General features: G+C 34.3%; 5 protein-coding genes and 1 pseudogene across 6 annotated transcripts in view; 3 read left to right on the top strand and 3 right to left on the bottom strand.

Moving 5' to 3' along the window:
• Positions 1 to 557, bottom strand: part of LOC145810789 (uncharacterized) — a 1,071-nt gene extending 514 nt beyond the window's left edge. The window contains exon 1 of the mRNA XM_082907545.1: positions 1 to 557. This exon is cut by the window's left edge and continues 514 nt beyond it. Coding sequence (XP_082763671.1) covers positions 1 to 557 — 557 coding nt within the window.
• Positions 558 to 28,807: 28,250 nt separating this feature from the next.
• LOC114286241 (uncharacterized) lies at positions 28,808 to 30,063 on the bottom strand. Its single transcript, XM_028229362.2, has 2 exons — positions 29,400 to 30,063; positions 28,808 to 29,278 (listed from the first exon to the last, which is right to left on the bottom strand). The coding sequence occupies exons 1-2, from the start codon at positions 29,886 to 29,888 to the stop codon at positions 28,877 to 28,879; spliced, it is 891 nt and encodes a 296-aa protein (XP_028085163.2). The 5' UTR covers positions 29,889 to 30,063; the 3' UTR covers positions 28,808 to 28,876.
• Positions 30,064 to 34,147: 4,084 nt separating this feature from the next.
• Positions 34,148 to 36,428, top strand: LOC114286262 (aquaporin PIP2-7). The gene is made up of 4 exons (XM_028229390.2): positions 34,148 to 34,642; positions 34,979 to 35,274; positions 35,384 to 35,524; positions 36,029 to 36,428. The coding sequence occupies exons 1-4, from the start codon at positions 34,360 to 34,362 to the stop codon at positions 36,146 to 36,148; spliced, it is 840 nt and encodes a 279-aa protein (XP_028085191.1). The 5' UTR covers positions 34,148 to 34,359; the 3' UTR covers positions 36,149 to 36,428.
• Positions 36,429 to 40,448: 4,020 nt separating this feature from the next.
• On the bottom strand, positions 40,449 to 43,190 carry LOC114305099 (uncharacterized; annotated as a pseudogene). The gene is made up of 4 exons (XR_014349872.1): positions 42,234 to 43,190; positions 41,877 to 42,090; positions 41,102 to 41,238; positions 40,449 to 41,003 (listed from the first exon to the last, which is right to left on the bottom strand). The product of XR_014349872.1 is annotated as an uncharacterized LOC114305099 (transcript).
• Positions 43,191 to 50,531: 7,341 nt separating this feature from the next.
• LOC114286260 (uncharacterized) lies at positions 50,532 to 50,978 on the top strand. Its single transcript, XM_028229387.2, has one exon. The coding sequence runs from the start codon at positions 50,532 to 50,534 to the stop codon at positions 50,976 to 50,978; it is 447 nt and encodes a 148-aa protein (XP_028085188.2).
• A 3,994-nt stretch (positions 50,979 to 54,972) lies between these two features.
• LOC145810729 (non-specific lipid transfer protein GPI-anchored 14-like) lies at positions 54,973 to 57,815 on the top strand. The gene is made up of 2 exons (XM_082907544.1): positions 54,973 to 55,366; positions 57,730 to 57,815. Exons 1-2 carry the CDS (start codon positions 54,973 to 54,975, stop codon positions 57,813 to 57,815), a joined length of 480 nt encoding a protein of 159 aa, XP_082763670.1.
• Positions 57,816 to 72,089: the final 14,274 nt, after the last annotated feature.

Below are 72,089 nucleotides of genomic sequence, written 5' to 3'. Positions count from 1 at the left end.
TCCCCTCTAGCTAACTCATCTTCGTCTCTGACGTCGAGTCCTTCGATGATCATAGTCTCCTTCAGCTTGACCTCTTTGAATGAAACGACGTAGCATTCTCTGGCCACAGTCTGCTCCTCCCTCACGGTGCTGACTCCGAGGTCGATAGGGAATTTCATGGCCAGATGGTACGTGGAAGTGACAGCTTGAAAGGCGTTAAGGGCGGTGCGGCCAAGGATGATGTTATAAGCAGAGGGACAGTCGACGACGAGGAAAGTGAGTAACTTAGTGGTCTGCCGTGGGTATTCTCCAATGGTGATGGGAAGATCGATGGAGCCTATTGAGGTCACCCGATCTCCAGTGAAGCCGACCAGTGGGGTTTGGAGAGGGGACAAAATTTTATCTCTGACCTTGAGCTGGCGATAGGCATTTAGGAAGATGATGTCTGAAGAGTTACTGTTTTCAACAAACACCTGTCTAACTTTGTAATTGGGTAAGAGAGCTGAAATGACGGGGGTGTCGTCATCGGGGTAACAAATGCCTGTGCAATCGGCCTTCGTAAAGGTGATGGGCTCCATCCACTTCTTAGGGTGTTTGAAGAGGCGGTCCAATGTCCCGACCTCTTTATCGGCGCTCTGCCAGATTTTTCTGAGTTTTACTCGTTGGGCCGAACGGGAAGGTCCACCACATGCCAGCCCGCTGGCAATAACTCTAATCTCTCTAACCGGGGGGGCAGGGTTGCCTTGTTGTAATGACCCCGACCTCTGATTAATGTTAATTCACACTTAATTATGTCTAATGGTAATTTAGGAAGGATTTGGGATTAATTTACATGTATATTGCATTATTTTTTTGTGTTTCTATCTATTTGCGATAAAATGACCTGTTCATGTCTTTAACTTTAAACTACGAATTGAAAGCCTTATCGGCGACCGATTCAAAAATTGATTAGTGTGTTATACTAGTTAGATTTTACGTGATTTTATGGTAGGTTTAATTAAAATTCGGTTCGGAACGATTAAATTTGATTAAAATAATGCTAGATTTAACATAGATTAAGTGAATGCAAGTTAATTATATCATTGCCCTTGAGTGGGCCACTTTCTCATACATTGTTTAGAATTAGTTCATACACCATTTTCAGCCTCTTTCCTTGCCAAAACCGTGAAAGAGAGGGAGTGAGGGAGGAAATTGAATTCATCTAGAGATTAGCTTGAAGAGTTAGAGAAATTGAAGGAGGATTGCATGTTTAAGCTTCCACACTTGGAATTGAAGACCTAAAGGTAGAGAATTCATCCTTTTAATTATGAATGTGGGTTGTTCTTGCTAGGTTCATGGTGAAATTGGTATTTAAGGTCAAGAATTGGTTTAAATGTTGAATTGAGTAGTAATTCATGCATGCATGAGCACATTATTAAGTTTTGAAGATGTTTTCATGAATTCCCCACATGCATGTCCATATTTGGGTTATAGTCCATGAATTCACCATGTTTTGAGCTCAAATCTTACATTTGGTCATGTTTTAGAGCATTAGATTTCTAATGAACACTTGGATGTTAAGTTCTTGCATTATTCTTGAAGCTCCTTTGGATTTGGTGTTCAATTGTCTCACCTTTGGGCTTGATTTTACAAATGATCTTCAAAACATATTATATTGTTGGTTTTCAAGTGTTTTCTAGAAAATTGGCCCAAAAGGTTGAGTTTTGGTGTGTTGGATTCTTGGTTTGAGCTTTGAAGGCAAATCTGAAAATTCTAGATTTTGGCTTCCTCGCTCAAGCGAAGGATTCCACGCTCGAGCAACCACCTTTTGTTCGGAGCTTCGCTCGAGCAAAGGAGTGCTGGCTCGAGCGTAGATTGCAAGCTCTCAGGTTTTTGGTGCACGCAGACGTACGCTCGAGCAAAGAGACCTACGCTCGAGCAAAGAGCTATGTCTCACGCTCGAGCGAGCATCGAGTAGGGATTTTCAACAACCAGTACTTTGGTATTTTTACAGACCGCTCGAGCGACCCCTCTGTTTTAGTAAGCTCGCTCGAGCGAAGAAAGCCATGCTTGAGCGAGACCCCTGTTTTCAGCAAGTTTTGAAAAATATTTTTCAAGGCATTTTTGCATCCTCATTCCATCCTAGGCATTCCTAGGCCATGTTTAAGACTCCATAGTGAGGATTAAGGGTTAGAAACACATTAAGAGCCAACGAAGTAAATTATGTACGATTAGATTGTGTGTTTCAAGTGTGTGCCTGTTATGTGTTATGTAGGTCACGTGCCACGTACTGTTTGACTAATCTGCTCCGTCTGTCTGTCTCAAGGCCAACTGTGAGTAGGGGTGTGCGCGGTGCGGGTCGGGGCGGTTTGAGAAAAAAAATATAAATCGTATGGTGGGTGGCGGATTGATAAAAGTGTCACTAGAATTTGCCATTTTCCTTATCAAAAACCGGTGGTTCGGTTGGGAAATAATGACGGATTTGCCTTGGCAGTTCGGGCGGATTGGCAACTTATAAAAAATATAATTCAAATTACAAAACTTAAATCAAAGAGTAAAAAAAAGACGAGAGATACCGTGATGTTAAGCATCTTGCGAAGCTTTCTTCTGATGCAGCAAGTGTAGCAACATGATAATATCAACGACTATGCCATCAGTTCATTACACGCATCTGTGGAAGCTACAATGATCAAATACAATACATAAAATTAATATCATTTAGGGTTTACAATATATTGTAAATGTTTACCGTTGAAAAGTATTTAGATTGAAAAGTGAACTGATGCAAGTTTGCAACATGGCCAAAAAAAAAAAAGATTGAAAAGTGAATTGGAATCCAACTTTATTTTGGATTACTGACATCTTGAATTCCCCTTATATTTTAAGGTATAGAACAACAAGCAAACTTAAGTAAAAAAGAATTTTTAGAATCTTATAAAACATGATTTAATAGCGGTGCGGGTCGGTGCGGTTTGGAAGAAAAATAGAAACCGACAAATTGATAAAAGTGTCACTAGAATTTGCCATTTTTCTTACCAAAAACCGGCGGTTCGATTGGCAAATAATAATGAATTTGCCTTGGCGGTGCGGTTTTAGAGGTATATGCACACCCTTAACTGTGAGTAATAACTTAATAAAGTTATGTTCAACTGTATCTATTTTTTGTGTGATAAAATAAGATCTGTTTCCGAAATGATATGTTCTGTATAATGAATGATTGTTCAATTTCTGATATGTATTCGTGACATCCTTAGCATCATGTGATATCTCTTGGCTGTTACCCAAAATCGGAGGTTTCTTTATGGAACTTAACCTGTCAGCACTCTGTTACCCGTACCGGAGGCCCCGTCATGGGGGCTCAGCTTCTGTTCTGTTACCCGGATCCGGAGGTTCCTTTAAGGAACTGGTTACTTGTAACCCTCACGTGTCTGCCTCTGTTCTGTATCTGCTCTGTTATTGCTAATGGATGTATCACGTAAACTCAAGCATGACTTATTATTTCTGTATATGATCTGGACCAATTATGGATTTGATACGAAACTGAATTATGATTTCTGAATTTGTACGGACTCATTCATTGAAACCCCTTTACTCTGTTATTATTTACTGGGCTTTCGCTCATAGTTTATATTATGTATGTAGGTGAGCCGGCGTGTGACTAAGGCCAGAGTTAACGGCTTTCTGTTCTGTTTTTGTCAGCCAACCGTTATGCCTCCCGAGGAGATTCCGATCGAAGTCTAATGCCATGGCTGTTTTTGTATTCACGCTAGTCTCTGTGATTGTTTTGTAAAGTCAGGTCTTGGGATGTACACTTTTGTTAATACTTTGTAAATATTGGCGTTCTTTAACTAGCATGCTCATGTATATGTATATATAAGTTTTGAAATCTACTGTCTCATGTACATTACCACAACTCATTGGACCTTGTCTATGTTATATATTTGCTTCCGCAGCCCTTTATTATATGCTTATCTGTTCAGAGGCCTTTGGTAATCCACAAATTATTGGCCGGTTACGATGCCTAACCTACAGGGGCAGGTTTGGGTCGTGACACTTGTGCTCGGGGTTGCTGTGGGGGTCGATCATTGCGTTGGTTAGGTTGGGCGGGTCGTCGAAGAGGGGTGTGTTGGTGGTTGTTTCTGGTAGGTTCGGTCCTTGGCCGTTGGTGAGGGCGGGCCGCCATGAACCGACAGAGACGTCCCTAGCGTATCAAGCTCTTGACCTGGTCTTTAAGGTTAACACACTCCTCGGTATTGTGGTCGTGGTCCTGATGGAAACGGCAGTACTTGGATTGGTCTCGCTGGTTAGAAGGAGACCGCGATGGTTGTGGCCATTTTAGGGGATAATCTCGTTAGATCTGATTCAAGACTTGCTCCATGGGGGAATTGAGGGGAGTGTACCATTCGAACAGGCTCGGGAAGGTCGGTCAGTATACTGAGGTGTTTGCTGTGTGTATTGGGTGGTTCTGGTTTCAGAGTCCTTTGTCTTCTCTCTGGGGGTAGGGTTTTTGGTTGTGGAGTCTTGTCGGGTGGCTAGGGAATCTTCGGCGTTCATGTATTTTTGGGCTTTGGAGAGGAGGGTTGCCATGGAGGTTGGAAGGTTTTTGGAGGGGGAGAAAAGGAAATCTGATGATCGTAGACCAGCCATAAAAGTCGTGAGAATGATCTTGTCATCGTTTTCTGCCATCTACAAGGCTTCGGTGTTGAAGTAGGTGACGAAAATGCGCAGCGACTCCCCCTCCGTCTGACGGATGTTAAGGAGTTGGGTTGCCGGACGCTGCTGGCGCTGGGCACCAACGAAGTGGCTGAGGAAGGAGTCACTTAGGTGCTGAAAAGTAGAGACAAAGTCCGTGGGCAGCTGACTAAACCACAGTCGGGCCGACCCCTTAAGCGTTACGGGAAAAGCCCGACACATGATCTCATTAGGGAATGCATGGAGGATCATGAGGGTCCTGTAAGTCTCCAAGTGATCGATGGGGTCTGTTGTACGGTCGAAATAGTCGATCGAGGGCATTTTGAACTTAGAAGGTAGGGGTTTGTCCTTGATGGAGGCAACGAATGGTGAGTTGGCTGTGGTAGAAGGTTTATTTTGTATATTCTGCATGACTCCTTGAAGCTAGAGTTTCATGGCTCGGAGTTCTGCATCCCAAAGAGGAGGGTTGTTACCATCGGAATGCAATGGAGGCTGAACGCTACTGGCCTCTCCCTCGGGGGTAGGTGCTTGGACCGATGGATGTGGGGCCCGAGGTGGTGGGTTCATATCTTGGGGAGGGGGTCGCAAGCCCTCCAAGTTGGATGGGTAGGATTGTTGGATAGGATGGCTCGGGGCTCGTTCTTGGTTAGGTGGGATATCTTGAGGTGGTGGAAGAGGCATAGGAAGGTCTCTTTGAAGCAAAGCATAGATCAAGGCTTGGTTTTGTTCGGCCAAGCGGTTGATGCTGTTGGTGAGTTCTGTGAAATATGGCGGTGGGTTGTTTTGGTTAGGGGGGTCGGCTTGGGGGTGGGCACCGTCATGTTGAGAAGCCATGGATCTAGTTATGACCATCCACCTTGGTGGGTGGCAGGTAGGGATTATCGGGAATGGGTCTCCGGCGACGATGAGCACAATTGCCACACAAAGCGAAAAGAGTTCCTACAGACGGTGCCAACTGATGATCTTGGGTGCTCCAGATGGAACGGGTCTGATTGATCCACGCTTCCCAAACTGTTGCCCAAGTGTCGAGCCCGCAGAGAGACCTGCACTTCAACGGGGAACGAGGAGTCTCCCAGCAAACCCTCCGATGATCTAGTTAGAGAAGAAAGAGAGTGATGGAATATAGAGATAGGATGGTAATGAAGAACTTAACCTTTTCTTTGTCTTAGAGGCCTGCTTATATCCTTTGCTCATCATTTCCTTGTCTACTCCGAGCCGTCATGTTGGCTGAAAGTCTATGTTCTAGCTTGCCTTGTTCATGATGAGGTTGTTCTATTCCGACGTGAAGGGTTATCGTAATAAATGTTGCAAGGAAACTCATTAATGGCTGATGTGTGGTGCAATAACTCTGTAGGATCTTTGTCTGCTGATGTGGCTGGTTCTTCGCTTGCCAAGTGTTTAGATGTCATTGATGCTTGGTGTAATGTTGGATTCCAAGAATGTTAGGCTTTAGTATTTAAATCATGGATTGGGCCTTAAGTGGTGGGCCATATCCTTTATGGGCTTACCCATGTCATGTTAGAAAATTGGTTTATATAAGGCATATTTTGGGCCGACTTTGAGCCCAAAATTGAGTGGACCCCAAACGTCTTTTGGGATGGGTCCGAAGAGGTGAAGTGTTTCTTGCCGCGTGGCAAGTCACACAAGGAAGACGGAATGTCAAAACCATTTATGAGTGAATGGAAGTTGACGTCATTTTCGGGTCTAACATTAATTTTTTAGATAAAATTCATTTGAATTTTTTCAATAAAAATTATTGTAGGAATTTAATTTAATTCTAAATTCAAATTTGGGTTCTTAAGTGGTTTCCTAAAGTTTGTAACTGTGGGAATTTAATTTAATTCTAAATTCAAATTTTGAGTTCCTAAGTGGTTTCCTAAAATTTGTACATCTTTCTTTATTTATTAAACTATTCAATTTGTTTAATATATATATATATATATTCAAAATAGTTTATATAATAAAGTTCAACAGGTTATTTGTGTTCCACAAACCAACGGCTACTTTTCAAAAGTGTTTGGAAAGAATTTTGTTCCATGTGTAGCGGTCGATAAAACAGTTTGAATTCAAATTCTGAATCTGTCCATGTTTTGTACCTATTTACTTCGGAAATACACCTGTTCGGGTCAGGTTTTCTTGCCTATATATACCTGCTATTCCAGCAGTGTTTACATCCGAAAAATAGTTTGATTTTTGACCTTTTGCTATCCATTTCCTTTTAGTGCATTATTCTTCATATATAATTTTAGGAATAAATATTCAGAGAGTTAGAACACAGGTTTGGTTCGCCGAACAATTTGTTTTGGAGTACTACTACAAATTGGTTAAGATCATTGTATCTTGGGAGATAGACGCCACTCAACCGTAAGCACTGTAGCAGGGCGAATTTGTCTTAAGGACAGAGTGTCAAACACTTGACTTGGTCTTTGAATTATTAATTTGGTTCTACAAAATAAATACTGTAAGTTTTATTTTATTTTGTTTGAATTGTTTGAATTTATTTTATTTACACAGAAGATTGTTCCAACAATCTTAAGACAGAATCGAATTTATTCTGTTTATAGAATTTTTTCGTTTGTTTCCTTTTCTCTTTCTTCTTTTAAGAAAATTATTTTTTGTAAATTTACAAAATAATATTCTGGTTAGAAAAACAAATAGTGATTATATGCTATTTGACAGATAGTAGTAATATACTGTCTATTTTCTTTGACAACTAGTAGTACGATACTGGTGTCATTAACAATTCAAAATATATTTTTGTGGAATTTTTTCAAAAATTAATTTTGGATTTTAGAAATTATTTTCTGAGTTTTCATTACTTAAAATTCTGTTTTAGTTTTTTAATTATTGAAATGTTACAGAAATTAATTTTTTGTGTGGAATTAATTTGGTTGAATAAAATTTTATTTTATTTCCAAATTAATTGAAAAATAAAAGTTATATTCTTATTTTTTTTTATTTTACAGAATTTAATTTCCTGTGTGGAATTAATTTGGTTGAATAAAATTTTATTTTATTTCCAAATTAATTGAAAAATAAAAGTTATATTCTTATTTATTTTATTTTACTGAATTTAATTTCTTGTGTGGAATTAATTTGGTTGAATAAAATTTTATTTTATTTCCAAATTAATTGGAAATTAAAAGTTACATTCTTGTTTTTTTTATTTTTTACAGAATTTAATTCTGTGAATTTGGTTTAATTTTCTGTGTAGTGTAAATTCTAATTATAATTTTATTTTATAAATTAGAATTGATGGCTACTGAAACAAATGCCCAAACAAGTACTACTGTGGTGGTTGCAATTGCACTAACCCCATCTCCTGTGGTGACAGTACCAATAAATCATGGAGAGAAGCCAGAGAAGTTCTCAAGAACTGACTTTAAAAGATGGCAACAGAAAATATTGTTCTATCTTACAACTCTGAACCTGACTCGTTTCCTCCGTGAAGATGCTCCTATCCTGAAAGAGGATGAAACTGACCGGCAAGTGGTTGCTGCGGTTGATGCTTGGAAACATGCCGATTTCCTTTGTCGGAATTACATCTTGAACGGACTTGACAACACATTATACAACGTCTACAATCCAATCAAGACAGCAAAGGAACTTTGGGAATCGTTGGAGAAAAAGTACAAAACGGAAAATGCCGGCTCAAAGAAATTTGTGGTTGGCAGATTCTTGGATTTTATAATGGTTGATTCAAAAATTGTGATCAGCCAAGCTCAAGATTTCCAACTCAATCTGCATGACATTCACGCAGAAGGCATATCTCTCAGTGAATCCTTCCAAGTTGCAGCCTTAATTGAAAAATTACCAAAAGGCTGGAAAGAATTCAAGAACTACCTCAAACACAAGCGCAAAGAAATTTCTATGGACGAGTTAATTGCACGTTTAAGGATTGAGGAGGACAACCGCAATTCTGAAAAGCGGGCTGGTAAGCATCCTATGGAGTCTAAGGCAAATGTGGTGGAACATGCTTCAAAAACCAAGAAACAAAAGTCTTCTGGAGAAAGTTCATCACAAGGCTTTAAAGGGGGGGAATAAAAAGTACAAGTTTAATGGCAAATGTTACATCTGTGACAAAGAGGGATATCGGGCCAAAGATTGCCGTAGTAAAGGCAAAAGCAAAAGAAGAACAAGCAAGAAGCCTGCTTAAGCCCATATGATCGAAGTGGACAAAATTTCCAATAGTGTAGATGACATCAATCTTTCTGCTGTTGTTTTCGAGGCAAATCTTGTCGGAAATCCTAAAGAATGGTGGGTGGACACTGGTGCTACTCGTCATATTTGTGCCGACAAAAAGGTGTTCACATCTTATTCTACAATGGACAATGGTGAACAACTTTTTATGGGCAACTCCTCAACTTCCAAAGTTGAAGGACAAGAAAAGATTGTTCTCAAGATGACATCAGGAAAGGAACTCACTCTCAACAATGTGCTGCATGTACCAGACATTCGCAAGAATCTTGTTTCCAGATCTTTGTTGAGTAAGAATGGGTTTAGGCTAGTATTTGAGAGTGATAAATTTGTACTTACAAAGAATGGGATGTATGTTGGAAAAGGTTACATGTCTGATGGCCTTTTCAAATTAAATGTAATGACCATTGTACCCTCAGTTATTAATAATACTACATCTTCTTCTTACTTGCTTGAGTCTTCAAATTTATGGCATGGCAGATTAGGACATGCTAATTATGGATCTTTGCGTAGATTAATTAATATGGAATGTTTACCTAAATTTGACATTGATTCAAATCATAAATGTAAAATTTGTGTTGAGGCAAAATTATCTAAAACTTATTTTCATTCAATTGAAAGAAGTACGGAACCACTAGAATTAATTCATAGTGACATTTGTGATTTTAAATCAATTCAAACCAGAGGTGGGAAAAAATATTTTATCACTTTTATAGATGACTATACTAGATATAGTTATGTTTATTTAATTCGAACCAAGATGAAGATTTGAAAACTTTCATTGAATATAAGAATGAAGTTGAAAATCAACTTGGTTAGAAAATCAAGAAAATTAGAAGTGATAGAGGTGGTGAATATGAATCACCTTTTGATGAATTTTGTAAAGAACATAGAATAATTCATCAAACTACTGCTCCTTACTCACCTCAGCAAAATGGAATTGCTGAAAGGAAAAATAGGACTTTAAAAAAAATGATGAATGCCATGTTAATAAGTTCTGGATTATCTCAGAACATGTGGGGGGAAGCAATACTTTCTGCTAATTATATTTTAAATAAAGTAACCCGAAAGAAAATAAATCAAACACCTTATGAATTGTGGCATAAAAAAGTACCATCCTACAAATACTTAAAAGTGTGGGGGTGTTTGGCTAAAGTAGCTATCCCTAGTCCTAAAAAGACTAAGATAGGTCCTAAGACCATTGACTGCATTTTCATTGGTTATGCTAAAAGTTGTAGTGCATATCGGTTTTTGATTCATAAATCAGAACATATCGAAATGCATGTAAATACTATTATTGAGTCTCGAAATGTATCATTCTTTGAACATGTATTTCCAAATAAGACTGGACAAGAGATTAGTAACAATAAAAGACCTCATGATGCTATTACTAGTCAGGATCAAGAACAAGAGTTAGATCAAAATAAGGAAGAGGAACCTAGGCGTAGTAAACGTGCTAGAACCTTAAAATCTTTTGGTCCAGATTTCCTAACTTTTTTGTTAGAAAATGAGCTTTTAACTTTTAAAGAGGTTATGTCCAGTCCTGAAGCTCCTTTATGGAAAGAAGCTATCAATAGTGAAGTTGAATTCATCTTGCAAAATCACACTTGGAAATTAGTGGACTTGCCACCAGGTTGTAAACCTCTTGGGTACAAGTGGATTTTCAAAAGGAAAATGAGAGCGGATGGATCAATTGACAAGTACAAGGCAATACTTGTGGTCAAAGGATTTAGACAAAAAGAAGGTCTTGATTATTTTGACACATACTCACCGGTTACTAAAATAACATCCATTAGAATGCTAATTGCCATTGCATCTCTATATAATTTAGAAATTCATCAAATGGATGTTAAAACCGCTTTCTGAAATGGTGTGTTAGAGAAAGAAATTTACATGGAACAACCAGAAGGGTTTTCTGCTCCAAGGAAAGAAAAGAAAGTGTGTAAATTGGTTAAATCATTATATGGTTTAAAACAAGCGCCAAAGCAATGGCATGAGAAATTTGACAAGGCAATGATGTCAAATGGATTTAAAATTAATGAGTGTGACAAATGTGTTTATATTAAAAATACAGACAAAGGTTATATCATTGTATGTCTTTATGTAGACGATATGCTCATCATAGGTAGTAATAATGATATGATTAAAACTACCAAGAAAATGTTGAATAAACATTTTGACATGAAGGATATGGGCATTGCTGATGTAATTCTTGGTATGAAAATTACCAAAACATCAGAAGGATATGCTTTGTCACAATCTCATTATATTGAGAAAATACTTGACAAATTCAGCAAAGATGATGATCATCTTGCTAGAACTCCTGTAGATGTTAATTTGCATCTTTCTAAGAATGTACAAAAAAGTATTTCTCAATTAGAGTATGCCCAAATTATTGGAAGCTTAATGTACTTGATGAACTGCACTCGCCCAGATATAGCTTATGCAGTAAGTAAATTAAGTAGATATACGAGTAATCTAGGAGTAGAACACTGGAAAGCAATTATAAGGGTTCTAAGATATCTCCGATTTACTCGTAACATTGGGTTAAATTATACTAGATATCCAGCAATACTTGAAGGATACTGTGATGCAAATTGGATATCGGATACTAAAGACTCGAAGTCCACCAGTGGGTATGTCTTTACTCTTGGTGGGGCGGATGTATCTTGGAAATCTTCCAAACAGACTTGCATTGCTAGGTCTACTATGGAATCAGAATTCATAACTTTAGACAAAGCAGGGGAAGAGGCAGAATGGTTTCGCCACTTCCTTGAAGATATTCTGATTTGGCCAAAACCGGTGCCTGTTATATGCATACATTGTGATAGTCAATCAGCAATTGGTAGAGCATAGAGTCATATGTATAACGGTAAGTCACGACATATTCATCGTCGACATAACACCGTGCGACAACTACTCTCTGATGGAATTATTTCCATAGAATATGTTAAGTTTAAAGACAACATAGCGGATCCACTAACCAAAGGGTTAGCAAGAGAGTTAGTTGAGAATTCATCGAGGGGAATGGGACTTAAGCCTATTAAATAAGAGTTACCACAACGGCAACCCAACCTAGTTGACTGGAAATCCTAAGACCTAGGTTTAAAGGAACAACCGAGTTGTGAATGACTCAGAAGGATCATTGGGGAGTCTAACTCCTACCCATTTCTATGATAAAATAGTGATGTCTGCAGCATTTTAGGATAAGTAAAACTTTTAATGATTCTTATATCTAGGTTAACCTAGTGGAGTATAGTAGGATACTCTTCATAAGAATCACCTATGTGAGTGTGAACTGGGCCGGTTCTATGAGATTTGTGAAGGGTTACAATTCTCTAGAGCACTCATGAAAGACCAGGTTGTTCAGGGCCAAAATGAACACAATAGTGAGAACTAAACTGTGTGTGGGAATATACTGTGTGAGTTCTATTGTCTTGGTTTACACAAACGGCTAAACAGTTCAAGACATCATGATTCACTATTTAACTAGTAAATCCGATAGTGTCTCACAATGGAAGGTTTAAAGCCAAAAGCTACCTATCCTTTGCAGAATATTACCAATTTCTATACTCTCTGTATTTAGATCATGTTGTTGCATTTTCTCTCCGTCAAATTCCATTCATGTGGGGGATTGTTGGAATATTGGTTTATATAAGGCATATTTTGGGCCGACTTTGAGCTCAAAATTGAGTGGACCCCAAACGTCTTTTATGGTGGGTCCGAAGAGGTGAAGTGTTTCTTGCCGCGTGGCAAGTCACACGGGGAAGACGGAACGTCAAAACCATTTATGAGTGAATGGGAAGTTGACGTCGTTTTCGGGTCTAACATTAATTTTTTAGATAAAATTCATTTGAATTTTTTCAATAAAAATTATTGTGGGAATTTAATTTAATTCTAAATTCAAATTTTTGGTTCTTAAGTGGTTTCCTAAAGTTTGTAATTGTGGGAATTTAATTTAATTCTAAATTCAAATTTTGGGTTCCTAAGTGGTTTCCTAAAATTTGTACCTCTTTCTTCATTTATTAAACTATTCAATTTTTTTAATATATATATATATATATATTCAATATATATTCAAAATAGTTTATATAATAAAGTTCAACAGGTTATTTGTGTTCCACAAACCAACGGCTACTTTTCAAAAGTGTTTGGAAGGAATTTTGTTCCATGTGTAATGGTCAGTAAAACAGTTTGAATTCAAATTCTTAATCTATCCATGTTTTGCACCTGTTCACTTCGGAAATACACCTGTTCGGGTCAGGTTTTCTTGCCTATATATACCTGTTATTCCAGCAGTGTTTACATCCGAAAAATGGTCTGATTTTTGTCCTTTTGCTGTCCATTTCCTTTTAGTGCATTATTCTTCATATATAATTTTAGGAATAAATATTCAGAGAGTAAGAACATAGGTTTGGTTCGCCGAACAATTTATTTTGGAGTGCTACACAAATTGGTTAAGATCATTGTATCCTGGGAGATAGACGCCATTCAACCGTAAGCACCGTAGCGGGGCGAATTTGTCTTAAGGACAGAGTGTCACACACTCGACTTGGTCTTTGAATTATTAATTTGGTTCTACAAAATAAATACCGTAAGTTTTATTTTATTTTGTTTGAATTGTTTGAATTTATTTTATTTACACAGAAGATTGTTCCAACATGTCAGGAAGTGTTATATAAATTTGCGTAAGTTCTCACAAAAATACTTAAGTTTTCTCATAAAATTGTTTAATTTAAATATAAATTCATATAAGTTAATCTATAAAAATTTGAGAAATTACAATTTGATGCAAGTTCTTACAAACATACGGAAGTCATTTCATAAAATCGCGTAATTTAATACAAATTCGCATAACTCATAAAAATATGTCGTAAATTCTCAAAAAAATATATAACTTAAGTCACAAAAAAATACATAAGTGAATGACATACCATATATTTTGCACACTTAAGAATTATTCTAGATATTTCCACTATTCCTAAGAACAGCTAAATGAACTATTGAATCAATTGCCTGTTCATACTCTTTTCCATTTACACCCTAATGAAACAACCATTATCAATCTAAACTACCGCTAGACAGACTAATATATATATTTTTAATGTTACTTAATTAGCTATTTGAACTTGATAGGGTCATATATGTGAGAACCCATATTTTTACATATTAAATTATTTTAGTAATTATATTTAGTTACTTAAATTTTGTAATCAACAATCCATAATCCAATTTCAAAACAATATTTTGTTATGAAATTCTATAATTAACTTTTAATTATTTAATTAGTGCAATTTTTATCTTCATAGTATTATTATTGTTGTTGTTATCGTCATCGTCGTTGTCATCACTTTTATGACTATACAAATCTAATTCTTAATATATATTATTCTGTATAATTGTTCTGTATAAAGTTTTGCATTAATAATTTGTATATAAGAAAATTTACTCATGGAGATTAATTGGTTCAGTCTCATGTCTTTTAGTTACATAAAATAATATTATAATATTAAAGTGACTCAAAATCATATTTATATATATATATATATATATAAAAGGTTATATATATATACTAATATTGTATTCGCATCAATTTCTATTCAATTCCAAAAAAAAAAAAGAAGGTGTCAAATTGCAAGAAAAGTGGCTGACTGTCACTTCTTTTTCCATGGGATGCTATGTTGCATGCAAGGCATGCTTGGTTTCCTAATTTCACACTCAACATCCCTAGAGAAGTAAGCTTGGCATAGGATGGCAATTCCAAGCCAATAGAAATTTTCTTTGCTAAAGAAAGGAAATAATAAAATAAAACAAAAGTGGCTCCCATATTCCCTACATAAGGAACCTCACCATCAGCCATATACACACACACACGGCTGTGAGAGAAAAGAAAGAGTGGAGAGGAAAAAGAGGAGAAAAAGAGAGTAGAAAAGAGAAGAGAAAGAAAGGGAAAAAAGAAGAAGAAGAGGGTACTTGGTGAATACCAATTTCAACTTAGGCCTCGTTTGGGAACAGGCTAATTTAGTAACTTTTTGGCTATTTGGCTAAAAAGGTAGGTAAAAAAAACTTGTATGTTTGGGATGACTTTTTGGCTAATTACGAAAAGATGTGCAAAAAGTAGAGAGAAAAGAGAATCTTTGACTTTTTGGTATGGGTTGTTGGCTTTTTGGCTAATTTAGTAACTTTTTGGCTAATTGGCTAAAATAGCCTCTTGCCAAACGAGGCCTTAGTTTGAGAAGTGTTTGTAAAAACTCTTGAGGTAAGAATACATCACCTCTATCCTCCCTTAGATACCTCTAACTGAATTTATATAATTTATATATGCAAGACTAAGCATGGTTAAGTCATAAATAGCAAAATAGTACCATGCATGCTTAAAATTTTGAATAGGATGAGGGTCCCATTATGTTATAATTTCATATTCCTTCTTGCAAATATAGATATATGGCTTAGCTACTGTTTTTATGTGTTCAATATTCTCCATTGTTGAAGTAATCTTGCAAGAGAGTAAAATGAGATGAGAATGGCTTCCTTTTATCTGAAACATAGATTCTTCTTCACTGTTTCAGACTTTATCGGATGAAAAGAGGGCTCTAATAAATTGAAAATAATTGATGTTAAAAATCTGTGTATACTGGAAGTATAGATAGGTGTTATACACTATGTAAATTTTTTATAAAATCATTGGAAACCATTTTCTTACCGAAACAAATATTTTTCCTAAGCGTCGCTTATAACACAGCAGAAGTAGTGGCTTCAAATAGGTCCCATTTTCTCTACAAATAGTATTTTTCTGCACGACCACTTGAAAAAGTTATATTTTTAAGTTACCTTTCAAACGCCACTGGTTTCATAGTTTTTTATTAAGTATTGAGAGAGAAACACCAATTTTTCCAAAATGTGACAGAATCTGTCTAGTTTTCTTATAAAAATTATTTGACCATCTTTGACTGGTTTTCAATCTTCACATTCTCTGGAAATATGTTCTAAACTCAAAAATTTAGCAAACCTTTCTGACCATGCCTCTTTTTGACACCGTTTGAGGACCTTTTTTATTTTTCGAACACAGAACACCTGTGCTGACGTTTTCATGGCCTGAATATATTTTTACTTCATTGCTGTTTGGAGGCAGCAACAATGCTGACTTTACCAGGTCACCGTTTATTCCATAAAATAAATTTTCAAGTGATTCAAATCGGAAAAGTTAGATTTTTAAGTGACCTTTCAAACGCCGCTGGTTTCATAATTTTTTTATTAAGTATTGAGAGAGAAACGCCAGTTTTTCCAAAATGTGACAGAATCTGTCCAGTTTTCTTAGAAAAATTATTTGACCATCTTCCGTTGATTTTCAGTCTTCGAATCCTTTTGGAAATATGTTCTAAACTCAAGTATCTAGCAAGCTGTTCTAACAATACCTTCTTTTGACACCGTTTGAGGTCGCTTTTTATTTTTCCAACACAGATCACCTGTGCTGGAAGTACTATAACTCACTGTCCCAGAAAAACCAGTTTTCTTCCAATATTTAATTCTCCCTTTTAAAATCGTTTCTAGCTCTGGTATTCTTCTCAGAATATTTTCCTAACTCAATGAACTAGCACCAGTTAAAATATCGTAATGGTTGAACATCGTTTGGTATGGGTTTCATATATTTTTTTTTTTACGATACAGTGATGAAAGAAGTAGTGTGTAAATTCCTAAGTAATTTTGTGATAATTCCTAAGACATTCTATCATATTTATTTTGGTTGTCAGACATGATTGTGTTGTGCTATATAAACATTATGTCACTGCAGTTTTCAAACTAAAACTCGTACATGCATCAAAATGTGAATTGGACAAAGTAAAGGGACACGGAATCGAACAGATACATTAAAATTTAAAAGTGATGGGGTAAGCCCGGTTTAGAATCTTGCGCAAGTGAGTTGCGAACCCTAACATGGCACGGGAAGGTATTTCGGTTCTTATCGGTGTAGGCGATATAAGGTTGGTGGTGCGGGTGTCACAACATAGACCATTCCCTTGGGGCAGACCGTGATGTCACGACTCGGGTACATAACCCTGGTGTGTGGGTATCATTGGTAATTACAGTAAGTAACATTTGAATATTTGACCAAGGGGGAGTCAGAATTGCTCGCGGTCATTGTTTAGCAGTTGAGTGGAAATAGTGCTTCGCGAGGAGTTACTTAAACTTATCTGATGAACTAAATCTATGTGACTTTAAAAAGAAAAGTGTGCATTTTCCTTATGATGAATCACTATCTCCGTTTGCCATTTATTTATCTATTGTTATTATTTTAATTGTTGGCATTTCTATTATACTTATTAAATGCTGCTTATTATTCTGTTATTACACAATATTTATTACTTGTGAGTATGATTATCGATGTGGGTATTTTCGGGTTGTAGTATCTTATTGAGCTCGTCGCTCATTGGCATTCTTATTGCCCTGGCGTTTCATGCCAGGTATCGAAGAAACCGAAGGAAACATCGAGGTGTTGGAAGGCAACATTCAACCCTGGTTAGCTTGAAGCGTGCCAAAACTCCATAAACCATTTTTTTTTTGAATTTTCTAGTTTTTCTCCAGTTCTTTTTATATTTGTGTACTAAGACAAAGTTTTAAATTTGATTGGAGTTGTAATTTAAGAACTTTTAGTTTCCGTGTTGTAAATTAATGGATGATGGTAAATTTGGTGGCAACATTGATGAGGATTCTTAATTAAGAAAATTAATTTTAAGTTTTAAACCTTATTATAATATCCTTAAAATTTTGGGGCGTCACAATATATGTGTGAGGTCTCTATCACAATTGTATATTAAGTGAGCAAACAAAAGATAAATATACATACATACCTTTAATTAAAAGTGATTATTAACCTTTAAACGAGTGGCAAAATAAAAACTCCCTACAAAAAGAGACGTTTTAGAGAAAAAAATCATTAGCCTTCGTTTGGCATGTTAGGTTTTTTGACTTTTTAGTTATTTTAATTACAAAAAGACAAAATAAGCTTTTTAACCTAATAAGATAATATATTATATCCAAACCATAATTATTTCATTTTTTTTCTCAAAAAAGTCAAAAAGTCTATCCTAAACGAAGCTTTTTAACCCCAAGTTAAAATAACCAAAAAGTCAACCCACATCTCAAACAAACCCTTAATTGATTTTAAAATATCATGTAATAATACTCTCACTAATTATCAAATATCAATATTATATTTTGTACTTTCATCACTCAACGTCAAATCTTAATACTCTTGAGGGTGTGTTTGATTGGACGGACTGGATAAAGGGGGATTAGAATCCATCGGACTGGAGTCCTAGGACCGTGAATCCCTCGAACTATTTGGTTGAATTAGATATGTATCCTGTGTTGTTTTTTTATGTGATTAGATGTCTGGAAATGACTATTTTTAGTGAATCCAACGTTTGGTTGAACAGACTAGATAGGATAAATGAACAAAAGACTATTTTACCATTTTTCAATTATTTACTAAGTAATAGCAATATTAAACACAGTTTTAATATTTTAATTATTTTTAGTTAGATTAAATAAAAATTTATTTTATTTTATTTTTTACACAATTAAATAAATTTATTTTTTTAAATAAAATAAATACAATATCAATAAAAATATATGTTATTTTTTTAATTAAAATTTTAAATAATTTTTTTTTTCAAAATAATAATAATTAAACAATGAAATTAAATAAAACATCAATTAACATTTAAATAATGAATTAAATAAAATATAAACAAAATTTTAAAATAAAATATCAATAAAAAATTATTTTAAAAAATTAAATAAATAAAACAACAATAAAAAGTTAAATAAAATTATTTTATTTTTAAATTGAGACATTTAAATTTTATTGAATTTTACTAAATATAATACATAATTAAATAGTAGAGGGTCAAAATGGTCATTTTACCACATAATCCCAACAGTAAATTGTCCTCCCAAAACTGTCCCACACCTTCCCCCCGGGATAGTATAATCCCCCATATGGGAGATAAGGAGTCTGGCCGGATTCCATGTCCGGCGGACTAAAAAAAAAAAAAACGATGGACTACTCACTCTTTCGGATAAGCAATCCGAACAGTGAATAGTCTCCCCCCTAATCCCCACAATCAAACATTATTGAATCACACTTTTTTCATCAATTACAATACTTTAGGGTATGTTTGATTGGGGGGATAAGGGGGGGATTATTTACTGTGCGGATTGTAATCCGGAGGAAGCATTCAATCCGCCGTTTGTTTTTTTTTTTAGTCCGCCGAACATAGAGTTCGACCAGACTCCTTATCCCCATATGGGGGACTATTGTGTCCTGGGGGAGGTGTGGGACAATTTTAGGGGGACAATCCATTGTTGGGATTAAGTGGTAAAATGACCATTTTGACCCTCTACTATTTAAATATGTATTGTATTTAGTAAAATTCAATAAAACTTAAATGTCTTAATTTAAAAATAAAATAATTTTATTTAACTTTTTATTAATGTTTTATTTATTTAATTTTTTAAAATAATTTTTTATAGATATTTTGTTGATGTTTTATTTTAAAATTTTGTTTATATTTTATTTAATTTCATTATTTAAATTTTAATAGATGTTTTATTTAATTTCATTGTTTAATTATTATTATTTTTAAAAACAAATTTATTTAAAATTTTAATTAAAAAATAACATATATTTTTATTGATATTTTATTTATTTAATTTTTTAAAAATAAATTTATTTAATTGTGTAAAAAATAAAATAAAATTAATTTTCATTTAATCTAGATAAAAATAATTAAAATATTAAAGATATGTTTAATATTGCTATTATTTAATAAACTATTGAAAAAGGGTAAAATAGTGTTTTGGTCATTTATCCTATCCAATCCATCCAACCAAATGTTGGATTCATTAAAAATAATCATTTCCAGACATTTAATCCCATGAAAAAATAAACACAGGATATATATCCAATCCAACCAAATAGTCCGGGGGATTCACAGTCTCAGGACTCAAATTCGATGGATTCTAATCCCCCATTATCCAGTCCATCCAATCAAATACACCCTAGTGAATCCAACGTTTGGTTGGACGGATTGGATAGGATAAATGAACAAAGGACTATTATATCATTTTTTAATTGTTTACTAAGTAATAACAATATTAAATATATCTTTAATATTTTATTTTTTACACAATTAAATAAATTTATTTTTTAAAATAAAATAAAGAAAATATCAATAAAAATATATGTTATTTTTTTAATTTAAATTTTAAATAAATTGATTTTTAAAAATAATAATAATTAAATAATAAAATTAAATAAAAAATTTATTAAAATTTAAATTATGAAATTAAATAAATTATAAACAAAATTTTAAATAAACCATCAATAAAATATCTATAAAAAATTATTTTAAAAAATTAAATAAATAAAACATCAATAAAAAGTTAAACAAAATTATTTTATTTTTAAATTGAGACATTTAAATTTTATTGAATTTTACTAAATATAATACATAATTAAATAGTAGAGGGTCAAAATAGTCATTTCATCACCTAATCTCAACAGTGAATAGTCCTTCTCAAATTGTCCCATACCTCCCTGGGATACAATAGTCCCCCATATGGGGGATAAGGAGTCCGGCCGGACTCCATGTCCGACGGACTAAAAAAAAACAAACGCCGAATAAAAAGCCTCCTCCGGATTACTATCCTAATAGTGAATAATCTCCCCCTTTATCCCCCCAATCAAACACACCTATCTATCTATGGCGCTATTTGGGAAGGGGGTTTTTTGATTTTCTTTTTTTTTTTCCTTTCACTAGAAGACAAATTGGTTACAAAATCAAAAAAAAAAAAAAAAAACAAATTCAAACAAAATATCACATCAAACCCTATAATTATTTCAATTTTTTTTTCACAAATATCGCATTCAATCACAAAAAACCCAACTATCTTCCAAAACAGAATTTTTTTTTTTCCAATAATATCCTACAACTAAAAAAAACCCACTCCCCAAATACCCACTATGTCTCAAAAATAACTTCTCGTCATTGGGTGTCCAAATCATAAAGAGAGATTTAGTCAAAACTCATTCATAATAAAATTTTAATGTATCGAGGACAAACACAAATTTTTTTTTAAAAAAAAATGTAACAAATATCACTATTATTAAAATATTAAACTTTAAAATAATATAAATTTTGATATAAATGTCGGTTTGTAATAAAATTAATATTTTTAGAATTCTCTTATCAAGATCTATTAAATAATATTCACGTTGACTATGAAATTTTGTTTTAAAAAAAATTATTACCGTTAAGATTGATGTAAATAATAACAGTAACGTGTTATTCAATTTGATAGTAATGTGTTACTTTGATAATATTATTAAAAAAAAGATATTTTATTACATACTTACTCAATTATGTATTTTCTCCGCACAGAGTTTATGAAAAAAATAAATTGTGAAAATTTGAACAACACTTTTATAGAGAGAGAAAAAGGTCGAGAGATAGAGAGAGAATGTAACCGTTGTAGAGAGGGGGAAGAAGGCGTGGCGTGGCGTGGCCTGAGTTGGATGCCAGGCTGGCGAATGAGGCCTACATACAAACACTAGAGCAAAAGTGCACCCAAAAACACACGCACAAAGACACACATGATTATCCATCACATGGTCTCGCTGTACCTGTGGTCCCACCCTCCTTCCTCAAGCTCTCTCTCTCTTCCAAATTGAAATGTTAATCATGTACTAATACAAATGGGACCATCTCTAATCATACTTTCTTGTTTTTTTTTTTTTTTCTAAATTGTTTTGAAATTTTGGTTTTTCTATTTTTAGAGAATCATTTTTAACAACTTTCTCTAGCAAATTAGCCATTTCTATATTTTTATTTTTCTCTAATTTATTTGAATATTCTTTTATTATTCTTTTTCAATTTAATTTCGTATATCTCCAACAATATTTCCTACTTTCTAATAAATTTTAGCTAAATACTGAATTTCTTATTTAAAGGAATCATCTTTTAATAATAAGGGATGTAGAAATTAAAAAGCTTGTCAAATTTTGAATTATTTTGAGAAGCACTAAAAAAATTAATAATTTTTTCACTTATTACAAGAAGACGTCTAAAAAATTAAGAGTTGATATAATCAAATTAAACTAATAAACTGACTTTTTTTACATTTCTCTAAACAATAATGCTAAAGACTATTAATTAGTGCTACCATTAATGATGTGGCAGTGGGTCTCACTCATTGTCACAGTGTGTGTTGTGCTTTTTTTATTTTTTTTTATTTTCCACCTCACTAGTGGTGGATTTAGAACTTATTATTTAGAGTTCTAAATCATTTTTGTTTCTCCAAAAGAGACCTTTTATCAATAATAAATTTTCTATCATAACATTAGATAAACTCTTACCACTATATATAAAGTGAATTAAATTAACAGTCCTTATAGTTTGGGATTCGTGTCATTTTAATATTTGACTTTTCAATTGTGACACATTTGACCATGAATTTTGAATTTTATTTCAAATAAAAACAATTAAAGATATCATTGCTCAATTTTAAGGGCAAAATCATCAATTTGATAAAATATAAACTAATTTGACCAAAAATCAATGTCAAAAAAATATTTTTGAATTTTAAAAAATTATTTCTACTTACCAAAGATAAAATTATGTAAAATTGATAAATCTTTTACGTATTTATTTATTTTTTATGTGTTTGGATGATGATCATGTAATGGGTGGCTACTAAGCTTTTAATGTGTAATCGATATATTTTATATAAAACATTTTTAGTTTTGAAATTTTTGATTTAATGGATTGGTTTAATATTGATATCAAAGTGTCGTCATATTTAACTTTTGAAAAAATAGAAACTAATTTAATGAAAATAAAAATGGCAAATTACACAAATAGTCCCTATAGTTTGAGGCTTGTGTCACTTTGGTCCCTGACTTTTCAATTATGACACATTTGACCCTGAATTTTGAATATTGTTCCAAATAAGGACAATTAAATATATAATTAGATTTTTCAAGGGTAAAATTGTTAATTTGATAAAATAAAAACTAATTTGACAAAAATAAATGTCAAACAAATATTTTTTAATTTTCAAAAATTATTTCTACCTACTAAAAATAAAATTATGTAAAATTGATAAATCTTTTAGACATTTATTTATTTTTTTTATCAAATTAATTTTTATTATGTGTTTGGATGATGATCATGTAAAATTAATTTAAAAAAATTAATCATGTAATTTTTATTAATTTTACATAATTTTATCATTGGTGGATAAAAATAATTTTAAAAAAATTAAAAATATTTTTTTGACATTTATTTTAGTCAAATTAGTTTATATTTTATCAAATTGACAATTTTACCCTTGAAAAATCTAATAATATTTTTAATTGTCCTTATTTGGAACAAGATTCAAAATTCAAGGTCAAATGTGTCACAATTGAAAAGTCAGAGACCAAAGTGACACAAGTCCCAAACTATAGGGACTATTAGTGTAATTAACCCAAATAAAAACAACCATCCATTACATGATTATCATCCAAACACATGATAAAAATTAATTTGGTAAAATAAATAAATGTGTAAAAGATTTATCAATTTTACATTTTATCTTTGGTGGTTAGAAATAATTTTTAAAAATGTAAAAATGTTTTTTTGACATTTATTTTTGTCAAATTAATTTATATTTTATCAAATTAACGACTTTGCCCTTAAAATTGAGTAATGGTATTTTCAATTGTCCTTATTTAGAATAAAATTCAAAATTCATGGTCAAATATGTCACAATTAAAAAATCAGGGACCAAAGTGACACAAGTCCCAAACTATAAAGACCGTTAGTGTAATTTACCCTAAAAAAAATAGTTTTGACAAAATTATTATAACTTGCATCATTAGAGTTGCTTTAATCTCTTTTCATATGTACTCACATATTTTCTTATATTATATATATAAAAAAAATGGGTGAAACATCAATAAATCCTAAAATAGGATCTTTTGAACCATTTAGTCCTACAATTTATCTTATGAATTGATAAGTCCTGACCTAATGTTAATTACATTAATATCCATTGTTTCCGCACGTGCTTGACATCAAATAGGGGTATAATGGGTTTTGTACAATGTGGAAATTACAAATCTTTCCAAAAAGCGCGTAGTAGGCATTTTTGGTTTCCCTCCTATTCAATCGCAACGTTTGAGACGATAATGGAAAGATCTTTGTTGCCAATGTTAGATCATTGATATTCCATTGTTTCCGCACGTGGTTGACATCAAATAGGGGTATAATGGGTTTTTTACAATGTAGAAATTACAAATCTATCCAAAAAGCGCACAATAGGCATTTTTTGTTTCCCTCTTATTCAATCGTAACGCTTGAGACGATAATGGAAAGATCTTTGTTACCAATGTTACATCATTGATATTTGATTACTTTTGGTAAATCCTAGGCCTGTGATGTTAATTCCTAATTCCATGTTTCGTTGATTCCACGTTTGAAAGAACCCCGCCAACCCAACCACATTGAAACCCCTTTTGTTTCCAAACGTCGATTGGTAGCGAATACTGATTGATTTTGCCTTGTTATCTGACGGTGAAGATGTATTCCAGTGACTTCAGAATTCCACTTTCGTCGCCGGCGGTTTATCTGTGCGGAAAATGACAATAAGTATCTGTTGCGTCATAGTTGTTTTATGTTGTTTGATTTGGCATTATGAGTTTGTGAAGCTTTTGTGTCCGACGTTACATTTTTTAGCATGTTTGGCGGTGGTTGTTAATGTCGTAATGTTGAACCGTCATTGGCATTTTGTTATGTGATTAGGGCTTTGGGGTGTCGAACTACATTGGAGACGTGGGTGGTGTAATGTTCATCGATTATTTTGTGTGCGGTATTGGGGGTGTAATTGTCCGTGATTGTTGTTCTGCAGCGTTCAACTTAATGTTAATCACCGATGTGAGGGGAAATTGTGTTGGTGGTGTACAATGGTAACTACAAGAAATTGGGCGGTGGGGAAGGAAGAGGGGAGGGAGGGGGTTGCACTGTCAGGACCCTCTGTTCATTAGGTGTAATAGTTGCACATAAGGGGTGGGGGTGCTAGTTTGTTTGGTGGTAAACGATGTGGTGGAAATGAGTTCCCTAATATCACCATGTGAACGTGTAATGATGATGTTAGTTTGTCCAATGTTTGGTGCGGGGGTGTGCCTATGACGTTCTGATGTTAGTTGTCACATTTGTTGTTGTTTACTATGTACGTCGATGTTAGGGGATGAATGTGGATGAGGTGTGTGTTTGAGAATCATATGGTGATATTAGTTATTTATTTTATGTTAATTTTTGGGTATCACTTTGTGCAATTGTTATGGCAATACGTTTCGCTGTGTGTCGTGGGTTGGCACTGTGAGTGAGTTTGTTAGATTGTGATGTTGATAATGTCGTTAGCCACAACATTGAAATGTTAGTGTTAAGTGTGTTGTGACGGTAGTGCCCACAAAAAGCAAGCCCAGTAACATCGACATCAATATCAAAGCGGAAGGAAAGGAGGTCGTCAAGCGAGTCTAGGCCTCGGGATTTGAGAATGTGTTTGTGGTTGAACTTTGTGTTAATGGTCTCGTTTGGGAAGTGGCTATTTTTTAAGTTTTTTGGCTATTTGACTATTTTTAGTAGACTATTTTAGTTTGTGTGTTTGGGAAGATTGATGAAAATATTTTGAAATGATTGTATTGGAGAGAGTGTTTGATATGATGTTTTGTTATTAAATTACCAAACTGCCCTCAGATCACCAATGTAGCAGCCGTTGATCTCAGCTCGGCAGAAGGCTTCACGTGGACGTACGGACTGCACGTCAGTCCTTGTTTTGTCCAAGTTGAATTTTAATTGAAATTCTAACTTTAATTGAAAAAAAAAACAATATTTTTACCCATTGTTATTTAATTGAAAAAAAAAATTGTTACTTTTAATTGAAAAAAATAATAAACAGACCTGGGTAACAAAAAAATAAAAAGGATTATTATTTATTTTAATTGAATTGTAATTTTTAACATGTACAGATAACAAAAAAAATATATGTAAAACTTATACACAATTAATTACATATATGAACACACCTTCAGTCATTTATTAAACCTGACTCATTAATATAATTTATAATTCTTTTGAAATTTCTAATTTATTAATAATCATCAGTTCATAATGAATTATATTAATGTGAAAAATACATATTTTTCTCCAATTATTTACTTGTCAATTAATTTGCTTTTTCAAATAAAAATTTGAAATTTACTTTTTTTTCCAAATAAATTTTGTGTCCATTACATTTTTTTGAATTTTTTTTCCAATAATTTGTTTTCAATTTCTGTTTTGAACTATTTTTCTTTTCCAACTATTTTGTTTTCAATATTTTTTTTTTGGGAGTAAATTTTTTTCCCCAAATAAAAATATTTTTTTTCTGTAACTATTTTGTTTTCATTTTTTTTTCAAGTAATTTTGTTCCAACTATAATGTGTATGCTCTCATTATCATAAATAATAAATATTAAATTGAAATATATTTTTGGCTTGACCGCAAACTCTTTTCTTTAGTTCATGTTTACAAAAAATTGTAAACATTTTGTCAAAATCTGTTAAAAATTAAATATGAATTTTTATGTTTTTCTACAAATAAAAAAAAATTAGCTTAAAAAGTTATTGAATTTGTCAGAAATTGAATAAATTACCAATAAAAATTATGAACTACATTTCAAAAAAAGAATGCAATTCTTTGTCATGAAATTTAACTGGGAGTCAAATGTCAAAGGTATCCAATAGGTGCAAAATTAAATGAAACTAAATGACGATCTAGTTAATTAAAATTTATAAGTACATTACAAACATTGAAGCTACTGCAGTTCGAAATAGTATGCATTACAAATAGGAACAGAAGTCCAATGGCTTGCTACGTGGGTCACATTCCATAACATAAAGAAAACATCGAAAAAAGCATATTTACAATAGTCCCAAACTGCGTATGTAAAACAAATGGTTGCGTATGCGAACACGAACTCTTGCCATATTCACATCTGTATCCCCAACCATGAGCCCATCATCGAGATTTTGTCCGCCGGCGTGAACGTCGGGCACGTCATCCAGCACTGATGAAACAAAATAATGTTTGTCGTTGCCCAAGGCAGCTATCTCGTGTCTACGAATGAAATTGTGTAAGGCCATTGATGCACCGACCAATAGCACTTGCACCGTCGCGAAATCATAGTTCGGCATGTTGTGCAGGAACTTCCACCGAGATTTCCACACTCTAAAAGTCCTTTCCACTACACTCCTCAGTGACGCATGCGCTTCGTTAAACATTTCTCTCGGGTTATCGGGTTGTCCATGTTCCCGAAATTGTGCTTGATGATACCGAGACCCTTGGAATGGTGCCAGGTACCCCTTCTTGTTTGGATATCCCGCATCAACAAGGTAATATTTACCTATAGTTAAATAAAATAAAATAAAATAAACAATTATATACACGTGACATAAACCCTAACTAGTACTGAATTTGAAATATGTTACCTTCTTGTGGGTGCGGAAACGGTGCACGCTGATTTTCAATTACTTCCTTAAAGATGCGACTGTCATGCATGCTTCCATCCCAGCCGCAAGAAATAAAAATAAAGCACATGTCAAAGTCGCATACAACTAGTATATTTTGGGTTGGATAACCTTTTCGGCCATAATATGTGCCCGCATCACGGACAGGCAACACAGCTTGTACGTGAGTTCCATCCAACGCACCTATACAATTCTGCCATAATAGAACACATCACAACTATTTAATTGAACACCGCATTGTACGCAAGTGTTCTTAACGACAATTAAAATTTTCTTCACCTTGAAAGGTATGTATTTGCCTCTTGACCGCAATTTGGGATGCCTACTAGTTTGAGCTTTGGTTGGCTTGCAATGCTGTTCAGTGAACAACTTCATTGCATTCAACGCTGCATGAAAATGTCGAGAAACCGTTTCTCCCGTGTGTTGAAACCGCTCTTGAATGCTTCGGTTTTGGTAGTCGGCCAAGGTATGTATGAACATGGCAACACTTTCTTCAATGTGTAACCCATGAGGTCTTTTAGGTACCTGTAAACCAAAATCTCGTCGTAATGTATGACATAACGCGTTAAACACATACAGAGGCATATGCAAATTTTCTTCACCCCTACCCAAGTGTCCATCAAATAATTCTTGAATCCATGCACGACTGGTTAAAATTAAAGTTCGACATGGGATCTTGTCCATGTACTTTACGTAATATTTCATTGCATGTCGTGCTGCTTTAACGATTACATCATTGTGTTGGTCCTCTTGTTCTTCTGCTTGCTCGATTAAGTAATCATCATTGTTTCGATACAGATTGCTACATTCACCGTTCCACATATCAAAAGTGTTGAACCCTACAATGCACACAACACAGTATTAATTATGTTGACCATGTAGTCTTATCCTTCGTTAAACTAATGCACCAAATAAAAAAGAATGGCAACACCTATGCATACATCCACATTTTCCTACAAACCATAAAAAATAATACAGTCAATGAAATTGAACAATTCTAGATACGAATGCTGGTATAGTCAACACAAACCACGCTTCGATGAAGCAATACTGCATAAAATGTTCGACATTAGGTCCGCATCCATTCACCCAAAAACATTAATATTAACTAATAGTATTGATAATCGAAGCTACCAAAAAGCAAAAATAAAGAAACAAAACAGCACAAGTCATGTCTACAAAACACCCACAATGGTTTTCATTTTCCGCAAAAACAACAAACCACAGTTCTTACAGTCCTTTGGAGGCCTTCAATGCTGCAAGCCAACCGACCACATTACCATCATCAGGCATGCACATTAGTATCTCACAATAATCTGCATTCTCCAAAGCAATGCAAGCAAAGTTGAAAAGAGGCGTACTGAGAAAGTCGGGTATAGCCATAATCCTCTGCATGCATGCCTCAATGCCATACTTCTAAGAGGCACCAGTTCCATGCCTGATCGTAAGGTGCTTCTGTGAACGAACAGCCTCGGATAGATGGTTGAAACTGTTTGCAAGCACTGATGCGCCAGTGGACGACTTCTTAGACTTTCCACTTGAACTAGCCCCCTTTTTACGCTTTGACCCTGGCTCCGTTTCATCTACCTGGATAATGGAAGAGGGTGGTGGTGAGTCGACAACCGACTGATATGGCGCAGTAAATGGCTGCAACCCAGGTGAGTTAGCAGAATCGGATTCACCATCCGCAATGTCCACAACTTGCTCGTCGGGCGTCCAATGATGTTTCCTAGTCGCGGTTGCCCCTGTGAAAACTTCCCGCATCAAATCTTCATGTTCCAATGGCTTGGTCTTGAATTTGTACGCTAGCTTGTTTGTCTACAAATGAGAAGAATAAAAATTAGAAACCCAAATTAAAGTTGTAAAGTAACAAACAACCAAATTAATTACGAATATGAATTGAACAATACAATACAAGTATATATATTCCATTACATACCGATTTCAAATTTTCCCACCATTCGTCTGACGCGGTGAACAACCCGGTTGACCTGTCGAACCCAATCCCAGTTACACCCTTACTGGTGTCCATCAATTTATTCAAAGCCTGCCACTCATTTTTCAAAGCAAGGTACTTGTTCTTGAACTGCTTCATGTCATGACGTCTCCCTGTGCGCTGAGCAAATTGCACTGCAATTTCCTTATACCCGACAACTGTGATAGTTGTACCTAGCCTACGTCTCGCTAAAATTTGCTCCCGTACACACTCTAAGAAAATTTCGGTTGATACACTATTCCAAGTTGCTTTATGTGAAAGATCAATGTAATCAGGCAACCCTTCAGTAGGCAACTGTCCAACATCTTTATGTTTGGACGGTGTTCGAGGGGAGGAGCATGATGCCGCCATTGAACTAATTACGATACAAGATAGTGTACACATTTTACATAAATAAATTAGAAACGGAAAATAGACAAAAACTTCCCGCATCAAATATCATAAGGAAAAATAACTGTGGAATGTAGGAGAAAAGTAGAGCATAATAAGTAATAAGAAGTTGCATTTACAGTAGTCCAGTTTTGTTACTTCAGTTACTAGTTAAACAAGCATCCAACGTACATACACGATGTTGTTACAACGTTTTACATGCGCAATAATAATATGATAATCGTTATCCACAACATAGAAATAATCGTTTTCATGGCACGCAATGTATTAAAAATTTGCACGATGTCAGCCCGTAACTGCATGACTTCGGTTGGGGATGAGTCATGGTCGGGGCTCGGTCTCCCTGATTCATCACACCAACCAATCCAGTTTACACATTGCTGATGACCAACAAACATAATTGTGGTTAGCTAAGGAAGTTCAATTTTGCCAATCAATGGAGATTCAAATAACATATTTTACACAACTCACCACAGGCCGAGGACAAACATAATATGCACGACTAGGATTTTTGTGGGATCTGAAAATCTTAACAACACAATGGCCATAGCCGCAAGTACACATTCGTCATGGCCATGTTGACGTGCTAGTGGACAGAGACGAAGCCATCCGTTGTTTCTTACTAACAAATATTTAGTGAAAATAGTGATTTTTAAAATTTATCTAGTACACTTTACAGATAATACAGGTTCATCTGTAGTATAAATATAACTTTTCTGATGTGATTCTAGCCAAACAAACATGCGTCATCTAAAGTTTGGCGTAGTCCGACATTATCATTTTAACTCTTAAATGAACCACTCAAGCAATACATATCACCTATGTTGTTGCCATTTATATTGAAGAGCTATGAAATAAATTAGAGTATTTTCACAATTATTTGAATATGAAACATAAGAAACTCTTAAATGAACCACTCAACCAATACATACCAATAAATTATATGTATTTATAAATTATAAATTGTAAACTACAAATGTATTCCAAGAACATGAACTGGTACATGGAAATGGGTGCATTACCAATTTAATATTCAAGAAAATGTCAACCTACTGCTCTAGTTCCTGATTCTTTTTGGATAGTGACCCCAAATTGAATTGTCCTTTCAATCCATGCAGGAATTATATGAGTCTCACTTACCAACATCTATCTAATATTCAAGAAAATGTCAACCTACTGCTCTAGTTCCTGATTATTTTTTGTTTTGATGCAAATCCCTCCAAATAGTTGACACCAACAAACCAGTTGAAAAACTTATAAAAACCATTACCAAACAGACTAAACTGCAGAAATTTTACACTAACTAACAAATGTTAAGGTTCTAAATAAATGGAGGAGAAAAATGGTTCATCCAGTTGGTCGTAGGTGTGGCGGTTTCAACTGAATTGAGTAAAAAAGCCCAGTAGGCTTATGCATTTTGTAAGATGAACACACACACACACACACACACGCACACGCACGCACAGAACTTGGTCATGGATTTGGGTTGTCCCAGAGTAACCAAAAAATATTAAGACTCTATTTGATTGAGATATATAAAAGGGCTATACAGGTTAATCGGATTTTCTATCAGGCAAGGCCTACCACTTGATGGAGCAAATTTTGCAAAGGTGACCAAGTTCAAAGCATTGGAGAGTAGCAGTTTTGGGATTTAGACAGTCATGACGAAATAGGTAAAATAATGAACAGAAATGACGAAATGAGGAAATCAGATTAAAGTAATGAACAGAGCATTGAAGATTCCCAACATGTTATTCTACCCTTAATTCAGATTAATTCAGATTAATTGAACGGGTTGATAGAAATTTTTTTTCCTCCATCTCATAAACGCAGATTCACTATTATGAAAAATTTGCTCCATCTCATATATGATGCACAAACACGGATGGACAGAAAAAAAATGGGAAAAAACACAGTGGATTGTGAATGATAATTATGGAAATCAAGGGGGATTACATCATTCTAGTTCGAAAAACTGGGGAAAAAATGGGGAAAACTGGATTGTGAATGATAATTATGAAAAAAATCGTTTTGAAAAAAAAAAAAAACAAAAAAAACAAAATCCAAACATAAGCAACGATTACATCATTTGGATTGTGAATGGTAATTATAGAAATCACGGGGGAAAAAAATGTAGCTCAACACAATGGTATTCGGTTGTTATGATCCATTTAACTGAGGCGAGAAAAAAATAAAATAAATTTGTTGTCGGCGATTTATATTTGGAAAAAGACGGATCAACACCAGATCGGCGTAAATAGCCACCGAATACCATCACTATGGGCCAAAACAGAGGAAGATCTTGTAGATCGGAATGGAAAAAGTTTCAAACCAAGTCGACAAAGGTAAGAAACACATGTATAATCGGTTCAGGTGATCTACCTGTCGTAGTTCTTCGTCCGTCGTGTTCTGTAGAAGGCAGAGCTCCACCGGAGATAGGTCTGCTAGAGAGAGATCACTCGTGAACTGGTGTTGCTACAGTCGGTGTGAGAGACGGAACGAAAGAGATGAGAATAGGGCACTCGTGTTTCAGCTGTGTGTATAACCCATACCTTTTAAAATAGTTAAAGGGTAAAATGGTAATTCCACCTCCGTTTCTAACCTAGTTGAACAAACGCGTGCACTGTTCACGCTTTTTGGCTTATTTTTGAAAAGAGGCTATAATAGTCTGAACCTTTGTTCGCCAAACACCGCCAATGAAGATTATGTAGAAGTCTTTGCTACTGAGGAGTTTGGCTAGTTTTAACATGGGGTTGATGTGGCCTTGAGCTGGGAATGGTATACACATTGCATAAGGCTTCTCTGACATGGGTCTGGAACCCATTCTCTTTCTCACTCTCTCTATGGTGGGATTGATGCTTATGCAAAGAGAATATGAAAACCGTTTTATAGTCCAGCAAAAAGATTCAGGAGTTGTTTGGGGTGTCCTAAATAAGTACACTTTTTGACTTTTTATGAAATATGGGTTGGATATGGGTTGGGTTTGAAATAATGTGATAGAGAGGTGATGTGAGTTAAATAAGATGATGTGACTTAAATAAGATAGTGACTTTTTGACTTTTTAGATTTTTTTGAGGATGCCAAACTTAGCCTCAATATCTCTCTATAGCTAGTGTTAACCTGCTATGTTTGAAGGTGATGAAAAAAAGTCAAACATTAGTAAATCCGATGTTAACCATAAACAAATGTAACCCTACCATTGCGAAACACTCTTCCCAAATCACCTCTTAATGGAAATGTTGCATACATTACTCCTCCAAATCCCACTAGTCAAAGTAAATCCAAAAGGAATCTCATATCAAGGGCAAAATTGTAAACTTCAACATCACCAAATCAAATAAATACTCATTACTAAATTAAATAGGACTAAATGATTCATAAGAAAAAACACAGGACTAATTAGATCAACATTTCCTCTCATAGTGTCATTTTGGGAACATAGTAAAAAGTCACGTTTTTGGACAAAATGTCCAAAAATGCAAGTGCCAAAAATGCCAGAAAATTGGTTTGGCAAGTGCTAAAAACGTAGGTGTAAAATTACAAATTAGAGTCTATGAAAAGAAAATTAAAAAAAAAATTTCTTATGTTGGGTAATAATATTTTGGTGATTTTAATTTGATTTGACACCATAAATAAATATTAAACTAAAAAGTAAAAAGTTAACTTTTTACCAACTTCTCAAATCACTTTTCAAAAAGCTAAAAAGTTTGGTAAAAAATCAAAAATTAATTTTTTACCAACTTTCCAAAACACCCCATAGGATTTATTGATAAATTTTCTTTAAAAAAAATTATAGTATTTTCTTATACTCAATTATAGCATTTTCCATCAAAGTAACATAAAATGACACCAAATTTAAGGTTACGTTTGTATAGCTTTAATCATAAAAATATATATTTTTATTTTCAAAGAAAGTCCTAAAGCATCTAATCAAGATCCCTTTCTTGAATTTTTTTCCTTATATTTTTTATTTGCAGGGTCATCGGATCTATTTTTAGGTCTAATTTTAATAATTCGAACCGTTTAAATTTTAAAATTTGTTCAGTATATTATACTTGTAAAAAATTAAATTGATCGGATATCAGAAAGCATGTGTTCGGAAAACTATTTATTAAATTCTTTAAAAAAATAGTTTTTAGTTCGAATTTTTTGAACACATATTTTCTGATATTCGATCAATTTAATTTTTTACAAGTATAATATATTGAATAAATTTTAAAATATGAACAATTTAAATTATCAAAATTAAGCCTAAAAATAGACCTAACGACTCTACAAATAAGAAATGAAGTAAAAAAATGCAAGGAGGGCTCATGATTCTAAAGCATCATCCATAAGCATATTTTCCATTTTCCAACCCCATGGTCCCATTCACTCTCCACTCTTAAAAGACACTCTCCAGTCCATTCCCCCAAGCTTCAGAGACTCATCAGACAGCGAGAGAGAGAGAGAGAGAGAGAAACAGAGAAACAGAGAGTTTTTTAGAGAGAGAGAGTAGTAGAAGAAGAAGAAGATGTCGAAGGAAGTGAGCGAAGGACATGCCAACCATGGCAAAGACTACGTCGACCCACCACCAGCACCACTCATTGACATGGCGGAGCTCCAGCTCTGGTCCTTCTACAGAGCCATCATCGCCGAGTTCATCGCCACCCTCCTCTTCCTCTACATCACCATCGCCACCGTCATCGGCCACAAAAAACAAACCGGCCCCTGTGACGGCGTCGGCATCCTCGGCATCGCCTGGTCCTTCGGCGGCATGATCTTCGTCCTCGTCTACTGCACTGCCGGCATCTCCGGTAAACAACACAACAAATATCTAAAACATCATCAAATTTAGAAATGGTAAACGAACCAAACAGCTCGAGTTGGACTCGTGTTCGACGACTCGTTAAAAAGCTTGTTTGACTTCAGTTCGTTAAGTAAATAAATCTCAAGTTTGAACACGTTTTCGTTTATGAACTCCTTAAAATTTTAAAACCAAACTTAAATTTCTTCGGCTGTTTAAAACTATATAAAAAATATCAAATTATTTAAGTTCGATTTGACAAAAACCGGTTTAAGATCGACTTCTTAATCAAATCTCTTATTTCCTCACAATAATTTTCTTAACTTTGTTTTGGATTTTCTTACAGGTGGTCACATAAACCCGGCGGTGACATTTGGGTTGTTCTTGGCGAGGAAGGTGTCGCTGATCAGAGCATTGGCTTACATGATAGCGCAGTGTTTGGGTGCGATCTGTGGAGTTGGGTTAGTTAAGGCCTTCATGAAATCTTCCTACAACTCGCTCGGTGGTGGTGCGAACTCAGTTGCTCATGGGTACAACAAAGGCACTGCTCTTGGTGCTGAGATCATCGGTACTTTCGTCCTCGTTTACACTGTTTTCGCAGCCACTGATCCCAAGAGAAGTGCTCGTGACTCTCATGTCCCTGTAAGTAGTAGTGACCCAGATCAGATCATGGGACCTAAAAATTTGTACCCATTTGTTGTTTTATGAGATTTTTTGGTTTTTTGAATCTGAATTTGTGTTTTTGGGTTAGGTTTTGGCTCCTTTGCCTATCGGGTTTGCGGTGTTTATGGTTCATTTGGCGACCATTCCAATTACGGGTACTGGTATCAACCCCGCTAGGAGCTTTGGAGCTGCTGTGATTTACAACAACAAACATATCTGGGATGAACATGTAAGTTTCATCTTTTTGTTAATTGCAAAGTAGTCCCTAGAGTATGTCTTATGTTACACTCTACTCCCTAATAGAAAGTTTAAACATACAAAAATCTATGTCTTATGTTAATCACAACTCTCTCACTTGAGTGGTCCTATCCATGTAAAAGAGTTGTTCGGTTATGTGATTGATTTATGTGTAACCAAGTAGAGAAGTTGATACTTCAGTCATTCTAATTTGGTGTTTAAAATATGAAAAATGATATATTAAATTTAATTTCTAGACTTGGTGATTTGTTAGTAAGAGAATTAGTTGATAATTAAAGAATATTTAATGAACAATTAATTATTTTTTTAAAATTCATGTGTATGTTTAAGGGTTCTTGCAAAATTAAAAAAAAAAAATATCAAAATAAAATAATTAAAAAGATTGGGTAGTCTTGGTTTTATTTTTAATGTATTGATGTTGTGTTTTACTGATATGTGGGTTGATATGTATATGTATGTATTTGGTGATGGACAGTGGATCTTCTGGGTTGGTCCATTTGTGGGAGCATTAGCAGCAGCGGCATACCACCAGTACATTTTGAGGGCAGCGGCCATCAAAGCTTTGGGATCCTTCCGAAGCAACCCTACCAACTAAGAGACAGACAGAGACAGAGACAGAGACAGAGAGAGCCTCACAAGAACCAAAATTATTAATTTATTTGATCTCTTCTTCATGTTCTTCTCAGCTCTATTTGTTTGTGTATTGTGTGTATGAAATGATGATGATGGTTGTTGTTGATGATGAGCTCTTCTTTCTTTTTCTTTTTTTTTTTCTTTTTTTTTTCTCGTATTTATCTACATATAATTTAATCCTTTTGTTGTTTGTTAGCTTTTCTGATTTTGTATTTAATGTAGTGGTGGTGTTGTTTCTTTCACTCCCTCTCTCTCTCTCTCTCTCTCTCAGTGGTGGTGTTGTTTCTTTCACTCCCTCTCTCCCTCTCTCTCTCTCTCTCTCTCTCCCATGGCTTCCTCTTTATCTTCAAGTGAAATTCAAGCAGAAGTTTAAGATCATCACAACCCACCAACCACCCTCCACGTTAGTGGATAAATAAAGAGTAGGATTTGATTAAAATTTATATAGTCTCCGTTTGGTAAATGGGTTGATTTTTTTAATTATTTTAATTTGGATTAAAAAATTTAGTTTGGAAAGAATTTTGTAACTTTTTTGATTTTTTTTTATGAGAGAAGAGTGTAATAATTATGAGTTGGATGTAATGATATGTTTATTGTGTTTAAAAGAATTTATTTTGTCTTTTGTGATTATTTTAATCACAAATTAATTTGTCAAACACCACCATAATAATTTTATATGCATTCATTAAAGATTCACGTAAAAAAAAAAAAAAATAAAATTTGATGAAATTCATCTCGAGGCATGTGGGATTTTACTTGCAAGTAAAATCTATGTTAGATGGGCAAATAAAGAGAGATGGGTAAATAAAGAGAAATGTTAGGAGTTATGAAAGAATTTTCATGATATAAATAAAACTTTGATGTGGACCTGGCACTGGTTATGCCCCCATGAGCCAATGGACAGTGTCATGCCCCCATGAGCCAATGGACTTGTCCAACGTCATGGAATCTTCACCAGCAACATATCCATCATTTATCTACAATTCTTTTTTTTTTGTTAAAAATCCATCATTTATCTATAATTCTCTTTTTTGTTAAAATTTATTTATTTATAATTAAAAAAAGAAAAATAGATTCATAGCGTATTTATTAATTAAGACTTAAATTTAGGCATATCATTCATCTATAATTTCTTTTAAAGTAAAAGAAAAATAGAAAAAAAATTGCATAATGCAAGAATAAGATTTTATTTTATTTATTTTTGTATTTTTATACTATTTACATTAATTTGGATATGTTAAGCCTTATTAAAAGAAAATGTAATATAATTATAATAATATTGTAAGGATTGTTGGTATTTTTTCAAGTTAGTGTAATTTATCAAAACAAAAGCAACCCATAAAACAGTGACGCGTAGCCTAGAGGGGAGCTCGAAGGAGTGGAATGGGCTACAAAGGTGCGTGTCGTGTGTTGTGTGGCTTAGTTACGTGGCTTAGTCATGGTATTGGTTTTAAAAATTTTATTAAATGTTTTATATAGGTGTGAGATATACATTATATGAGTCTTATATAAATTTTATATGTGAGATATTTAATAAAAATTTTAATAGAATTTTTAAGAATGTTTGGTAAAAGTTTTTTTTTAGTTTTTTAGGCTAACATTTATAAAATGACAAAATAAGGTAAAATAATTAATAAGATAAAATATTATGTCAAATTCATAATTATTTTACTTTTTTTCTTACAAACATTATATTTAATTACAAAAAAATTTATCTTCTCAAATATAAAAATTTTAACCTACTAAAATAATTAAAAACCTATTAAAATAATAACTTCACAAACACCCATCAGGGTTGGTTTAAGATGATCTAAATAAAAATATATTTTTTAACTTTTTATAAAATATAAATTGGATATGAGTTAAATTTAAAACGATAAAATAAAAAAATTATATAATTTAAATAAAATAATTTAATTTAAATAAAATAATAATTTTTTAATTTTTTTAAGTTAGGACAAATAAGACTTTAATATTTTTGTTGTGTGACTCCCTCCTCACTCAGTCACAAAAGCAGTGGTGTCTGAAATACTGGCACATGGACAGGTGTTTGACTCCTTTACGACTACAAGACAAACCAATATGAGTACCCCCTCAAAATCCCCCAAAGCCCGAAAAAAAAACAACATTACCTATCACGTGGCAAAAGGGGTGAGGGGGTGACCCCCAAAAGGGGTCCCAAGTATTATTAAAAAAAAAAAACATACAAATGCTAATCCAACCCCAACACCCACGTTAACCCTATGGCACCCCAACCTCTCTCATGGTGGAGAGTCACGGCACCTGACATTTGCATGTTTTTTTTTTAGGCTTTGGAAGTTTATTACAACTTTTACTTGTAATTTATGAAAATTGATAATATTACATATATTAATTAGTATATTAATATTAATTATGATATTATTATTAATTCTATTTGTTATATAAATTATAAATACTAATTTTTTTTAAATTATATCACATCATTAATTAATATACTAATTAATACATATAATATTATTCTATGAAAATAATTATTTATAAAGAAGAGGCAGACGCATTTAACTTTTACTATTTAATTATTATTTTTTAACTTGTTAGAAATTATACTAAACAAATTTGTAATTTTCTGAAAGTACTAAAAATTACTGGTGAGAAGTGGAGTGAAAAATTTATGAGGTATTTTCCATAATAAAAAAATAACATTACTTAGGTAGTACTCTCAATAAAAAAAAAAAAAAAAACACACTATGTTGTGTTTAAATCACATATTTGAATAAAAAAAATAATAATAAATGAAATATATATATTTTTCTTTTTCTTTTTAAAATGTGTCTTCTTGTAACTCTCTAACGACCTAACCAAAAAAAAAATTTGAATCAATAGTCTCCCCTCAATTTTTTTATACTAAAGGTGGGGCAGGGGTCCGCTTATCCTGGTTGCTGCAAAAGCCAAAGAGGTAAAAAGATATATGCATCAGTCTCGTCTTTTAACCAAAGTTGATTACTTTTTCTTTGGGAGCTATTATTCAATGTATTTGGTTGAATTTAATTTTTTAAAAATTTAATTTTTAATTTTTTATTTTTAGTAAATATTTTTAAAATTTTAAATAATTCTTTTATTTTACTTTTTTAAATACACTTTACTTAAATATATCTAAATAATAAAATATTTATAAAAAAAATATTTTAAAAAATTAATAAATACATAAAAATATGAAAAATGTATTAAATTTTTATATTTTTTTCCATTTTTGATATTTAGTGAATTTCTTAAATATCTTTTTTATAAATATTATACTTTTTAAGTGTATTTATATTAAGTGTATCTAAAAATTTAAAAATTACTTAAAATATTAAAAAAAATTCAGTGAAAATATAAAACACAAAAAATAAAAAAATAAAATTTTGTAAAAAATAAATTTTAAAAACTAAAACCAAACAGAGTGATTATAATAACACAGTTGCAGAGAGAGTAGGTTTTACAGGTCTAAAATGGGCTTGAAAACAAAGTGTAGTAAGAGTATAGGGGAATCCAATGCTGAACTGAAAGATGAGGACAAAGAAGTGTATTTTGTTTGTGCTCTCTACCAAACCACCTGTGGGTTTGGTGGTGGTCCCTCTCAACATACTTACCTTCTATCTTAACCTTCAACTTATAGAAAGCAACCATTTTCCACTAGAAAAAAACACTATTAAGGTGTCATTTGGGAAGAGTTTATTTGGATTCTTTTAGCTCTGTGAGCCACAAAAAATAGAATAGGCTATTTGACAGACAAAACATCACATCCAACCCATAATCATTACACTCTTCTCTCACAAAAAAAATCAAAAAAGTCAAAAAACTCTTCCCAAACCAAGCTTTTGAGCCCAGACTCAAATAGCCAAAAAAGCCAAAAAACTAAGAAGTTAACCCACTTCCCAAACGGAGGCTAAATTATCTCAAAGCTGCTTCCACATTTGTTTTCTAATTTCTAAAAACAATCCTTAAAAACAATGAAAATGGAGAAAAAGAAAAGACAAACCAAACAGACCCTCCTCCCTTACCTGTGGGCCAAGGCTCAAATCCATTATAATACCTGGAAACAGAGAAAAAATATGAGCCCAGATTAGGTTTTAAATGCCAATACAACCATCTATTTTATAAGATAATGTACAATTACAACAAAATATTCCATCAAGTTGAGCTGTCAGCATTTGAATATCTATCCTCATTTCTCTATGGCATTAATCAGTGCTAACCCTTAGAGCCTATTTGATTGACAGGATTAGAGGAATTAAAGTGGTTGCAAAAACTCACATACTCTCATCTAATATTTTATGTATTACCAATCTCATTTATAATTCCATGGTATTATCAATCCCCATCCCACAAAAATCACTTGAAACGTGTCCTTAGAGCTCAAGCATTCTTCAAACAAAGCAACTTCTATAGGCCAACAACACAAACCCAACCACTTTTGAATGACAAACTATGTATTTGGTTTCAACTAGACATTCAAAGGTCAACCAGAGAACACTCATGACAGCAATACAACAACCATCTGCACTCACCAGAAAGAAAATATCAGATTGTGGCTGTGATTGGTTTCTCCACTGTTCCTTTCAAAAATGGAAGAAGAATTTTGGGAGCAGCAGCTGTTTCTCTCCTTTTAGAGTATAATGCTTGGTTACAGAAGTATAAACCTGCAAAAAAGAAAAGAAAAGAATAAAAAGGCTCCTCAAGTACCTTAGTCAGGTAAAGCAGTTCCTCCGTCAAGGTTATTCTTGATCTCCAGCGTGTATCTCCCAAAGGCTAGCCACCATCCTTTCAATCTTGTCCTCGGCAACTTTTGGTGCCTGCCAAACATGAGTAGAATTCTTTTGTTCTGTTCAACTTTCTCTAAATTGAACCATTTTAGCAAGAAACACATAATTTCCTCAATTAAAACGCTTACCTTTCCATATTGGAGGCTTGAAGCTTCTCTGTAGAATTCTGGATCAGCTTCTTTCATTTTATTGTACTCTTCGATGTCAATCTCAATGTTCTTTGACTGTTTCTTGTATGCATTGTACAATGTTTTCTGATTAAAAACTGTTCAAGCAAGGCAATGTATTTCAGTACATACATATAAGGTATCAAATATCAATCGTTGAATGGTTAAAAGAAGTTGGGAAAAAAAAAAAGAAGGTAATTTAAGCTTGCCTTTATATTGGAGAATTAAAGAAGTTTTCAACAAAATATCTATTTCCAGCCTTCCAAGCACAATATATGTAAAATAGCTTGAACCCATGAGAATGCAGACATATACTAAGATATGTACTATACCAATTATTCAACACTGTATTATGCTGTTTATTTGACCATGTAACAACAATTATTCTTTCATTTTATCCGACCAACAAAAAAGTCCTCTTCCAAGAAGATACGGTTCGTCATACTGCTCGTGCAAGTAAGCAATGAGTTAATCAAAGTTCATGCAGTTCAGGGAAGAATAACATTCTGTTCCCAATCTCCCAGACACAAATTGATAGGACTGCAAATAGAAGCAATTGGTGGAAATGGATCCCTATAGTTAACCCCAAGTAATTGGGACAAAGACTTTTGTTGAGTTTAGATGCATTCCAAAGTTGAAAATGTATGTGCAAATAATATTTAAGAAAATGAATTAAGTTACACACGACACACAACGTGAAATAGATAATTACATAACCAAAAAGAACTAATCATACCATCCCAACCAAATGGAGCAGGTTCTTTTTAACCCCTATTGACTAGCATATATGCCTTAGTCATATCCAAACCATTCGCATCCAAAAGCTTGCCAATTTTTTTCTTCCTCTCCTCAATCCACTTTTCTTTAGAAACACCCTTAGACTCTGGCGGAGCTTCCATTCTCTTCTTCTCCCCCACCATGGCAGTTTGATTGGCTTTTCTAGCCTCATTCTGCATGCAGAGAACCAAAGACCTATATGGGATTAGGAAAATGATAATGACAAGAAGATAAAAATAATGTAACAAATGAGGCTAATTTAGTTGTCAGACAACTGATCTGGTAAAGATGAGGGCAAATACTGATTCACTCTTACTGTCTTTAGCCTTAACTCGAACATTTTTTTCTGCCTCTCTATGAGTTTGGTGAAGTCAACCTGCATAATCTCCTCAACAAGAGTATCATTGTCCCCGCTTGGATGATCTTCACGATCATATATTTCATCATGTAAATCTTCATTCGAATCAGGAACAACAGCAACTAAACTGTGCTGAACCTTAACACCAGTAGCCTGAATTTCTCCTGATAGTGTCTAATTCAAGGAAAATTACAACAATATAGGACACCTGAATGACATTATTATCACAACACAGGGAACTTAAAAAACTTATAATAGAGTCAGTAATCCGACATTTACAAAAATGTGTAGTAGGAAAAATAAATTGGAGAACTCTATGAAAATAGAGGTCAGCCACCCAAAATTCAGCAAGCACATTTCCAAACAACTGGATAAACCAAGACAATATTTCAGCTATGTAATATGTGAAGATAATAGAAAATAGCGCCATTCAGTGAAAACTAAATTCAACCGCTTTCAAGTTACAATTTGGGTAACAAAAGTTTGTAGCAAAGAGGAAACTAAAGCAACTTTCTTAACTAAACTTAAAAACTAATATTGATTAAAGAAGGCAACAAGGGAGCACCACCCATGTACAAAAGCACAAAAAAAAAAAAAAAAAAAAAAAAAAAAAGCAATAAGTTACCTTGTTCATTTTTATCCATCAGTGCCTTTAGCTTCAACAATTATTCTAAAGCAATAATCACTACATTGATGATAGGGGTTTGATGCATTTCTGCAATCTGGATGCACTCTTCCTTATTCATTCATATTTTATGCCTCTATATTGCTCTTATTGCCTGAAGAAAGCATTCCAAATATGAAAGAACATTTAGATTGTAATTTTAGGTTCCGTAACCAAATATCATACATGCATGCATGTGAACACACAATCAATTGAAGCTCAATCTAAAACTTACTCAAACTAAAACCCACAATCTATATTGATTTTTTTTTTTATCAATCTATCATATTCCGTACTATAAAATGTTCGTTGAAATGTAAGGCAATTTTTAAGGCACACTTATCCCAACTTTAGCATCCTCCAAAACTCCGAAAGAATCCGAGGAATAAAGATTAAGCCTCCGTTTGGGAAGTGAATTGACTTTTTGATTTTTTGGCTATTTTAGCCTGGGTTTAAAAGCTTGGTTTGGGAAAGACTTTTTGACTTTTTTGAGTTTTTTTGTGAGAGAAGAATGTAATGATTATGGGTTGGATGTGATGTTTTGTTTGTTATAGCTAAAATAGCCTATTTTATTTTTTGTGGCTAAAATAGCCAAAAAAGCCCAAACCATGGCTTTCCAAATGAAGCCTAAATACTCCTCATAACAGTTTTTACTTAGAAAGTCTTTTCATTTGGTCTAGCATTGCCAAGTTTTTGATTTCCAGAATTTCGTGTGATAATGCTTATAAATATCTCAATGTTAGTCTCTCAAGATCAAGGAGGAATGATTTATTTCATCTTTCAAGAAACTAAGTTAAGGTTCAACGGTTCAGCTTTCTAATTAACAAGAATAAAAAAAAAATGATAAAATTGGAATATAATAAAACATAAACCAAGATATTCTTTCGTTCTTTTCTTTTCTTTTCTTTTCCTTGAAAACATGAAGTATGAAAGTTTTGCCTTGGTGAAAAAATCCATAAAACTGGAACTCAAGCCACAATTGTCACTTTATTTCTAAAACAACAAATCACAAGGAAGCAGCAAGAGCTAATTACATGTGACAGCGAATTTCACTGAAAACCCAAAATTGATATGACACAGAATCTGAGACAATATGAACATTATTATTGCAATATATCAAACTATATATTACTACCGTCGATTGATATCAAAATAGATATCAAAATGTATTCATACAAAAAAAAAAAAGAAGTTACCAAAATTAGAAAACTTTATTCAATTAAAATGTATTGGATATGTATTGAATTAATTGTTGTTTATTGAATATGTTGTTTATAAGTGTGGTTGCATTGTTGTTTATTGAGTCTTTGTTTGTCATTAGCTTTTTTAGTTGGCTTTTTTGTGTTGGGACTTTTTTAACCTTATTTGGTTTGACTTTTTTAGCTTTTTTTACTTTTGTGAGAGAAAAAGTGTAATACTTATAATTTGTATGTGATATTTTGTTTTACTGACTTATATAGCCAATTTTGTCTTTTTGTGATTGTTTAGCCAAAAATCAAATGCCAAACGAAACTTGAATATGTTGTGTATGAATGTGATTGAGATTGAATTAATTGTTTATTCCATTAAAATCTGATAAACAAGAAAAGTAAAGAAAAATAGGGCAAATTTATTTATTCCACTAAAATCTGATAAAAAAAGAAAATGAAAAAAAAAAATTAGAAGCCCTATTTTGGGTCATTAACATTTTGTATGTTTATGTAGTGTTTCTCATTCAAGAGCCACCAACATTTTGTATATATTTTAATTTCAATTAAGACAAACCACACTTATAAACAAATATGGGCTCGATAAAATATTTTGGATCCTTTAGATTGGTCCTAAAACAACAAAAATAATTTGAGCCTATTTATATTTGTAATATATTATAATTTTTTTCTAAATTTGGGAGCCTTATTTTGGGATCAATCTTTTGGAGCTTAAAGCACAGGCCTCAATGGCCTTAGCCCAAGGCCGGTTTTGTACACAATTGATTATGTGACAAATTAAAAATTAACATGAATCACATCACATCATTATGGATCAAATTGTGAAAGTTTTTTGTGGGTTTTATGAGTAATGCTAAAGACTTATACTTTTAGACTTACAAATTCATCTACAATGATAAGACAAAGAGGTTGAACCTTATATCATTGAATGTGTAATAAAATTAAAAATTGACACATATTTTATCATATCATTGTCAAAACTTTTAAACGTCTCAAAAATTTTCTATCTTGATAACATTATTTAAAATCATGAATCATCATATTTGGGTGGATATCATTCAATGTGACATTTTGGATTATTTAAAATCATGAATCATCATACTCGTGTGGGTGTCATTCAATGTGACATTTTGGTTGTTAGGTGTAGACACATCAGTTACTTGTATTTTTTAACAAAGTATATGTTAGACTGTTTCATGCAATTTTTATTTACAAATTATTAATTAAAAAATATTTATTATTCTGAAAGTTGGGAATGACTATTTTTAACTTTTACACTGATTATCAATTTTTCTACTTACAAAATACTGCACCAAACAAGTCATATAAAGGATTGACAATGATTTTTTTTTTTTTTTGGGTGTTAATTTAAACTAATAATCTAACTCTATTTCCTTTGGCTTCTAGTTTTAAGTTGACTTCCATATGTTGCAAATGGTTTTGTAATCATTCACAAATTTGATTATGTAATCCCAAATTAGAACAACAAATAAGCAAAATAAGCATCCCATCAATGTGTGAGTGATGAAAAAAAATGACCAAGAAAATAAGGTAATCATATTACATTGCAAAATAAATAAATTTTAACCCACTCCACAAGCAAGAAGAAAAAGAGTGGGCATAGTTCCATATACAAGAAGGCAAATCATAGTACCCGTTCCTTTGGAGGGATAAGCATAGCCTCCATTGGAATAAGGAGTACTTGGCTCTGTTTGTGGAATAGTGGATGTACCATTTGTGGTACTAGTAGTATTTTTTCTCACATGAATGACAAACCTCATTCCCCCAAGACAATGCTCATCTATGTTACAAATAAACCAATACTTCTTTGCTTTTGTGAGATTGACTTGATCATTCCCACTTTCATATCTAGCCCACACTCCAGTGCTTGTATTGCATGATTGATATGTTGGCTCCCTTACTTGGAATACATTGTGTTGCCCCTTTACATATTTGAAAACTACACATTGAAAAAAGAAAAAAAAGAATTCAATTCATAATTAAATTTTGTAATTGAAATCGTGTACAATCTCAAATATTAGTATTGTTGATGTAATGTGTTGAAGCTAATGATACATAGATTCAGATATGAACATCAAGTATAGATGTTTGTCTCAAATCTTCTTAAACTTAAATCTTAGAATAAACAATGTATATGTTACATGCTGGGGGTGTTTGGGAAGAAAAAAAATAGCCCAATTTAGGCTAAAATTCACAAAAAGACAAAAGAGGCTAAAATAGTTAATAAGACAAAATATCACATCAAACCCATAATCATTTCACTTTTTCTCTCACAAACATCACATCCAACCACAAAAAAATCCAATCATCTTCCCAAACACAAAAATTTTAACCTACTAAAGTAGTCAAAAACTAAAATAGCCTACTAAAATAGCCACTTCCCAAATGAGGCCGCTATATAAATTTCTTGAATAAGATATTGTGAATTAGTTTTTTTAAACAAAAAAAAAAAAACCTTATGTGAGAAAATAAAAATATTTTTTTGCTAGCAAAAAGTAATCGTTTTCTTTTTCATCATAGAAAGCTAGAAAGTTGAAATATATAGAGTTGTCAGACACATATTTCATAGATTTACGCTTGTAATATCCGGTGAACAGGATATACAGACAGAAATAGAAGAATTCATATAATTCAGGCTGAAACAAACAATTCTTGGAGAATTTCTTTGCATTGTTACCTAACAGTTCACTTAACTCCAGTTTTGTTTATGGTATGTTTTGTGCTATTTAGAGTTGAATTATGTCCAACACAACAATCTAAGATGAGCCTTTTTTAGTATTCCAATCAAAACACTTGAAATAACCATAAAGCTCAAAATGGTTCTTTCTGCAATTGGCTATCTATAATATGTAAAAATAGATATAAAAATCACTGCAAAAACCATAACAGTGACATACAAAAACTCCAAAAGTTTAAAAAAGAAAATAAAAGAAACAAATATGAGATGAGATTAAGGAAAGAATTAATTCAGACCGAGGACGTCTCCAACAGTGAAATTGTATTTCTGTGACCATGAAAGATAGCTAATTCCAGTGCTCCACTGGTCTGCATCACCCACTGTATAAACTTCTGATTTGGCAGTACTGTTCAAGAACATAATACAAGTTAAGAAGATGATCTTTAAACCACAACATTTGGGAAGCTTGCTGATCTCTTCCATGGCTTCTTCAAAATGCAAATCTTCCAAAGTTTTAGGGACAGTTTGATATTATAAGAGGATTACTAGTTTACGTCATATATATATATATATATATGATGTCCAATAATCCCAGGGGTAGAGTGGACTATCACTACACTCTATCACATATTATCATCTCCTCGAGGCTCAAAGTCTGTCTGAGTCTTTGTTCATCTCCTATAGCCCTTTCCAAGTAATTAAAACTTGAGAACCACTTGCAATTCTTTTGTAACTTGGACCATTTTTTCCCCATGATTTGGTGGTGGTTGGTGAGAGTGTTTTTTTATGATTTAGACGTTGTCAATGATTATAAATATAAGAAAAATATTAAGAGTTCTAATAGGTTCTGATGAAGGTAGGTTCCATTATGATATGATATTTTGATTTTATATATATATATTTTTATTTCTTATCCTATCATTAAAATTTAATTAGAATTCCATAATTAAAAAATATATCATTGCTTTAATGATAAATAGAATGCAAGTTTGTATTATTTGGCCATAAGCTCTCAACTTGTCCAATCAATGTAGCAAGTGGCAACCATTGACTTTTTTTCCCCTTCAACTTGATCAGTGACTAAGAGTATCTCTAATGCACTAGGCATATAATACTTGTTAGTTAAAATGCCTAGTGTGATTCACTTTTTTCAATTCCAACGCATTAGGCATATGATTTAGGTATTTTGGCTCAACTCATATTCACTAGCTACATGTAGCTAGCCTTCAACGCTAGGCAAAATGTATTCAATCATTAGGATCATTTCCCTCCATCTTTGTTGTTGACGTGGCATTCTATAAAATTAATAGTATTTGGATTAATAGCTAAAATAAAGAGTATGGTTGGAGTAAAAACAAAAAACAGTTGATAGGCAAAATAAAATATATACTTTATAGTAATATTTAGATAGGTAAAATGCCTACTACTGTTGGAGATGCTCTAATAGGGTGGTGGGAAGGGTCCATTTTGTTGTGGCTCATGCCTCTCTACGTGCTACAAAGCAACCAAGGAACAAAAGCTTATCGGGGAAAGTGAGTTAAAAATCACTTATTAATTTTAATTCACTTCATTTTCTTAAAAAAATTAAAAACAAGTCAAAAAAATTTCTCATCATCTTCTCAAAATACTTCAAAATTTAATATTGATGGGATGATCATGACACTTATTTGGACTATGACTGATGAGTCGTTTTTTACACCAAAAATATTTTTTTATTAAAATATTAATTTAATAGAATAGTGGTTTAGTTCGGGTATAGATCTGCAGGGATTAAAAGATTAAATTATTTAAATATTAAAAAATTAATTCTTAATTAATTCAAATTAGATGAATATTTCGATTTTAATATAAAATTAATTAAAAACAATTATTAAATAAAAAGAAAGATTGAAATGAAATTGAAGTAAAAAATAATTTCGAGTTTTGAATTCACATCTAATCTCATAACAAGTAATTAATATATTAAATTTTAATAAATCAATAATTCTGATAATATTGATGTATCGTGACTACAAGTCCCGATATCATCATCAGAAGGATGAGTAATTGGGCTCATGTTTAGAAAATAGAATTTTTTATTTTTTGTGTCTTTATTTTTAGTCAAAAATTTTAATATTTTAAGAATTTTTTATTTTTTAGATGTATATAACCTAAATGTATGTAAAAATTCATCAAATACAAAAAAATATAAAAATTCAATATATTTTTGTATTCTTATGTATTTATTGAATTTTTAAAATATTTTTTCACAAATATTTTATTTTTTAGATGCATTTCAGTTTTGTGCATCTAGAAAGTAAAAATCTTATTTAAAATATTAAAAAAATTCACTAAAAATAAATTTAAAAAATCACAAAAAAAAAAATCAATTTTAAAAAAATCAATCAAAATCAATGCTTTTTGTAATGCTTGTTTTAAGATTTTACCCATCTAAAAAACAGTCAATAAGTCTATGGTGATTGTATGGAAAAAAATTAATTTGTGTAGCGTAGGGTTCATGTACAGAATAAATCTAAATCATGAGATGAAAATTCTAGATAATTTCTGAATTGATAATGGTGAGATTGTAGTATTACTCAAAAAAAAAAAAAATTTAATAATTGATATTGGTTTTCTATTTGTACCGTTGAGCTAAAAATAAATTAAATTAAATTAAGGTCAAGTTTGGCATGTCCCCAACAAGTCAAAAAATCAAAAAATTACTCAAAAAGTTTAAAAATTATCACTATTTACCAAAAAAAAATATTAAAAAATTAATTTTCCTCCACTTTGTACAACTCAAAATCTGATATGTTCAGCTGCATTGATGCGTTTGTTAAGAAAATTGCACAGTTTGGGTGTAATTTTTACACATTGTTGTTCGCCCTATGGGGGCTCATCACGGGTCCCGTTTTGATAATCTGAATCGTTCAATGTGTAGAACTCGTCGAGTACTATATATTTGTAAAAAATCACATTGATCGGATGTCGATAACTACATGATCAAAACAGTTTTGTATAAAAAAAATGAAAGGAGTTATAATTAACGATTGGAAAAAACAAATCTGATCAGATAGCTATCGATATCCGATCAACGTGATTTTCCATAGACATATAGTGCTCAACGAGTTCTACACATTTAACGGTTCAGATCATCAAAATAGGACCCGTGATGGTCCCCACGGGCCAAACAAAACTGTCCAGTGCAATGCCCGAAAAGTAGCTAATCACTTTTTAGCATCAATTCAAAGTTTGGCTGCACAACTCCCCATCCTAATTTTCCACTACACACTAATTTATACAATTTTTTAATAATATTTTTTCATAAAAAGTTAAAAAGTTAACTCAAAAATCATATTTTATTCCTCAACTTTTTAGTCTAAAAAGTTAAAAAGTGCACTTATTTAGGACACCCCAAACAACCCTTAATAAAGAAAGAAAATGGGAACTTAGGGCAGGCCACATACTCGAGACCCGGACATATATATATATATATATTATCATGGCCCATCGCAACCCAACCCAACCCAACCCAAAAAAGGACCAACAGCCCATCACTAAAGCCCATAACACAGAGGCAAATAGTTCGAGCAACACGAATACCAAACGACACCGTTTTATATATCTCCTACAAAACTCATCTGGAATAGAATTACAAAACCCTAGAAAGAACCTACCCCTCCTCTTCTTCCTCTTCTCCGGTGATGATGGCGAGCGTTGGTGGTCGATTCAGAGAGCTCTTGAAGAAGTACGGCAAGGTTGCAGTGGGAGTACACTTCTCAGTCTCCGCCGCCTCAATCTCAGGCCTCTACATCGCCATCAAGAGCAACGTCGACGTCGAGTCCATGCTCGAGAAAGTCGGTTTCCCAGCCGCCAAACAAGAAGAAGAAGAAGAAGAAAAAACTAAACTTCCCCAATCGAATCCCGATGGATTCATCTTCGAAGAAATGGAGTCGACGGTGACGATGATGGAGATGAAGAAGAACAAGAATAGGAATCGGACGGCTGAGTTGGCTACTTCGAGCGGCGGAGCACTTGCTCTCGCCGTTCTCTGTAACAAGGCTCTTTTCCCTATTAGGGTTCCGATCACCATCGCCCTTACGCCACCTGTCGCGAGGTTCTTGGCCAGGCGGCAAATCAAGAACAGTGTATGATCTCTCTCCTTTTCATAAATTTTTTATTTTGATAGTGTTTTCTTTTATTGAATTGGGAAAAAAGAATGAGAGAGAGAGAGATATGAAATGTGGAAGTTGTTAACTTTATTTATGGTGAGTTGAAATTTGCTCAATGTTATGTGAATTTAAATGGATATTGTTTCTATGTATTGTGTAACAGTCATAAATTGAATGAAATTCTTGGCTTTTCTCAGCTGTTGTTTTCATGAAGTAGCAAAATCCACTTTTACTATGGGTATTCATATGGGCATTTCATTTTTTTTTTTGTTGATGAGTTCCATATGGGTATTCATATGCAAACATTATTAACAAATAGTAATTGTAACGAGAAATTGAAAACTCATATTTTTATTGAATATCTTGCTTCTAACCCATCTGGAATTGAGGAACAACATACATGGCTTTTTGCTTGCCCTGAATTAGTTTGGACAATACACTATGGAGAAGACATGGGAACTTTATAAATATTAGAGCAATTTATAAGGTTCAGGCTTTCAAATTGGAAATTAAAAATTGGTGAAACACAGGCTCTCTTACATTTTGTAGTTTGCAGGTATTTTGTAACTATGGGAATAAATGTAAGAATTTCATGATCTGATCGATAATGAATAATTTCATATTTTTATGTGACATACAAAAAAGGCTATCTGTAGCATATATCATACTTCTTGGTATATGCTTGTGTAAACTTTAGGTTGGGGTTGCCAAAATACAAAAGGGGAAACTAGTCCCAAATACACATTCCTCTCAATTTTTTGTTTCTTTTCAGTAAGAAGTCCTTAAGCAAATTTAGATTTTGATTATCTGCTCAGTCCACTTCATTCAGGAAATGAAGATGAATAAAAAGAGCAAAAGTCAAAGTACATTACTACTAGAATGAGCAATATGAGTGAGGAAAGAGAAGAAAATAGATAAGATGAAACAAAGTGATGAGTTAAGAGTGCGACGCAGCGGAATAAATCACACGAGACTAGATATTATTCTAGTAGACGAGAATTTTTGAATCCACAAGAGCACCCTTGAATCCACAAAGAAGATAAAAGAAAAACTCTTTAAAATACTATTAATTGAATGAATGAATTGTATATGTTTGTAGGCTTATTTATAATAAACTAAGCCTAATACTTGTAGGAAAAGTAATTCTAAAATAAATTTGGAAACTTAGATCAACACAAATTAAGAAACCTAAGAGAATAGGAAATCAGGAAACTTGAATCAACACAAATTAGAAAAACCTAAAAGACTAAAATTCTAAACTATTTAAAATCCTAGTCAAAATCTAATTCTAAAATAATAAAATTATAGAATTTTGTTCTTCATTTTTCTTGCCTTTTGTTGGTCCAATTGTTCCAAGAAGTCTTCGGCCACTTATTCTACATCAGTCCCTTCTTCTTAGAGAGAACTAGACCTTGAGTTCGATTCTAGATAGAGGGGTTCTTCAACATAATACTCATATAAATCAGCTACATTAAAAGTCTTGGAAATCTTCATGTCGCCTAGTCACTCAATCACATAAGCATTCTCATTGATTTTCTTCAACACCCTATATGGACCATACTTGCGAGGCTTCAATTTGTTGTATGTGTCGACTAGAAATTTGTCTTTGCGCAAAAACACCATTACTAAATCTCCTTCCTTGAACAATTTGGAGCGCCGATGGTTGTCTGCGGCTGCCTTATATTTGGTATTTGTTTCCTCCAACTTCTGTCATACTTCTTCTTGTACTGCTTGGGCTTGTTTGGCCATGGTTTCGGTGGCAGTACTCACTCTTGGACCTCGAGGCAAACAGAGCAAATCAACTGCATGTTTTGGAGGCGTGACATACACTAGAGAGAATGGTGACTTTCTTGTGGCATTGTGAACTGCGCTATTATATGCAAATTCTACTTGAGGCAAAGCAAGATCTCACTGTTTTGGTTTGTCTCCACAAATGTTGCGAATCAAATTGCCTAAAGTCCTATTAGTCACCTCTGTTTAACCATCTGTTTGAGGATGCGCGGTTGAACTACGATTCAAGGCTGTGTTAAATATCTTTCATAAAGTCACCCAGAAGTGGCTAAGGAACTTGAGACATCACGATCTGAGGTAATGGATTGAGGGACTCCATGCAAACGAACTACTTCTTGAAAGAATAATCGAGCCACATGAGAGGCTTTTGAAGTCTTTCGACAAGGAATAAATTGCGCCATCTTTGAAAACCTGTCAACCGTTATGAACACAGAATCAACTCCACGTTGGGTACGAGGGAGTCCCAACACAAAGTCCATCGACAAGTCTTCCCAAATGCTGTTAGGAACAGGTAGAGGCATATAGAGGCCAGTATTCTGAGATTGCCCTTTGGATACCTGACAAATGTAGCACTTCCTCACAAAATTGCCAATATCTCGCTTCAACTGAGGCCAGAAATATCGTTCTTCCATACTTGCGATAGTCTTGTCCCTGCCCAAATGTCCACTTAAGCCACTACCATAGAGATCCCGAATTAGTTTCTCTCACAAAGAGGTACGGGGAATGCATAAGCGATTTCTTCGAAATAGATAGGCATCAGTGATGTGGAAATCAGTGACTGGTTGCCTTTGAATACACTTTGCCCATATCTCCTTGAAGCTATCATCATCAGGATAAAGTTCTTTTAGGAACTCAAACTCCACAATCTCATGTGTCAACGTGACTAATAAACTAGCCCGTCGACTCAAGGCATCCGCAACTCGATTCAAAACCCCTGATTTGTGGCGAATAGTAAAAGGAAATTTCCGAAGGAAAGTAGACCATCTTACATGCATGTTATCCAGGTGCTTCTGGCTGTTGATAAACTTTAAGGCTTGATGATCAGTATACAACACAAACTCTCTCTGTATCAGGTAATGTTCCCAATGCTTCAAAGCTCGAACCACTGCATAAAATTCTTGGTCATTAGTGCTCCACTTTTGCCGAGCTTCACTTAATTTTTCGCTGAAAAAGGCCACTGGTTTATGTTCTTGAGATAGGACAGCCCTAATGCCCACACCATTAACATCACGCTCTACCTAAAAAATCTTCTCAAAACTGGGCAAAGCTAGCATTGGTACAATTGCACAACTTCTCTTTGATCAACAAGAAGCTCTTTTCTGCATCATCACCCCACAAGAATTTTCCTTTCTTCATGCACTCTGTTATTGGTGCCATAATAGTGCTGAAACTTCAAATGAAACGCCTATAAAACGTAGCCAACCCATGGAAACTGTTAAAATTTATCACCTACTTCACCCACTTAAACCTACTCCACTAAACCTCACCCACTACACCCACTTAAACCTACTCCACTAAACCTAACCCACTACACCACTACCACCTCACCTACTCCACTAAACCTAACCCACTACACCACTACCACCTCCACTTCACCTACTCCTTACCTACTACACACTCACCTTCTTCTATATATAGGAATCATGAATCATTGTAATAGAAATCAATAAACAATCAATCAATAATACAATTCTCTATTTCTCTTTATACATTAAATTTCTTCATGGTATCAGAGCCATAAGATTTAGGCCCGTATTTTGTTTTCTCACCGGCGGGCAGCCGGCCGGCAACCTTGCTTTCGCTGCCCGCTGGAATTTTGTACACATACCTTCACTTTCCTGCATCTTCCAACTTTCTTACAACTATTGTTAGTCTCATGATCTGGGTTGTGGTGGTAGTACATGCTCTCTTCTTACATGAGAAGGTGCGTCACTGTCGGAATACGGGCTGCCGCCTCTGGCCCCTTAAGCTTCCGCTGCTTCCGCCCTACTCTTGCTGGCGGCGCCACACCTACACTGAAGGTTGCCCAATTTAGGCAGAAAGTTTGCTCGGTATTTGGCATTGTAGTACCATTGAAGCTCTGCAGAACTTTCTCAGCTGCTGCGTGAGAAAGGAACTCAATAAACGCACAAAGCCCCTCAACTATACACTACCTTCTCTATCTTTACAACATCACAGATTCACAATGGATATCCACTACATGATCAGAATGGGAATTCCATTGATGTTATTAGCATTAATGATGTTTTCATGTGCAAACTCAGATGATGCCAAGGACAGAGAGGAGTGTACACAGCAGTTGGCTGGACTTGCAACCTGTCTGCCTTATGTTGGAGGAAACTCCAAAGCTCCAACACCAGACTGTTGCAGTGGTCTCAAACAAGCCCTCAAGACAAGCCCAAAGTGCCTCTGTGTGATTGTAAAGGACAGAAATAATCCAGAACTAGGGCTTAACATCAATGCCACATTTGCTTTAGGCCTTCCTACTGTTTGCAATTCCCCTGCCAATATTTCTCAGTGCCCTGCTCTTCTCCACTTGGCTCCCAATTCAACTGATGCACAGATTTTCTATCAATATGGTCATTCCTCCGCCAATGCTCTCATCCTTTTCCTTTTTCATATATATATTTATTTCGTCAACCAATACCACTTTTTTTTTAATTCCTTAATTTATTTTAATAACATGAGTGGCCTCCCTTTTCCACCATCTCCCTCTTTTTCTACACAATATTTTTGTACCACCGCCCACTCCATGATACCCATATTAATATTATTATTATTATTATTTTCACAAAAAAAAAAAAAAAAAAAAAAAAACACAAAGAAGAGTTGATTTTTCTGCATTACCACACCTACCATTCGAGTTTGCCAAACACACTTATTTTATTCATGTCAGGATCAACCCCGATCAAAAAAAAAAAAAAAAAAAAAAAAACACCACCAACAGCTTGGTTTTCTTTTCTGCAGTCGGCCATCACTTCTTCGCCTATGCCGCCGGCCTTTTCTTCTTGCCTCCGTCCTGGGCGGCCCTTGACGGTGCTGCCTCCGTGTTTTCCAATCCGCTAAGCAAGTTGCCTCCTCCCCGCTCCTCCACTACAGCATACGGTGGACCTCCAAATCGGAACATCACGGTGGCCTTCCGCTTCAGCTCCTTATTTTCTGCCTTTAGCACACTTAACTCTGCTCGCGCATCCTTATACATGCGTTGGAGCAGAGCCAGTTGGGCGTTTAACTGCTGCACCTCATTTGTCCTACTCTGCAGCCGGTTCGACAAATTTGTAACCGCAGTCATGGTTTCCACACATGACTTCAATGTATACTGATTGGCCTCCACATCCGACTGCACTGCCATTCTTTGCTCCACCGACCGCATCGGAAAGTTCAACGGAGCAAAACCAGAGGTGTTTGGTTGAGGTTCACGGGCCTCCGCACCAGTTATCTCTCTTGTTGACTCGATGAGGTCGGGAAAGAGAGTGAGTAGACCACGGGATGAAGAGGCCATATTCTGGGTAGCTGAACGGGAAAAAGAGGCCATGTTTTTTGGGTTGCTGAGTGTTTCAGCGAAATAGCAATTTCAGACTGATAATGTTCGGAAGGGGAGTGTTTCAAGATTTGCAGCTCTTAGAGGCAATCTGTCAGAAAAACGAATATCTCTCTCAGAAAATGAAGAGTTTTTCAGAAGTTTTTTCCCAGGTTTTTTTGTCTTCGCTTCTGCCTCAAGCACAGCCTCCGCATTGGTTTATATCGACACTGACGACGCGACCGACACGCCACTCTGTCGCTCACGTGCCTCGTCGCGTCTCCGGCTCACCTTTTGATGGCTCAACGCTTTCTGTCAGGCACGACTTTTGATGAAGTGGGCGCGCCTTTTGAGGGCGCAACTTTTGATAGCACGCCTTTTTATGGATTGGGCACGCATTTTGATGGCACTTTTTTTATGGATTGGGCACGCATTTTGATGGCACGTCTTTTTATGGATTGGCACGCCTTTTGATGGCACGCCTTTTGAAAGATTGGGCACACCTTTTGAGGGTGCGACTTTTTAAGGGTCCGACAAGACTCTGTAAACTGTCCCGACACTGATTCCGGTTAGCTCCTTAAGGGGTCCGACAAGACTCTGTAAACTGTCCCGACATTGATTCCGGTTAGCTCCTTCAAGGGTCCGACAAGACTCTGTAAACTGTCCCGACATTGATTCCGGTTAGTTTCTACAAGGGTCCAGCAAGACTCCGTAAACTGTCACAACAGTGTCTGTTACAACGGTCCGACATGACCCCGTAAACTGTCTTCTACATCGGTCCGACATGACCCCATAAACTGTCTTCTACATCGGTCTGACACGACCACACAATGTCTGCTACAACGGTCCGACATGACCCCATAAACTGTCTTCTACATCGGTCTGACACCGCCATCCAGTGTCCTCTACACCGTTATGACACCACCATACAGTGTCCTCTACATGGTTATGACACCCCCATACAGTGTCCTCTACAACGTTATGACACCACCATCCACTGTCTTCGCCAATGGTCTGACACGACCATACAGTGTCACCTATCCTCTTTTATTTTTATGTATTTTCTTGTTTTGTAACTCTCTCCAAACTCAAGTTGGCTAGTTCCTATCCCCCTTGAGTTTGCGGGGGGCTGTTAAAATTTATCACCTACTTCACCCACTTAAACCTACTCCACTAAACCTCACCCACTACACCCACTTAAACCTACTCCACTAAACCTAACCCACTACACCACTACCACCTCACCTACTCCACTAAACCTAACCCACTACACCACTACCACCTCTACTTCACCTATTCCTTACCTACTACACACTCACCTTCTTCTATATATAGGAATCATGAATCATTGTAATAGAAATCAACAAACAATCAATCAATAATACAATTCTCTATTTCTCTTTATACATTAAATTTCTTCAGAAACTCTGAACATCACTAACAGTCTTGGGAGTTGGCCACTCTTGGATGGCTCGAACCTTCTCTTGATCCATATGAATGCCATCTGAACTAATCACATAACCCAAGAACAACAAGTTACTTGTGAGGAAACTGCACTTCTAAAGGTTAACGTACAACTTGCTTACCTCCAGTGCTGTCAACACCTCCTGTAAATGGGCCATGTAGTCCTCCTCTGATTTACTGTAGATTAAGATGTCATCAAAATAAATCACGACAAATTTCCCAGTGAAAAGTCGTAATACCTGATGCATAACTCGCATAAAGGTGCTGGAAGCATTAGAAAGGTCAAATGGCATAACCAACCATTCATACAAACCATCCTTAGTCTTGAATGTTGTTTGCCATTCATCCCCGGGACGGATTCGAATTTGATGGTACCCACTTCGCAGATTGATCTTTGAAAACCACTGATTCCAGCATGTCCAACATATCATCTAGTCGGGGAATGAGAAATCTATACTTGATGGTAATCTTGTTAATGGCTCGGCTGCCTATACACATTCGCCAACTTCCATCTTTCTTTGGCGTTAATAATGCTGGAATAGCACATGGATTTAGGCTTTCACGAATATGTCCCTTTCGCAGTAATTCTTTGACTTTCTCTCGCCGGATCTCACTCTCTTTTGGACTCATTCTATAGTGTGATAGGTTTGGCAAACTTGCTTCTGGTATGAAATTAATCTGATGTTGAATGTCCCTTATGGGTGGAAGTTCATCTGGCAACTTGTCAGCAGTAAGCTCTTGGAATTCCTCCAACAATGGTTGAATTTTCTGAGGGATTGGTGTAACTGTGTTCTCCTTGGCCGCAGGTACCATTGTTTTCACAACCATAGCATTTAACTCTTGTGAAGTTTTCGCATCTGCCACAAACTCTGAATTGGTTATAGTGAGGAAAGACTTTGCTTCGACTTTCGAAGGCACTATGTGTTGCTTTAAGGGACTCATAGCAATTTTATGAGACCCCCAATTGAACAACAAGTGTTGTCTCGCCCTCTAAATGTAATATCCACATCAAATTGCCAAGGTCTTCCAAGTAGTACATGACTAGCATCCATATCAACCATATCACATAATACATCAGATTTATAATGTTTGCCAATAGAAATAGGTACCTTACATACTTCAGTTATCTTGACAGCAAGTCCTTTTTTGATCCAGCCAATACTGTAGGGAGAGGGGTGTGGTTCAGAAGACAACTTCAGGTGCACTACCAATCGTCTAGCCACAAAATTTTCATAACTTCCACTGTCCACAATAAGGTCACACAACCTTTGATTTATTGTACAACAAGAGCGAAAAATACTGTGACGTTGACTGAGGTCCTCAGTTTTTGGTGTAAATAAAACCCTTTGAACTACACAGTTGACTCGTTCTCCTTCTTCTCTGGCGAGTTCAGCACCTTCATATTGATCACCCTTATATTCTGCATCTTCATCATTCCCAATTTCATCTTCTTCTTCAACTAAATTAACAGTCCTTCTTTCTGGGCACACATTAGAGCGATGGCCAGGCTTGCCACATCTATAACACTTACCCGTTGCTGGTTTGGCATAAGGATTTGTGTTTCGAGGTGCCTCTCTGCTACTTGATCCAGTCATCTGGTTTCCTTCTCCACCAGCGGTACTCCTCTGCTGATTTACTGGAACTGTTGGTTGGGCAGCCCCTTTTCCTTTTTCCTTAGTAGGAAACGACGAATCAGGAAGGTTCTGACGATATCTAGAACAGGTTGTCTTGTGCTCCATTAGCTCGGCTTTGAGAGCCATATTATGTGTTTCATCCACAGTCCACACTACTGATAACCCATTGAGATACCGGGCTACACGCTGTCCTTCAGTCTCATTCAGATTATTGCGATCTAAAAGTCGGCAAAATTCAGTTGTATAATCAAATACAGATTGGCTTCCTTGGGTGCAATTTTGGTACAACTGAAACAAGTATTGATCATAATCTGATGGTAAAAATCTATCTTGGAGAAGTTGTTTCATTCAACGCCAAGTCCTTACAGATTCTTTCCTTTGTCGATGCCTATTTTTCTACAATTGATCCCACCATACCGCAGCACCTCCTTTTAGTTTGTATGCCACCAATTTCACCATCTTTGATTCTGGAACATCCATCATCCCAAAAAATCTCTCCACCTCTGAAAGCCAGTCAAGAAAATCCTCAATATGCAGATTTCCATTGAATTGGGGAAGATGTATCCTCATTCGGTACTTATCGAACCCTTCTTGTTGTTGCCTTTTGGGTTGATAGTTGGCTGAAAGTGGTTCAAACTTTGGTTTAGACTCCTCATTACTATCAGATGGACAACGAAGGGGACGTCTAGGAGCATTCTGAACATGTTGACCTTGGGCGAATCGTTTGGTGCGCACTCTGTTCTGGTTAACAGGTTGGCCTTGGGCAACTCCCTCAACACAGACCCTATCAACCACTGGTGGCCTGTTGTTGGCATTGAGATTTATGCCAATAAGCAGATTACGAATTTCGTTCAATTGCTCTTGTTGTCTCTCATATGCTACCCGACAGGGCCTCGACTCCATGATCACCACCAGTAGGGTTTGTATGATCTACTCCGTCTTGTGCCATTGAGCCAGGTGACTCCTTACTCTGATACCACTTGACGCAACGGAATAAATCACATGAGACTAGATATCGTTCTAGTGGACGACAATTCTTGAATCTATAAGAACACCCTTGAATCTACAAGGAAGATAAAAGAAAAACTCTTTAAAATACTATTAATTGAATGAATGAATTACATATGTTTGTAGGCTTATTTATAATAAACTAAACCTAATACTTGTAGGAAAAGTGATTCTAAAATAAATTAGGAAACTTAAATCAACACAAATTAAGAAACCTAAGAGAATAGGAAATTAGGAAACTTAAATCAACACAAATTAGAAAACCTAAGAGACTAAAATTCTAAACTATTTAAAATCCTAGTCAAAATCTAATTCTAAAATTATAAAATTAAAAAATATAAAAATTATTGAATTTTGTTTTACATCTTTCTTGCCTTTTGTCGGTCCAATTGTTCCGAGAAGTCTTCGGCTACTTGTTCTACATCTGAGTGTTTTGGTGAAATGAATATATCCCTGAGGAAATTTAGGTTTTATGTTGAAGGCACTTCAATTGAAGATTGAATAGAAACTAACTCAGGAGTAAAGAAGGAAACATCAACAGGAAGAAAGTGTATCCCTATTAAGAACGTAAGGGGAGTAACCTTAAGACTCATTCTTTACAGTATTTGATTTTCAGCTTGCTCTAGAGAGAGAGACTCTTTCCATTTTCTTTTTGATCTTCATTTCTCATCATATTTGTAGTTCTATTAATATGCCAAATATACGTACTTGTTACTAAGACCTCAAGTCCTGTGTTAAGTCTCTAAAATAAGGAAATGTGCCAAATTTTAATTAAAAGACTATCACTACTTACTATAGGTTGAAGTATTAATCATATTCATCTAGCTTCATGTCAAATGAGCCTTCATATTTGATCTTATGTTAGTTTTTTGTTGGTTGATCTTATGGTTAAAAGGACAGTGCAAATGATGGATATGCATTAAATCATGATTTGTATATTTGATTTTTGCCACTAATGCTGGAGGATTGTTTTGTTGTTTTGTATCATCATAACCTGTATGAAACTGCTACTTAGCAAATACTGGTTTGCATTTCATTCGGCTATAGTTTTCTTTTTCTTTGCTATTGACTTCAATCTTGTTTTGATATCAAGTTAATGGTTCATCTGGCACCATTTCTTGGGCATCCTTTCTTTTCTTTCTGATAGTGGTTTCTTCTTGTTGATATACTTCACAAAAGTTCACCTCTTTCATTCCTCTCACTTTCTTTGGTTTCTATGCTATTGTCTTCCATTGTATGGTTATATTAATCAACTGGGTTTTGGGGTTTGAGTCATCTCACAAGTGAAAAAGGGTAAATTACAGTGACACTTTTACGAGATTTCAGTTTAATATAGATCTCTCTTGCGTTTGAAAAATTACACTTATCCCTATTAAATTAAAATAACATATTTGACCTTTAGCCTTTATACTTGTAAATTAATATTAATATTTTAATATTTTATTCATGTCATTTTAAGAGAAATGACAATCATCTTCTTTGGTTTAACTCACAAAAAAATAAAAATAAAAATTGTGTTTTTTTTACGGAATTTTTTTTAATATTTTAATCAATTCTTTTATTGTTTAGATACACTTAAACTAGATATATTTAAGAAGTATAATATTTTGTGAATTTTTTTTTTTAAAATTCACCAATTACAAAAATACAAAAATTCAGTAATGCTATAATAAATGTGAATAACGGTGTTTGATAATACTGTAATAAATGTGGGTGAATAGACGAGAAAAAAAATGGTGGAAATAAAATAAAAAATTCTATTCATATATAAAAATTTATACAAAAAATATCAGAAAAATGTTGTGATAGCGATGTTGTTGGAAATATAAATTATGTTTATAGGTATTTTGTTGTAAAGTGAAAGGTCGTCATTAAGCTATATCATTGTGCTTAAAAATTTTATATAAAATTTATGTGTGTATATCATCACTCAATAAGAATATGTTTAGGTAGAATTTAACGATGAAAAGTTATAAAATATAGTCATGATGATATGAAGAAGAAATAGTACTGTAGGAAAAATGATAAAATGATCATTTAAAAAATTTTAAGATATGACATTAGTAATTTAGAATATAATTTGTAATGAAATTACACACCTTTAGGAGGGAAATATAGGCCTTGTTTGGTTTGTTTTTCAGAAAAAATTTTGAGAAAAATTCTCTACAAACAAATTTTCAAGAGTAATCAAACCAAACAAATTTTTCTAAAAAAAATTTCAAAATTTTGTTTGGTTACCTACTTTTCAAAATCACTCTCTCTCTCATATACATAAAATCAATCACTTTTTTTAAAACTCTCCTCAAAATAATTTTCCAAAATTATTTCTCAAAAAAGGTAAACCAAACAAATTTTCGTACTTTTTATCGTAAAAATTACTCTACAAATACGAATGAAAGTGAAAAACAAGCAAGTTTAACTTGACATTACACTCTTAGTTTTCTGTATTCGCTTCCCATTTTATGTCAGTATAGAAAATATATTTACATGGAAAAACTGAGCTCCTCAACTATATCACGAGTTTTGTTTTGAACTGAAATTTTGCTCCAAACACTCTTTCGTGATGTTTTGCAAATGATAAAACCATTGAAAAAAGATTGGAGCCATCACCAGAAATGTAACTCAAGATGTATGCTCAATTAATGTACTATACTACACTATAAGGTCATGTTTGATTCACAATACTAATAGTGAGGTATTAATAATCCTATCAAATTAGTGTGGTATTAACTATCCCACCCCTACCCCATTACTAATAATCCTACAAATTTGTTGGATTAATTATCCATTGGATTAATAGTCCTAAACCAAAATGTCAAAACAAACATAGGATGATTGGGCCCACGGATTAATAATCCTAATCCCATGCTTTAATCCTTCCAACCAAACATGCCCTAAAAGTGTTATCTTAGTTGCCTAATAAATGGGGTCACATTCCATTGGAAAATTGATGCGTTTGTTTCAATTTCTTGTAAACAAAATTTGATGGTTCTTTGTAGCGGCTGTAAAACAACTTGAGTTCGACTTTTGTCCGGTTAGTTAAAAGATGTTCGAAATTGATTTGTTGTTGTGTAGGTAAATAAATCAAGTTTTAATCGAGATTAGCTCGTTATGTATATAAATAAATTAAGTTTTAATCGAGATTGGCTCTTTATTTATGTAAATAAATTAAGGTTAAATACATTTTAAAACTCATTTTGTTTGGTTGCATCATCAAAATTATATTTTGAAAAATAGAGATTGAGACAATGAAAATTAAAGTTCCGTTTGGTAAGCTTCTCAAGTTATAGTTCCACCCATTGATTTGAGTGTGGTGTTTGTTTTAAACTTTCAAATCATAATTCTATACCCATTTCTCAAAACTCAATTCAAAACATAATTATTACTTTTCAAAACTCATAACCAAACACATAATTCAAAACTCATTACAAAACTCAATTCAAATCAATATTTTAAATCTTTAAATATTTTAAAAATATTTTAATTTTGTTAAGATTTTAAATATTTTAATATTTAAATATGTTACGATTTTTTTAATTTTTTAATTTTTTGAATATTTTTAAATATTATGATTTTAATTTTTTAAATTTTAAAATATTTTATAAAAATAAATTCAAACTCTATTTTATAAAAATATTTTTAAATATTTTAATTTTTTTGTTATGTATTTGGTTACGATTTGAGTGTAGAGTTGTAAAAGTATAATGGAGTTTCAAATTATGTGTTTGGTTATGAATTTTAAAAATAATTTCTTAATTGAGTTTTGTTTTATGTGTTTGGTTTGGATTTGAGTGTAGAGTTGTTTTTAAATTTAAAATATCAAAATTTTAAATTATTTAAATTTTTACGATTTAAAATTTTTGAATATTTATTTTAATTTTTTACTTATTAAATTTTTTAGATTATTTAAATATTTATGATTTAAATTTTTTGAAAATTTATTTTGAAAAAAAATTATTTCCTTTGTAGAATTTTCAATTAAAAAATTGATTAATGTTATTTTCTGTTAATAATAAATTTTTTTAATTGAATTTTAAAAAGAGTTTGGTTATGAGTGTTGATCAGAATTTTTAATAGTGTGAAAATAGTGTGTTTTGTTATGAGTTACAATAATTTGAATTAAGTTTTGAAAACTCTTTCCAAAACTCATAACCAAACAAATTTTCTTACTTCACATGTCAAATCAAACTTTTAAAACTCAATTTCACACTCAATTTAAAAATCAATTCAACACTCTATTCAAAAATCATAACCAAACAAATTTTCTATACTCAAATCATAATTTCAAAACATACAAACTCAAAATACAACTCATATTCTCAAATCATAGTTAGAAAGTCTTACCAAACGGATTTTTCCTAGTTTGTTTTGGGATTCCGTGTTGGTGACTAGGGAGAAGGAGTAGGGTATGGAGGTATCAGATAAGGGTTTGTTTATAAAACAAAATGTCATATCTATTATTGTTTCCTAAATTTTTTTTTTAATTACTATTGAAATGGATTTAAGCTCACGGGTGTAACAAGGACTTAATGAACACAAAATTTTGAAAGGAACACGTTCTGAACTTGTCATACCACATGTTTGCCAAGTTCACCAGTGTAACAAATACTTGAGCTCCTCAAAGAGTTACCACAAAAGGCATAAAGTTTGTGATGCTCAGTCAAAGACTACTAGAGTTATTGTCAATAGTGTAGCAGGTATGACAGTTCTCTCATTGCCTTATAATATATTGTTTTGTTTACAATGCACTGCATTAGGGAACAAAAAATCTAAAAAAGTCACATTTTTTTTTCTTCTAATTTCGGTTTTTCTCCATCAATAGTGGCAGGGCAATTCCCATGTATTCTTCAGCTCATGATAATGCCCCCAAAATGGTGACTGTAAATATCACTTACCCCAAAAAAGAGTCATGCAAGAATAATTAAGGTTTCAGCATTTGGTGAGTTCTATCTAGTTGGTGATGTTTTTAAATCATTCTACGCTAGACAGAAAAAAATGTAAAGTTTTTGATGCAAATATAAAAATAAAAAAAATATTCAAAAAAAATAAAAAAATTAAAAAAAATAGTTTTTTTAGTTATTTGTCAATCCCACCAAATTTTATTGATTGAAATAGAAAAACCATCATTTTTATGTTGCATAGTCATCACCATGGATGGATCCCCAACGTGCGAAAGTATACTTAGATTTTCAAATTTTGGGCGTCCATCTTTGATCATCTTAAAAAGAAAATGTGGTTCTCCGGTGACGTAACTCGGCAACCTTGGGCTAGCCAGATCATACACGTTCACAGGTCCAACCTGAGTTCAAGTGTCGAATCCATCTTTCAACTTTACCATCTTCCGACCACTCTGATGCTCTCGCTTGAGTCACAAGCTAAAACTACTTAGCTCGGCAATTTTTAGATGTCTCAATCACACCTTATATTCAAATATTATGCGTTATTTTTAAATGATGTGGGATGAGTTTATGATTTTACAACTACCAACGTTTAATTTTTATACTATCTCTATTCTAATGAGATTATGAATGATGTGGGATGGATTTACGATTCTTCTACAACCAGTGTTTAAACTTTACACTATCTATTTTCTAATGAGATTATGTTTCCTTCTCTCCCATAACCACCATCCACCGCCACCGTCACCAAATCCTCTCTTGTCAAAGTTTTTAAATGTTTATTGCGCTTGGAATATACTTTGAATTATTTTAGAGGTATGTAGTAATGCAAGCGTAGAAAAAAAAATCAGATGAGAGTGGCGAATTAAAAAATTTGTAATTATTTTTTGAAATTACTATTGAATTTTAATTTTTCATAAAGAAAATTTACTGGAACTGGGGTAAGTATTTGAAATTTTTTTTTTTTTGTTTCGCTTTTACTAAAGTTTTTTCAATTTTTTTTTAAAAACTTTGCATTTTAGCATCTACTCGATTGCATAGACCAAATAAGTTATAAAATTAAAATGAAAAATAATTGACTAAAAAAAGAAGTGAAAATAAGTTGGTGATGTTTTTAGATCATTCTACACTAGATACACAAAATGTAAAATTTTAGAGGCAAATTAAAAAAAAAAATAAGATTCAAAAAAAAAAAAGGAAAAAGATAGAGTTTTTAGTTGGTTGCCAAAACCCACCAAATTTTATTGATTGAAATAGAAAAAACCATTATTTTTATGTTAAACATCATCACCAAGGATAGATCCAAAGGGTGGGAAAGTATATTTAGATTTTCAAATTTCGGGGATCCATCCTTGATCATAACAATATTAATTTATTTATTTTATACATGAAAAAAATCCATCCTTGGTCATCACAATATTAATTTTTTATTGTATGCATGTAAAAAAAAAACCCTTGGGCTAGCCAGAACGAACACGTTCACTGGTATACCCAGAGTTCAAGCGTCGAACCCACCTTTCAACTTTACCATCGTCCAACCACCTTGGTACACTCGCTTAAGTCACCAACTAACGCTACTCAGCTCGGCAATTATTAGATGTCTCAATCACACCTTACATTCAAACATTATGGGCTGTTTTTAAACAATGTGTGCGAGGGGTTTACGATTTTGCTACTACCAATGTTGAAATTTTACACTATCTCTTTTTTAATGAGATTATGAACGATGTGGGATTGAGTTATGATTCTACTACAACCAGTGTTTAAACTCTACACTATCTCTTTTCTAACGAGAAAATTTAGTGGAACTGGGGTTCATTTTTAATGAACTTTTTTCAAAAAATTTCCAAAAACTTTGCATTTTAGAGTCTACTCGACTACATGGACCAAATAAGTTATAAAAAAATGAAAAAAAAAATTCATTAAAAATAAAAGTGAAAATAAGTTGGTGATGTTTTTAGATCATTCTACACTAGATACACAAAAAATGTAAAATCATTGACACAAATTTAAAAAGTGTAATATTCAAAAGAAAAAAAAAATGAGTTTTTTTAGTTAGTTGCCAAACCCACCAAATGTTATTGATTGAAATAGAAAAAATCATCATTTTTATGTTTTGTTATCATCACCAAGGACTGATCCACAGGGTGCGAAAGTATATTTAGATTTTCAAATTTTCAAGATCCATCCATGATCATAACAATACTAATTTATTTATTTTATACATGAAAAATAAAAGTCCATCCTTGATAATCACAATATTTTTTTATTTTATTTTTTTTTCTATTACAAAAAAAAAAGGAAAAAAAAAAAAAGTGGTTGTCCAATGACTTAAACTAAAGCCATAGCCAGAGAACCTACAGGTTCACTGTCTAGCCTAAGTTCAACTAAGCTGGGCACAACTCACAGGTTCACTGGTCTAGCCTGAGTTCAACTAAGCTGGCCACAACCTACATGGTTCAACTAAGTTAGCTAGAACCTAGAGGTTTACTCGGTCTAGCCTGAGTTCAACCAAGCTAGCTAGAACCTAGTGGTTTAATCGTTTTAGCCTGAGTTCAACTAAGCTAGCTACAACCTACAGGTTCGCTGGTCTAGCCTGAGTTCAAGCGTTGAAGCCAACTATCAACTTTACCATCATCCAACCACTTCGGTGCCCTCGCTTGAGTCATAAGCTAATGCTACTTAGCTCGGCAATTATTAGATGTCTCAATCATCCCTTATATTCAAACATTATGCGTTGTTTTTAAACGATGTGGGATAAGTTTATGATTATACTACTACTTATATTTAAACTTTACACTATCCGTTTTCTAATTAGATTATGAACGATTTGGGATAGATTTACGATTCTACTACTACCAATATTTAAACTTTACACTATCTTTTTTCTAATGAGATTATGTTTCCTTCTCTTCCGTAGTAGCCGCCATCGTCCACCACCATCACCGAACCGCCTTTTGTCTTCCCCACCTACAAGGACCAATCGCTATCCCCTCTCTCATTTTCCTTTCTCTGTCCCAGCCAACCACATAGAAAAATTTAAAAATGCTTTCATCTTAGTAAATCATTTTGGAAATCAACAAAAATAGAGGATTAATTTTGATTGAGAAGTTTATGTTGATTGTGATTAACCCGAAATGAGATATTTGGGCTGTGCATAAATCCAAACGAAACTCTTTCTTGATTGAAATCAACCACATCAAAACCCGTGGGTTTCCTATGGTGGATGGGTGATGGCAGGAGAGGGGAAAAAAACAGAGTAGTAGAAGAGGGGAAAAAACAAGTTTATGTGCAGTATAAAATATCAAACTACTTAAGCTTAGTTTGATTAAAATTCATTTGAAATTGTCTTAAAAAGTAAACAAGATAAGATTGAATACATTTTAAAACTCATTAATTTTTTAAGTTAAATTTTGGCAATCTATTATTGGGTTCATTTACATCCATGTTCTCGTGTGCTACTGGCTGAAACTAAGACAATGGAAGATTGTTTTGCTTTTCTAAGTGACCATGTTATCAAATGCACTTAATTACTCGTTAAGCTTCCAAAAATTGTTTAGAAAATTTTTCAAAAACTAGTTTGTTAGAAAAAATATGAAAAAATGAAATACACATTATTTTCATATTATTTTTCTTTTTTGGGCTGAAATAATTTTAAAAATTAAAAAAAAAATTAAATTCATTTTTGTCAAATAATTTTTTAATTTCTCGATATATATTTATAAATAAAAGGGATTTTTATTGATAAGTCCATGAAGGAATTTTTTAACCCATTTAGTCTCATGTATGTATAGTTTTATTCCATAAAGTCCATTTTCTTGATTTACACTATTTTCTTGGACACTTATGCCCTTATATTTAATTTTGATACCCTTATAAATATTTTTTCAACGATTAGCAATTTAATGATGTGAACATTCATATTTTAAAATTCACATTTGTAGGAATGTAAATTGGCCCGTGGGCGGCCCGAAACCCGCCCGCGAGCCAGGGCGGGCCCGGCCCGTTGACAATGTGAATATTCCCATTGACATGTTAAAATTTACATTAATAGGACTGTAAAATTGGCCCCCGTCCCGTGGCGGCGCGAAACCCGCCTGCAGCCCATGGGCGGCCCGGGGCGGGCCCGGTCCGGCCCGTTGACAATGTGAATATTCACATTGACATGTTAACATTCACATTGATAAGAGTATAAAATTGGGCCGCGGCCCATGGGTGGCCAAAAGCCCAGCCGCAGCCCGGGGCGGGCCCGGCCCGGCCCGGCCCGTTGACAATGTGAATATTCGCATTGACATGTTAACATTCACATTGATAGGAGTGTAAAATTAGCCCGCGCCTCGTAACTGCCCGAAACCCGCCCACGGCCCGTGGGCAGGCCCGGCCCGGCCTGTTGACAATGTGAATGTTCACATTGACATGTTAACATTTACATTGATAAGAGTATAAAACTAGACAGCAGCCCAGGGCGGGCCCGACTCGGCCCGGCCCGGCCCATTGACAATGTGAATATTCACATTGACATGTTAACATTCACATTAATAGGAGTGTAAAATTGGCCCCCGTCCCGTGGCGGCGTGAAACCCGCTCGTGGCCCATGGGCGGCCCGGTCTGGCCCGTTGACAATGTGAATATTCACATTGACATGTTAACATTCACATTGATAAAACTATAAAATTGGCCCGCGGCCCATGGACGGCCAAAAGCCCGCCCGCTGCCCGGGGCGAGCCCGACTCGGCCCGTTGACAATGTGAATATTCACATTGACATGTTAACATTCACATTGATAAGAGTGTAAAATTGGCCCGAAGCCCGACCGCAGCCCGAGGCGGGCTTGGCCCGACCCTTGACAATGTGAATATTCACATTGACATGTTAACATGCACATTGATAGAAGTGTAAAATTAGCCCGCGCCCCGTGGCTGCCCGAAACCCGTCCACGGCCTGTGGGCTGCCCGGGGCGGGCCCGGCCCGACCTGTTGACAATGTGAATATTCACATTGACATGTTAACATTCACATTGATAAGAGTGTACAATTGGCCCGTCACCCGTGGGCAGCCCGAAGCCCGACCTCGGGCCAGGGCGGGCCCGACCCGTTGACAATGTGAATATTCATGTTAACATTCACATTGATAGGAGTGTAAAATTGGCCTGCAGCCCGTGGGCGGCCCGAAGCCCGATCGCAGCCCGAGGCGGGCTTGGCCCGACCCGTGACAATGTGAATATTCACATTGACATGTTAACATTAACATTGATAGGAGTGTAAAACTTGTCCGTTGCCCGAAGCTTGCCCGCGGCCCGGGGTAGGCCGGGACCCAAACCCAGGCCACCTCGGGCCGCCCACGGGCTTCGCGCCCATGGGACGCGAGTCAATTTTACACTCTTATCAATGTGAATATTAATGTGAATATTCACATTGTCAACAGGCCGGGCCGGGCCCGCCTCAGGCCGCGGGCGTGTTTCGGGCAGCCACGGGGCACGGGCTAATGTTATACTCTTATCAATGTGAATGTTAACATGTCAATGTGAATATTCACGTTGTCAACGGGCCGAACCCGCGTCGGCCCGGGGCCGGGCTTCGGGCTGCCCATGTGTCACGAGCTAATTTTACACTCTTATCAATGTTAATGTTAATATGAGGGCGGGCAAATTTTACACTCCTATCAATGTGAATGTTAATATGTCAATGTGAATATTCACATTGTCAACGGGCCGGACTGGGCTCGCCCCGGGCCGCCCATGGGACGCAAGTCAATTTTACACTCTTATCAATGTGAATGTTAATATGTCAATGTGAATATTCACATTGTCAACAGGCCGGGTCGGGCCCGCCCCGGGTCGCCCACGGGTCGTGGGCTAGTTTCGGGCAGTCACGGGGCGCGGGCTAATTTTATACTCTTATCAATGTGAATGTTAACATGTCAATGTGAATAAACAGGTTAGGCCGGGCCCGCCCAGGGCAGCCCACGAGCCGCAGGCAGGTTTCGGGCCGGCCACAGGCCGCGGGCTAATTTTACACTCCTATCAATGTGAATGTTAACATGTCAATGTGAATATTCACATTGTCAACAGGCCGGACCCGCCCCGACCCGGGCCCGGTCCCGGGCTTCGGGCTGCCCACGGGTCGTGGGCCAATTTTACACTCTTGTCAATGTTAATGTTAATGTTAATATTAATATGTCAATGTGAATATTCATATTGTGAACGGGCCAGCCCGGGCCCGCTCCGGGCGACGGGCTGGTTTTGGGCCGCCCATGGGCCGCAGGCCAATTTTACACTCCTATCAATGTGAATGTTAACTTGTCAATGTGAATATTCATATTATAAACGTGCCGAGTCGGGCCTATTTTTTTGGCTTGTAGGCCGGCCCGGCCCGACTCGAATTTTTCTAGGCACCCACGAGGATCGACATGAGCCAGGCCCCTACATATTGACGATATAAACATTTATATTGACGGTGTGAACATTCACATTAAGGGTATTTTGGTAATTATGTCACCCATAGGACTTATTGAAACATAAGAAAATAATGTGAACTAAATGGAACATAAGTAGATGAAAAGGGTATTTTGGTCTTCTTATCTCAAATTGGACCTAATGGAATAGTCAAAAAGAATATGGGTTGGATGGAATAAACCTCTTAGAAAATGGATTTATCAAAAAAACTCCCTAAATAAAATAATAAAAAAAAACTGAAAACTCAATCAAATTTTTTTAGAAAAAACTTAAAATTTTGTTTCGTTTGGAGAAACACAGAATGATTGCATTCTCACATATGAA

Source organism: Camellia sinensis, chromosome 2 (genome assembly GCF_055761805.1).
Source record: "Camellia sinensis isolate YWXY chromosome 2, ASM5576180v1, whole genome shotgun sequence".
Lineage (NCBI taxonomy): Eukaryota > Viridiplantae > Streptophyta > Magnoliopsida > Ericales > Theaceae > Camellia > Camellia sinensis.
The sequence above is the reverse complement of the archived record's forward strand: the minus strand, read 5'-3'. Positions and strand labels throughout refer to the sequence as shown.

Bases quoted from the DNA above. Each gene is read 5' to 3' on its own strand.
- LOC114286241 (XM_028229362.2), bottom strand. From the start codon at position 29,888: ATGCGGGAAGTTTTTGTCTATTTTCCGTTTCTAATTTATTTATGTAAA. The intron at 29,279-29,399 runs GTATGTAATGGA...TCTCATTTGTAG, and splicing joins GGTGGGAAAATTTGAAATCG to ACAAACAAGCTAGCGTACAA.
- LOC114286262 (XM_028229390.2), top strand. From the start codon at position 34,360: ATGTCGAAGGAAGTGAGCGAAGGACATGCCAACCATGGCAAAGACTAC. The intron at 34,643-34,978 runs GTAAACAACACA...ATTTTCTTACAG, and splicing joins CTGCACTGCCGGCATCTCCG to GTGGTCACATAAACCCGGCG. The intron at 35,275-35,383 runs GTAAGTAGTAGT...TTTTTGGGTTAG, and splicing joins CTCGTGACTCTCATGTCCCT to GTTTTGGCTCCTTTGCCTAT.
- LOC114286260 (XM_028229387.2), top strand. From the start codon at position 50,532: ATGGCGAGCGTTGGTGGTCGATTCAGAGAGCTCTTGAAGAAGTACGGC.
- LOC145810729 (XM_082907544.1), top strand. From the start codon at position 54,973: ATGGATATCCACTACATGATCAGAATGGGAATTCCATTGATGTTATTA. The intron at 55,367-57,729 runs GTCATTCCTCCG...AAATTTCTTCAG, and splicing joins ACAGATTTTCTATCAATATG to AAACTCTGAACATCACTAAC.